Genomic DNA, 72,089 nt, shown 5'->3' on the forward strand with positions numbered 1-72,089 from the left:
TTTCCTTGGGTCCAGCCTTGTTAGTCTTTTTCCTAGACTTCATTCCTCCTGCATCTTTTGACTAAGGTAACTTTGGGTCAACCTTGGTCTCAGATGTGGTTGGTTGAAGTGTAGGGTTAGTCACAGAATCATTTAACACATTTGATTGAATTTGATAAGGCATAGGCTGTGCAAACATGTTATTCCACATAGGCATATTGTATGGCATTTGAGGCATACTAAATGCAGTAAAGTAAGGATTGTTAATGTATGGCATGTTTGCAAAATGTGCATGGGGATTCTGGTGAGACATAACAGGCATAGCATACAGAGGTGACATAGACATGTTAGGCATAGAGGGATTTGAAGGCATGGGAGCATTTTTAACAGATTTGCAATTAACAGATAGGTGATTAACACTTTTACAATGTACACAGCTTTTTCTAGGAGCATACCTATCAGGTGAGTAATTGTTATGTTTATTAATCCCTACCTTCCCATTTCTTTTAGATTTTCTTTTAGTTGCCTTCTTATCCTCAACCAACTTAAGCCTATCTTTTAACTAATCTAAAGTCATGTGTCCTATATTCACTTTACTGACATCTCTGGATGTGCTAGCTCCTTCTTTGACAAAGTTCTTGAGAGTTGAATCATTCTTTTTATTTTTAAAGGAACTTGCCTGTTTTAATTGATGAGCCTTCAACGGATGCTCCTTTTCTTCCTTCAACGGATAACTTTCATCATCCGTTGATTCCACATCCGTTGACAATCCATCAATTAATTCTAACTTCTTTTTGTTTTTCTTCCAGGCATCCTCACAGAATGATTCAATTCCCTGAACCTTGGCAATTTGAACACCAACATCCCTAGATGTTTTCCAGGCCTTGATTACCTCTTGCTCACTTTCTAACTGTTTAGAAAGAATCTCTACTTTCTTAACAGCTTCTTCTAGTTCACTCTCGACAGTCAAGCATTTAAGTTTAATCTTTTCAAGCTCAATTACCTGACTCTCTAACACAGCATTCCTATCACTTAAAAACACATTATTTTCTTTGATCCTAGTGTTTTCTTTAGCTAGTGATTTAAGAGAAACACGCAAATGATATAATTCATTGGACATATCATTTATTGCTTCATTGCATTCATGTTTAGAAAGCTGAGAGAGATCAGTAGTAATTACCTGGTTGCTTGATGAACTAGTTTCATTTTCATCAGAATTAGCCATCAGGGCTAGGTTGACATATTCCACATCATCATCTTCATTTACCCCATCTGCTGCCCAATCATCTTGGGTGAGAAAAGCTCTTTCCTTTTGTTTGAGCAAATCAAAATACTTCCTTTTGTAATCAACTTGCTCAAATTTCTTTTTCTTAGAATTTGGCTTCCTACACTCACTTGCAAAGTGTCCACTAATGCCACAGTTGTAACATTTGAACTTTGATTTGTCCACCATGTTTTTGTTTGGCTTAGTGAACTTTGTGTTTTTCCTGAACTTCATCTTTGCAAACCTACTGGACAGAAAGGCCAGATGTTCATCAATATCATCAGATTCATCCTGACTGGAATTGTCTTCATCCTCAGCAACTTGCTCTTTACCCTTGCTTGATTCTGATTTGCTTGTGCCAATTTTGAGACTTGGCATTGTCTTTTCCTCATTTCTGGCTTCAACTTTTTCACTGTCAGCTACAAGTGCAACTGATCCTCCTTTTCTCTTTCCCTTTTCCAACAGCTCATCTTGCTCCATCTCAAGTTCATAAGTCTTCAAAATTCCATATAATCTTTCAAGTGTGAAGTCCTTATAATCTTGAGAATTTCTTAGAGAAACAGTCATAGGCTTTCATTCCTTTGGTAGAGACCTTAGAAATTTTAGATTGGAGTCCTTGACTTGGTACATTCTCCCATACAGCTTTAATCCATTCAATAGTTTCTGAAATCTGTTGAATGTATCATTCAATGATTCTCCTTCTTCAAAGTGGAAATATTCATATTGTTGAATGAGAAGCTGCATTTTGTTTAATCTAACTTGCTCCGTGCCTTCACAGATAAGCTGCACAGTATCCCAGATTTCCTTAGCAGTTTGGCTATTGATGACATTGTCAAACATATCTTGATCCAGGCCATTAAACAAAATGTTCATGGCTTTCTTGTCCTTGTGAACTTCTTCAATATCTTCAACAGTCCATTCTGCCTTTGGCTTGGGAATAGACTGTCCAACAGCAACTGTAGCAGTAGCAGCTGTGGCCACCTTGTGTGGGATGTGAGGACCATTCTCAATGCAGTTGATGTAGCTTTCATCTTGAGAGAGAAGATGTAAATACATCTTCACCTTCCAGTGATGATAGTTATCTCTTTCCAGGATTGGAATCTTTATACCAATATCCTTCTTACTCATGATGTTAGCAGAATAGATCTTTAAACTCTCTGTATGTTAAGAGCTTGCTCTGATACTAATTGTTATTCCCAGTGGACTAACAATGAGATTTACAGAAGGGGGGTTGAATGTAAATCTCAAAACTTTTTCAAGTTTTGAGCAGTTTGTAAGACTAAGTGTTTGAGTGATCAAATGTGTGTGAATTGCTTGGAGCTGATGCAGACAGATATATATTCAAACACAAATGTAATGAACACAAAGAACTTAAAAACTTTTCTGGTGGATTTGTTGTTCCACCAGAGATGTGTTATTTCAGAAAATCTGTGATTCAAAATTAAATCACAGTTGCTTCCTAGTACAAACTAGATGATTTTCTCTCTTGATATTTCTAAACAGCTCAGGGAAAAATTCATATCTAATTACTAGCTACTACCTGGTTTATATAACACCAAGTTTACAAGTGAAGACAAAGATAAAGTACAATAAGACAATAGTTCTCCACTTGTTTCTGTTCCATTTTTATCCAGTGTAATATGGAATTATTTGTTGACTTTCCATTTTGAACCAGACTAAAAACGGCTGCTTTTTCTGCTGTTCCTGAAATAGGCTACCACATCTCTGTCAATCCATGTGCCTCTGTCAGCTTTGTTAACTGTCACTATCAACTGCTATGAGACTGAGCATCCATTAAAGCTTTCATCCGTTGATGGCTTTATCCGTTGATGCTCTAACAGTGCATCCATTGAAGCTTTCATCCTTTGATGGCTTTATCCGTTGATGCTCTAGCAGCTGAAGCTTTATCCGTTGAAGCACTTATCCGTTGATGGATATTATCCGTTGAAGCATTAGAGGCATCCGTTGAAGCTTAGTTTCTCATCCGTTGAAGGTCTTCAATATCCGTTGACACTTCTTCACTTATACAAAATTATAAGGCATGAAATATTTACAATTAGCCCTCCTATTTGTACATCCATTAGTAGTCAACATGACTAATTATCTCCTAACAACATCTAAGAATTACAGCTTGAAATCAGAGAGTGAGATGTGCTACAATACCAAACTTATTGCTAAGTAAGGCTACTCCTTCAACGGATAGCCAAGATGGTCTTATCCGTTGAGGCTACAAACACTAGATTTCTACTTAAGTGTTTTGCTGAACTTATCATCAAACTAATACACTTTTTCCTAACAATGGATGTTGATGAAGAGATGATGAGATTGTGTGCTCTTATGGTGAAAGGTATCACAAAGATAACCTACAGGAAATTCATAAAGGGAAGGAAGTTTTCCAGGAAAAGTGGAAGTTCTGATAAGAAGGGATTCAGAGAATCTGAAGGCAAAGCAGGAAAGTCTGACAGAGGAGATTACTCAAATGTTAAATGCTACAATTGTGGTGTGAAATGCCATATATCTCCTGATTGCAAGAAATGAAAAGATTACAAAGGCAAGGCACTTGTTACAAAGAAGAAAAGCTGGACATACACTTCAGATTCTGAAGATGAGGTGAACTATGCCTTGATGGGAAATGCTGATAGCAGTTCTGAAGCTGCTGAGTTAAAGGTATCTCAAACAACTTATGCTTTTCATAATGATGATATTACTGAATTGAGATCTTATCTTAAAACCATGTTCATTAGCTATAGAGATCAAACTTTAACATGTGATAGGTTAACTTCTGAAAATCTGGCTTTTAAGAAAAGGAATGACTATTTAGAAAATGAGTTAGTTATGTTCCATCAAACTTAGAAAGAAAGAGATGATGCTTTTTATGTTAGAGATGAAGTGTTAAAATTGAATCAATCTCTAAAAATTGAGTTAGAAAAGGAAAGAGAGATTATCAGGACTTGGACTAACTCTGGCAGAACAACTCAGAATTTACTAAGTAGTGGAAACTGGAAAGAGGGCTTAGGTTATGAAGATGATTAAAGTGAAACATGAACTGAACAAATTAAGCCAATTATTGTTAAACAGACTAATAACCAAAGGTAAATCCTATTAAGTTTGTAGCTAAAACTGTAAAGTCTGATTCTGAAAAGATGAAAGATACTGAGATAGAAGTTAAGGCAGAGTCAACTTCTGACAAATCAAAACAAGATAAGCCAACTGAAGTCAACATAGGCTTAATGACAAAGAAGCAGCTTAAGTATAAGCTAAAAGAGGTTAAGAATGTAAACAAGGTAAAGCCACCTAGGAAAAATAGGAATGGAAAGGAAGGTGTGAATAAAAGTAATAATTATATGCCTGTTCCTAATGCTCCTAGAAAGAAATGCTATAATTGTGGAAATTCTAACCATCTGGCTTCTTTTTACAGGAAAATAAAAATATAAACTCCTTAACTTCAAAGTCAGGAGTTAAGAGTCAGTCTGTTAGATTTAAGCCACAAAATCCTTGTTTTCATTGTGGTAGTTTATGGCATTCCATTTATACCTGTAAGGAATATCATAGTTTGTACTATAATTATTATCAAATAAAACCTTCTTTAAAGAAAGTTAGCATTGTTCCTTCTAGTGTAAGTTCTGATGCAAAGTCTGATACTGTAAATTCTGATAAGAAAAATGTTAACTTAAACTCTGATGTTAAATCCGCTGCAAATGTTAACAAACTTAATAAGGCCAAAGGATCCAAGCAAGTCTGGGTCCTTAAAACTAATCATTAGTGGTCTTTGTGATTGCAGGGCAACAGGAAAAACATCCTAGTTCTGGACAGTGAATGTTCAGGACATATGACTGGAAATAAAGCCCTGCTATCAGACTTTGTGGAGAAAGCTAGCCCAGGAGTTTCTTATGGAGATGAAAACATGGGAAAAACTCTGGGATATGGCAATATCAATCTTGGGAATGTCATCATTGAAAAAGTAGCACTAGTCTCAGGACTTAAACACAATCTGTTGAGTGTTAGTCAAATCTGTGACAGAGGTTATCATGTGGATTTTTTTGAAGAACACTGTGAAGTTGTAAGCAAATCTACAGGCAAAGTTGGTCTAAAGGGATACAGGCATGGTAACATTTATGAAGCCAAGCTTTCAACAAGTTATGATGGTTCTGCAATCTATCTGTTAAGCAGAGTATCAATTGAGGAAAGCTGGAATTGGCACAAGAAACTCTCTCATTTAAATTTCAACAATATAAATGAACTAGTCAAGACAGATCTTGTGAGAGGACTGCCAAAATCAGTATTTGCTCCTGATGGCCTTTGTGATTCAGGTCAAAAGGCAAAACAAAGAAAATCTTCATTCAAGAGCAAGACTGAATCTTCAATTCTTGAGCCTTATCACCTACTACATGTTGATCAATTTGGTCCAGTAAATGTCATGTCTATTACAAAGAAGAAATATGCTATGGTCATAGTAGATGAGTTTACCAGATACACATGGGTGTATTTCTTGCACACAAAAAGTGAAACTGCATCTATCTTGATTGATCATGTCAAACAACTGGATAAGTTGGTCAAAGACTCTGTGAAAATCATAAGAAGTGATAATGGCACTGAGTTCAAGAATTTGATCATGGAAGAGTTCTGCAAAGACCATGGAATAAAGTAGAAATTTTCTGCTTCTGGAACTCCACAACAAAATGGAGTTGTTGAAAGAAAGAATAGAACTCTTATTGAAGCTGCATGAACTATGTTTGATGAAGCAAAGTTACCAACCTACTTTTGGGCTGAAGCTGTGCAGACTGCTTGTTTTACTCAGAATGCAACACTTATCAACAAGCATGGAAAGACACCAAATGAGATGGTGAAGAAAAAGAAGCCAAATCTGAAGTACTTTCATGTATTTGGATGCAAGTGTTTTGTCCTTAAGACTCATCCTGAACAGCTATCCAAATTTCATCTAAAAGCTGATAAAGGAATCTTTGTTGGATATCCACTTTCCACAAAAGCCTTCAGAGTCTACAATTTAAGAACAAGGGTAGTCATGGAATCTATCAATGTCTCTTTTGATGATAAGAAGATTACTGGACTTGAAGATTTCAATGATCATGATCAGCTGAGATTTGAGAATGAAGTTTTAAATTCTGATTCTGTAAATTCTGATAGTCTAAATCCTGATACTGCAAACTCTGATGGGATAAACTCTGATGTTATTGAAACCGTGGTGACTACGCCAAAGGAAAATGCACCTGTGCAGGGGGAGCATACTGAAGATCCAACCACATCTCAAGAAGCATCAGAACTAAGAACAGGCTCCTCAAGTTCTGATTCATCAAGTTTTGATGGGCCAAGTTCTGATAATTCTGGAAACTCAAATTCTGAAGAATCCAACTCAGAGAGCATAATTTCAGGAGGAGCATCAGAAAATGTTGATAGAGACAGCATGGATCATGGGGGAGCATCCAGTTCTAGAGATCACCTTCCATCTGCAAGGAAGTGGACTAAGCACATACACCTGACTTGATTATTGGAGATCCTGAAGCAGGTATTAGAACTAGAACAACAACATCAAATGAATGGCTCTATCATTCTTTTCTTTCTCAGACTGAACCAAAGAAAGTGGAAGAAGCTCTTCAAGATGCTGATTGGGTGCAAGCAATGCAGGAAGAGTTAAATGAATTTGAAAGAAATAAAGTCTGGACCATAGTGCCAAGACCAAAGAACAGATCTGTTGTTGGTACAAAGTGGGTGTTCAGAAATAAAACTGATAGTGATGGCATAATTACAAGGAATAAAGCAAGGCTGGTTGCAAAAGGATATTCTCAACAGGAGGGAAGTGATTATGATGAAACATTTGCACCAGTTGCCAGATTGGAAGCCATAAGGATATTTTTGGCTTATGCTGCTCACAAAAAGTTTACAGTCTTTCAAATGGATGTAAAAAGTGCTTTTCTTAATGGAGAATTGGAAGAAGAAGTATATGTTGAACAACCTCCAGGTTTTGTAGATTCAAAATTTCCTCATCATGTCTACAGACTTGATAAAGTACTTTATGGCCTTAAGCAAGCTCCAAGAGCATGGTATGAGACATTAGCTTAGTTTCTTATGGAAAGTGGATTTAACAGAGGGATTATTGACAAAACTTTATTCTATCTCAACCATGGAAAGGACTTACTTTTGGTGCAGATATATGTTGATGATATCATTTTTGGTTCTACAAATGACAGACTTTGTAAAAGGTTTGCCAAGCTAATGCAGTCAAGATATCAAATGAGTATGATGTGAGAACTTAGCTATTTTTTGGGCCTTCAAGTCAAGCAGAATGAAGAAGGAACTTTTATTTGTCAATCTAAGTACCAGAAACTTGTTAAAGAAATTTAGAATGCAAGACTGTTCAAGTGCATCCACTCCTATGGCCACTGCAACAAAATTGGATAAGGATACTGGTATATCAGTAGATATTACTGATTACAGAGGTATGATTGGCTCATTACTCTATTTAACTGCAAGTAGACCTAATATCATGTATGCTACCTGTCTTTGTGCAAGATTTTAAGCAGATCCAAGAGAACCTCACTTAACAGCTGTGAAAAGAATTTTCAAGTACCTTAAGGGTACAGCTGATCTAGGATTGTGATATGCTAGAGAATCAGACTTTAAGCTAATAGGTTACTCAGATGCAGATTTTGCAGGGTGCCAAATTGACAGGAAAAGCACATGTGGAAGCTGCCAATTTTTTGGAGGCGGATTAGTTTCTTGGTTTAGCAAGAAACAAAAGTCATTTTCCACATCAACTGCAGAGGCAGAGTACATTGCTGCAGGAAGCTGTTGTGCACAGATTTTTTAGATGAAGAATCAATTACTGGATTATGGGTTAGAATTTTCTAAAATCCCTATTTACTATGATAATCAAAGTGCTATTTCTATGACAGGTAATCCAGTTCAGCACTCTATGACAAAGCACATCAGGATTAGGTACCACTTCATAAGGGAACATGTGATGAAGGTACAGTGGAATTGCATTTTGTTCCAACAGATCAACAACTAGCAGATATCTTCACAAAACCCACTATGTGAAGCTACTTTTACAAGATTGGTAAATGAACTTGGAATGGTTTCAGGTTCTTTCTCTAAATCTGCTTAGTTTATGTTCTGATACATCAGACTTTATAATCAGTATTTACAGATATTACTATCCTTTTGTAATCTGTGCCTAGATTGAAATTTTCTTAAGTACTGATTGTTGTCTGATGTGAATTTCTAAACTCTGATAGTGATATGAATATTTCTGTGACTATTCAATCCAATGAGGATAACTGTTCTAGATGCTGACCTAGTAGTCCTTAATATACTAAAGATCCCATGTTTAAAGTAATTGTTTTTGTGGAAATATTTTAACACAAGCAAATTCTGATATTGAGCTTGGTTAGGTTTACTTTGTGTATCTTATTACTAAGTCAAAAACTAGAATAGTGCTTCTTATCTGTTAAGTTCTGATGCTGGTAAATCTGATGGATGTACTAAGTGCTGATAAGCCTCACTTATCAAAAGAAAAAGAAAAGAAAAGAAATAAATATTAGGTACTCCTTTGAGATCTAGAGAAAAATATATGTGGAAGGGAAGACCCAAGTGCATTGCTGGTATTAAGTAATATGCATTAGAAAAGCAAAATAAAATTTTCTTGGTGACTTTTCACATTCTCTGATTACTGAAGAAATACTCTGATAATAGCATAAATTCTGATACCAGTTGTGACTCACTTACAATGAGTAGCCACTATGAAAAAGAATGTTAAAAGATGCATAAAATGAGCACAAAACAGTTGAAGTGGACTCATGCATGAACTCATTCTAGAGTAGACTTCATACTAATGACAGATTTTGAGCAAAGTTCTTAGTTATGCCTTACTTCTAAGATGTACTAAAGTGAATCAGACTTTACTCTTTGTCTGATATTTAGCTTAAAGCACACACTTACACTCCATATGAATGATGAAAATTACTGTGGTGATACATGTTGTTTTAGATGAACAGTTTCAGTTGCATAAATTTTGAGGACAAGTTCTGATGGAAGTTCTCATGATTAAGTTCTGTTGAAACCATATTAGTATTTGTGTGAAGAATTACAGAAATAAACATTCACTTTTTGAGTAAAGAAGCCATATTCTGATGACCTTTAAATTATGATAATAATCAAGTTCTGATGCTTACATGGCAGTATTTATTTACTTGATTTATTTTTGGTCACTACTTGAACGGTTATATTTTATCAGAATATTGGATTACGTGAGATAAAGCAGTAATAATCATTTATTTAGCGGGAACAGTTTTTTTAAAAAACTGCATGTACATAGTAATCATTACTTATTTCCCGTGCCCGTTAACTTTTGACTTAACTACTGCATATCTGACAGGTGTAACGTCTGTTCCACTTCTCAATAACTGTTGTCACGTGGGGTGTCTAAGTCAAAAAGATAAAAGATTTTCAAATCTTTTATTTACATTTCTATTATATTTACTCTCTCTCTTTTTCTTATTCTCTCATATTTTCTGACGGTTTACTATACAGACATTTTATCAAACACTTTTCAGGCATTCTAACTTCTCACCTATTTTCAATGACACCCAAGGATATAATCTTTAATGGAGCAAAGTTCGTCCCCAACAATTATGTTGCCATTCTCACTAAGAGTGAAGCTCCTTCGAAACTTCATTTTATCCAGGTTTCTTATCTCATAGTGAAATTGGGTTCGCATTGACACAACCAACCAGTATATCTGGAACTCAAGCTCTGACATTCTAACGTACTGGACATTATGATGATGGTGGTAAGAATGGGACTCCAAGCATCGTGTTTATAGTAAATGAGGTTGAGTATGTGGTTAGTCCGGGAGCAGTTCGAAAAGCTCTACACCTACCTGAATCCTGTCAATTTAGTTCTGCTGTTGAGGAGCCATTGCTACAACAAATAATGGCAAGTCTTGGATATGAACAGAGTTTGGCTAAGTTGGGTCAACTCAAATGTGCATATATTCGAAGGGAATGGAGCTTCTCCTTCGATTGCATCACGAAGACGTTTGGTAACAAATGCTCTAACTTTGATGCAATTCCCATTCTGAGTCAGCAAATTGGGTATGCACTCCTAAACCAGTCTCATTTTGATTTTGCAAAGACTGTGTTATGTTTTATAGGAGATAGAATGATAAAGGATAGGAATGTAGTTTACTAGGTTCTGTCAGTTAATTTACAATTACTATACATCAGATGAACCAAAACTAGCAGGTGAACACATAGAACCTTTTAGGTTAGCTAAGAGGGCTTTTACTGATCTTTTAACTGCTGACAACAAGAAGGGAGTTTTGAGACCCCTTAGAATTCCTTTATCCGTAAAGCAAGCCCTTGTAAATGCTGATTATAAAACCTATTCATTACTATATCCTAATGTCCAACCCACCAACACACAACAGCCATCCGAACCAACCACCACCCAAACACATCAACCATAAACATTAGCACATACCAATCAACCATCAGCACCTACAGTGCAGCCTTCTTCTTGTGGCGCCCTCCAAACCCGGGTCAAAAGTTTGGGGTCCACAACACATACACAATATATAAACCTGTATAAGACATATTATTTGCAATGACCCTTCTTTAGATAACCACGGATCGCAACAGGTTAAAGTATGAGAACAAGCCACAACCTTAACTTTTATTAAATCGTACCAAATCCCGACTAGTTTAACTTATAACTGATAATAAAATTATTCTTACAATCTTACTATCTTACTACCGCAATAAGCTCTTGCTAGCTCGATCCAACTCAATCTGGAATCCTAGCTCGTGCATTGAACTGGGAAACCTCGCTATCAACCGTATCCTTCTTAACTGTAAAGTACATAAAAAGATTCGCAAGAGTGAGCTAACTAGCTCAACAAGTCACAATGACAATAATTGGGGTTAATCAATGATTAAACAAGATGATTCAGAGGAATCAACTTTATTGCTAGACAATCATTAGAATTGGATATTCATTCTAAGTTTTAAAACCAAGGTTAGGCTGCTGATCAGTCACGCACTAACCCCGAGCAAAGCACACAGCACTGCTCTAATTACTGGATCCAAGGCACACATTGGCCTAAATTGACCATTGATATGGTCTGACCACGAATCTGGTCCACATAAAAAAAACTATCCAATTCTAAAGCAATTCAATATGATAAATAATATAATTCGACAAAACAAGATCATAATCAATGATAGTTAATCACTTAAATAAAAACGTAAGGAAACTCATGGATATCACAAGGGTATATCAGGGTATGTATAAGAAACAGTTTTCTGTCTGTAAAAGGATTAGGTGTTGGACAAATAATGATTTCTCAAGGTATAGTTCTTTGATGTTATACAGAATGGTTGGAGTATAAAAGTTTCTGTATTTGCAAACAATTTTGTTCCAGTGTTTGGTGTTTGATAGTTTTACATTTGGGGAGTAGTGTCATATTTGTGTGATTTGGTATCTGAAAAACAACAAAGGATGGTTTATGAAGATTTTAAGGCTTATGGCTCAAAGATCAAATGAGGTGATTTGGGTTCAAGGTTGTATGATTCAAAGTACTTACAATATAAAACAGAGCTATTTTGAATACTTAACAATAATTCACGAGAGAATTTGTAAACAGTTGCATTATTTCTTGAAAAAGATTTAGAAGTACTTGCCTTACAGGGCTTTACAACAATTACTGATCAACTCTGAGTCGACTCTGCCACTCAGGCTTTAACGTCCAACCACTAGATCATATTGGATTTAACTTTGATACTCAAGTTTTTCTGTTGAAACTCTACTGAGCTCGTCGATTGACTACTAGGTCATCATTAGTCCATCGTTCACTTTCAGGTTCCCGACTATAACCTACAGGGTCGAAATACCCTACGTTAGACGTCTAGGTATGCTTGACATATCCTCACTAGCAATCTACCCATATGATATCAAATCCCGACTCGTAACTATTCGCATTAAAACAACACGCACAACAATTAGGGTTCACGTTCTCAAAAATGGGTTTGGTGTTCACTTTCGGAAAAAAATACATATACTCGTCATTTTACAAAATTAGGGTTATTACTTTTGGCAAAACAGTTCACCACATCATGCAATCAAATTTCGTATAAAACACACATGTATATATATAGTCACTCGACGTCCCGAAAATCATCGGATACGTTTCCATATTTACGTAGTTCAGTTTCTCGGAAATTGGGCAGCACTTCCTTTATTTATCGGACTAACCCGTCGAACAATTCGACGTCGCTTCACCACAATAACCCACAACAACCAACATTCACAATTTCCCAAACGTCAATTCAATAATATTATTAATTATTATTCACATTTTATATTTATTTATTAAATTAGGACTCAGAATATAATCATCATAGTCCACCGTCTGCTCGTCGAAATTTATCACGGACGGCGGTAAAATTCGTCGGTGCCCGAATAATTCCGGTTTTGCACACGAATTTCGCCGATTGAAATTTTCAAAATAATTCGAAACTTTGAATTTACAATTCGAAACATCACAGAAGCAACATCAGAATCATATGGTCGAATTAAATTAAAAATTACAGAACAAGTATTTGGACTACTAGCATAACAGCAAACCCAAACAACATCGCAGTAGTAACCGGAAATAATCCGGGAACTAAACAACACAGGCCGGAAAAGTGAGACCAAATCAGAAAATAACTGCACATACGCAAACAATTTCCATTAACCACATATCCATATATACACTCGCATGTATATATAACTATAAAATCACTAGAACCAACTTAAAGGAACCGGAAAACATTAAGGCGGCGACGATATTAGAGCAGCCGCGGTGCTACCGGAAAGAGGAAGAACAACGGTGGCCAAGCACGGAAGGGAAGAAAGGAACGGGAATCAAAGAAATGGGGGAGAAGGAAAAGAATGACGAGAGATTTGAGAGCAGGGAGGAAAACAGAGACTAATGTCTCTAATAAAGAAATAATATTAACCTCTCAATTAACACCAATGCGCCACGTTTTTATTTGTTTCGTAAACGCCCGCCACGTGTCTTTAATCTGCACGAAGGCCTAGTTTTTACCCCATGTTTTGACATATACGAACCAAAACATACTTAAAACGGTTTCAGAAACTCATAAAAATAGTCTTAAAATTTTCTAAAAAATCCCGAAACTAATAAAATAAATTTTTTTTGTAATTTTTAAAGTATTTTTGAAACGCAACTCATTCTCGCATTTTGCAATTAACGAACCGGGTTGCACTTAAAACAAATTCAGATAATCACGAAAATAGTCTTAAAATATTACAAATATCCCGAAGTTTATAAAAACATAAATTTCGAAATTTTAATACAATTTTTGAAATACAATTTATACCCGCTTTTCGCAATGAAATGAAACAACGCGCGGGTAAAATTAATCCCAGAAATTTTCAAAATAATTTTAAAATAATCGGAATATTTTAAACTTAAATAAATATCAATTTCATAATTTTTAAAGAATTTTAGAATTAATATGGATTTTATAAATAAAAGCAATCAGAAAATCATACAGGGCTAAATAATTAATGAAATATTGATTTCTAAATTTTATAAAATCCCAAAAATAATTATTATAATTATAGAACTATAAAAACAATTTTTTAGAGACACTTCAAATATTTATACAAATAAATTTGCGTTAAATCCACTTTAAAAGTGAAACAATTCAATACAATTCCTTAATTAATTACGCGGACAACCCGGTATACCATAAATCACATATGGATAATAATCAAATAACACATAGCGGTCAAAACCAACACACATATTTTACTTATTTAATAATTTTCAGAATTACATAATTAAATAATTCGAAAATATACGAGTCGTTATATCCTTCCCTCCTTAAAAAGATTATGTCCTCAGAATCTGGTCTAACTAAACGAATGAAGATATTTGTCAAGCATATCTGACCCTAATTTCCAAGTAGACTCTTCTACTCGAGGATTTCAAATATACTTACTATAGATATACACTTATTTCCAATAATTCGCCTTTAATGATCAAGAGTTTGGATTGATCACTATATGCAAAACAAACTTGGACAAGAGTCCCATTGGCTCCTGATTAATTACTTAATTTGAATATGATATTTATCGCCTTAACATTGACATGCAGAATACATTATATGTACACATTATTGTGACGGTCACATCAACTCATAAACAACTTTACCTATATTTAACAATACCTCAAATGGTTCATTAATTTTAGGGCTTAACCTGTCCCTTCTACTCAAACTTATCTAGTCTCTTTCAAGATGAAACTTACACTAACACTACTGGTCCTATTTCTATACTCATATTCTTTCTCGATTCAATTTTGCCTTCTTTCCTTGCCCACTCCGAACTGCTTCAATCAATATCACTACGCTTTTGGTGTGCTGAATTAACTTAAAATTTGAGAACTTTCTTTCTCCCACTTTATCTCAATAAAACTAGGGACCTACACTTGCGTTCACATGAAGCTTGGTAAAGTGGCATTCCAAAGCTGACATTACTGATAAATGATCATTCCAGTGTTTCCTTACAACTCAATCTCTCAACATATCTTACATTTCCCCAATCACTTTCGTACTTTGATTCTCCGTTTAAGGATGATAGGCGATGCTCTTTTTCAACTTGGTTTCGAAATATTTAAACATTTCTTACTCTTTTCAAATTGGTTTATTAACTCCTCGGTGGTCTTAATTACATCCAATTTTTTTTTCTATCGGCATAAGGCATCTATTACCATACGGCTTTGCTTAGGCAGTTGTAAATGGATTAATTCAGGATCTTTTGTTAATCTTGGTCAAAATTTCATTCTTGAAGACTCAACGTATAGTTGCTTTCCTTTTGATCTTTAGAGAAAAATCCTTGGGCATCCCACGCAGACTCTTTTATTCATTGAGTAGCTGAGGATGTTATCAATAAATACAGTTTACTTATCCAAATACTCCTTATACACCACATTCCTTAATTCCTTATAGCCACCTGATACACTTGTCATTTCACATAATATCATCAGAGCTTGCAATGCTCTGAACTCACTTTAATCGTAATCTTTGATAATTTTCTCAGGTCGGATCTTAAGTTAATTCTCAATACATAACACACTTCTTAAATTAGATATCATAAGTAATCAATTCTTTATAGGGTCTCACTTCTTCTTATTCATTATTTTTTTAAACTCCCGATAATCAGTACATACTCTTATAATTTCATTCCTTTTCTCCATGAACATTATTGGTACCTTTCACGATTCACTTCTTGTAAAACCATTCCCTAGGTCTGCCTTATCCATTAGGCCTCCAATAGTTCACCTTAATTCTTTGACGTGTCCAACACTTTCTAATCCATTTTGAAATATCCTTCTTATACCTGGTTATCGCTGTTTTTCTTTTATTTCCATATATTTTGGCATCTCTTCAATATAGTATATACTTTATACTGTGAATTCCCTGTGGCATCTCATTTCTTAATTCTTCTACTTGTAACTTCCAAGTGCTGGAAGAGAACCTGGGGATATCGTGATCGTTCTCCTGGGTGCATAAATTTCCTCTCACTACTGCTAACATCGTGCTCCATTATCTTCTTTTGACATCTCCTTATCTTTTTCTTAACAACTTCGACTGAAAGGTCATACTATCCATCCTTGCTCCTGATTGGATTATAAACTCTGAATCCTAATTCCAACTTCTAAAATTCTATAGAAAATTCTTCCGGTACAGTTTCTATGTTCGTTATTGCTTTCCTCTATCTTTTCTTTTTCCTCGTGAATACATACTTCAACCTCTTATGGTCCGTATAGATCTTGCACCTTTCTCCATACATATCATGTTTCCCAATCTTTCAAAGCGAATATTATTACTGTTAATCCCAAATTATGAGTAGGATACTTCTGCTCATAAGGTTTCGATTGTCTGGATGCATATACAATAACTTTATTGTGTTGCATCAACACACATCCTATTCCCTAATGAGAAGCATCACTATAAACTACCAAACCTCCTTGATACTTTTAAATTGATAAAACAGGTGCTGAAACCATTCTTTCATTTAACTCCGCAAAACTTTCTTCACCCTTTTCCATTTCATATAAACTTCTTGCTTTTCCTGGTTAGCTTCGTCAAAGGTATTGCAAATTTCAAGAAATCTTGCACCAATTTTCGATAATAACCAACCTATAGTAAAACTTCTTACTTTTGTTGGTGTTTTTAGTTTCTCTTTATTTATAGTAACTTTAATCCCTGTTAGATTCCCTTTTGCCTTCTCCTCACTGACCATTTATGCTTCCTACCATCAAAACTTTCACCTTGTAAACTCTACATACAACGTCTTTCTTCTTCGACTTCCTGGCTATGATTAAATGCCTTGCATGGTCCTCCGTTGACTTTAAGTAACACAACTATAGCTTATCCAGATATTCCTTAAAGGTCCTGTCCATTCAGTTCAGATATTACTGGTATATTGGTTAATCCAAATGACGATACGAGAACAGTACTTAGTTCTGAAAATTATCTTTGATATATCCATAGGTTTAATTCTTCAGTTGGTGAAATACCAAGTCTTAAATCAATCTCATAAAAGTATTTTGCTTCTTTCGTTTGATCAAACAAATCATTGGGTCGAGGTAACAGATACTTGCTTTTGATAGTAAACTTGTTGAGCTCTCGCTAGTCGACGCATAATCACATACTTCCATCTTTCTTATTAACATTTAATATCGGTGCACCTTATGGGGTACACTAGGTCTAATCACTTCTTCTTCTAGCATTTCTTGCATTTACTTTGCTAACTTCTTCACTTTAACTGGCGTCATTCTGTGTAAGGCCTTAATCACTGGTTTCGTCTCAGGTGCTAAGTCACTCGCGAGTTTCATTTCTCTATCTGGAGGAAATGTTAATAACTCATCTGAAACATATCTTGGAACTCCTTAGTTGCTATTAAATCTTCAAATCTTGTTTGCTTCCGACTTTTATTTATCTCATAATCACCATAATGTTCATATCTTGATCACCGTAATCGTCATTAACAAATTATTTACCTTCCTTCTTCCTTTATACCTCATCATATTTTCATTCGACGTCTTCAGAGCTATCTTTTCATCATGACGGTTTGTCTGGACATCATGCTTAAATAGTTAATCCATTTCTTAGAATACTGTCAAATCCTCTTATCTTAAATGATATTAATTCTTCACAACTTATTTCCAGAAATCTCAATTCTACCATTGGTACTTTCTTATTCAACAATTACACGTTCTTAACTTACTAGTCCTTTGATCATAATCTTATCAATTCAACAGGGTAATCATCTTATCAACAACACCTTAAGAGATAAATAATTAAGTTTCTCTCACATCTTTCAATACTTTAACATATAAAGTGTCCATGATAATTATTCATATCACCGCATCCGTATTCTGAATAACATATTTCACAGGAAAATCGCAATTTCTCTTTCTCGGAGACGTATTCCTCATTGGAGTAGATTCCCTTGACTCTTAGTGCATCCCTGACTGGGCTAGTGATTTGCAATTTTCGTTATATGCCCTTGTTTGCTTTCCATACGTGAGAGGTAAATGGAACTTTGCCCGCTTGGTCCATAATACGTTGATTTCTGTTGGAAAAATTCTTGCAAAGAACGACAGTACAACAAAACAACTAGAAGGATTTATAATTCAACAAAATTAGAGTTGAAAAGAAAGAAGAATCAAGGATTTGAATATGAATGAGATAACCACATTGGTACTTAAGATGGCCAGTCTTTCATACCATATGGCATACAAAACACATGATTAGGTGGCGTCCCACCCGACTCTTTGTCATCCCGACAAAGCGTCTTACCATAACACTGTTTGTCCCAATCAGAGAGTAAAACTCGAGGAAAACAATTAAATTTGAAAGGAATGCAATATCCTCCTTATCGAGGTCATAGCAAAAAGTTTATTTAAGAAAAAAAGTTCATACTTATTTAAGAATCAAAAAGGAATATACCCTGTAATATTGAGGATAAGTATAATACCATTGGTCACCATCCACATTTCACTTGTGTTCATCTTTTGAGCTTGTTCGATCATATCCCAATCGTGTCATATAATAACTTGAGAAGGTACGCTAAAATGCCTTTGCAAATTAAGCATTATGGTAGATTCTTACTTGTTAAGTCTTACGTCTTTAACATCGCACCTACACGTATAATACTTTAACAATTTGATCATAATGGCGTTCCTACCAAATAACTTTGAGTTTCCTCTTTTTTTTTTTTTTTTTTAATTTAGAATAACCACGAATCATTTAGCATAACGATCCTTTTGCTAATAATATTCTTCTTTTAGAAAAGTCTGGAAATCTTCCCAATCTTCTTCGGTCATGCCCAGGCTCCTGTTAAATCAATGAATTCCTTGAACTTTAATGGTCTCTGCAACTGGATGAATAATTACTCCGTACGTGGATTCTGTTATTAACCTTGTCAAACAATATTTGCACCTTACCGTTAGGAATAATCAACTTCTTCATAATCACGGGTTACTTTATTCTCTGAATTAACAATACTAAGTCTGAAACAAGTATCCTTCCAGGTAATCTGGTTCTTTTAACAAACAAGAACTCAAGTAGTAACTTGACAACCATTGTTAAAAAAAATCATTTTATTCGAAAAGGCTTTTAGAAATTTGTAAAGAAAAATCTTTTTCGAAAACTTGTTTAAAAAGTTTGAAAAATCACAAACCTGGTTGTCCTTACTATATGAGTTAGTTGTTGTCCTTCCGACCTATAACAAGGTATCAAATTAATGGAACGATCATATAAAGGTCCATTTACTTCAATCTACCTTCTCTCCTTTACTGGGTCCATTTGCCTTAATCGACGATCACTTCAAGTGTCGTTACATGTTATTGTATTCACAGCTTCATATCAAAATTTCTATCCTGGCAATGCTCCCGTCATCCACTTTACAGTCGTTAAGTAGAACAGGTTATTCAATAGTCAACAAATCTATTTTATAGAATAAAATTTGCTCATATCACATCACATCAATACTTTACATATCGTATTTATCATAGCACCATCATTTAATTGTACGAAAATTCCAGATCTATACTTTTCTCTCTAACTCTTTCAAAACTCCTCTAGTCCATCCCACAAACTAATCACGAGTGGTTTATTCACTAGTGACCTTGTTCAATCTGGTAACAGCTATTCTCCGGAACACTTAAGTCTTCTTCTCACCTTTATTTATATCTCAAATACTCACCATTTACTGTAGCTCTCGAATTATCCTCGTAGGTACTGTTGCTTCATAGGACGAGTTTTAAACTGGGGTGTAGAACAGGGTGTAAAGTAAACTGAAAAGATACTCTCCCAGCTGAATATCCAGTAAAACAAGTATAAACAGAGGGAGGTTCTTACATAGGTGGTTTCATATCAAGAGGTGATAATAGTGTAGAATAGGTTGAAAGAGTGCAGCTGTTATAACAGAAGTTATACCATTAACACTGGTGAAGGAATAAGGTGCAAATCCAATTTGAAAGAAGATGACGATCCTTGAACGAGAAGCTCCAAACGATCAGATGATATAGGGAAATCAGGATCTTCCATTGCCGTTGTCTGGAAATCACGTCGCAAGCTAAGAATCCTGAGTCACAATACGAACCGTGCCGAAGACCTACTATACAATCGCACTCAACCTCATAACATCTTATCTTTCTATTTCCTATTCCTAATCCTAACCCTCTACCCAATCCCGACAATCTAGGCTTGTTTCAGTGACTTATAACCTGTAGCTCTGATACCAACCTGTGGCGCCCTCCAAACCCGGGTCAGAAGTTTGGGGTCCACAACACATACACAATATATAAACCTGTATAAGACATATTATTTGCAATGACCCTTCTTTACATAACCACGGGTCGCAACAGGTTAAAGTATGAGAACAAGCCACAACCTTAACTTTTATTACATCATACCAAATCCCGACTAGTTTAACTTGTAACTGATAATAAAGTTATTCTTACAATCTTATTATCTTACTACCGCAATAAGCTCCTGCTAGCTCGATCCAACTCAATCTGGAATCCTAGCTCGTACATTGAGCTGAGAAACCTCGCTATCAACCGTATCATTTTTAACTGTAAAGTACATAAAAAGATTCGCAAGAGTGAGCTAACTAGCTCAGAAAGTCAAATTGACAATAATTGGGGTTAATCAATGATTAAACAAGATGATTCAGAGGAATCAAGTTTATTGCTAGACAATCATTAGAATTGGATATTCATTGTAAGTTTTAAAACCAAGGTTAGGCTGCTGATCAGTCACGCACTAACCCCGAGCAAAGCACACAACACTGCTCTAATTACTGGATCCAAGGCACACATTGGCCTAAATTGACCATTGATATGGTCTGACCACGAATCTGGTCCACATAAAAAAAACTATCCAATTCTAAAGCAGTTCAATATGATAAACAATATAATTCGATAAAACAAGATCATAATCAATGATGGTTAATCACTTAAATAAAAACGTAAAGAAACTCATGGATATCACAAGGGTATATCAGGGTATGTATAAGAAACGATTTTCTGTCTGTAAAAGGATCAGCTGTTGGACAAATAATGATTTCTCAAGGTATAGTTCTTTGATGTTATAAAGAATGGTTGGAGTATAAAAGTTTCTGTATTTTCAAACAATTTTGTTCCAGTGTTTGGTGTTTGATAGTTTTACATTTGGGGAGTAGTGTCATATTTGTGTGATTTGGTATCTGAAAATCAACAAAGGACGGTTTATGAAGATTTTAAGGCTTATGGCTCAAAGATCAAATGAGGTGATTCGGGTTCAAGGTTGTATGATTCAAAGTATTTACAATATAAAACAGAGCTATTTTGAATACTTAACAATAATTCACGAGAGAATTTGTAAACAGTTGCATTATTTCTTGAAAAAGATTTAGAAGTACTTGCCTTATAGGGCTTTACAACTATTACTGATTAACTCTGAGCCGACTCTGCCACTCAGGCTTTAACGTCCAACCACTAGATCATATTGGATTTGACTTTGATACTCAAGTTTTTCTGTTGAAACTCTACTGAGCTCGTCGATTGACTACTAGGTCATCTTTAGTCCATCGTTCACTTTCAGGTTCCCGACTATAACCTACAGGGTCGAAATACCCTACGTTAGACGTCTAGGTATGCTTGACATATCCTCACTAGCAATCTACCCATATGATATCAAATCCTAACTCGTAACTATTCGCATTAAAACAGCACACGCAACAATTAGGGTTCACGTTCTCAAAAATCAGTTTGGTGTTCACTTTCGGAAAAAAATACATATACTCGTCATTTTACAAAATTAGGGTTATTACTTTTGGCAAAACAGTTCACCACATCATGCAATCAAATTTCATATAAAACACACATGTATATATATATATAGTCACTCGACATCCTGAAAATCATCGGATACGTTTCCATATTTACGTAGTTCAGTTTCTTGGAAATTGGGCAGCACTTCCTTTATTTATCGGACTAACCCGTCGAACAATTCGACGTCGCTTCACCACAATAACCCACAACAACCAACATTCACAATTTCCCAAACGTCAATTCAATACTATTATTAATTATTATTCACATTTTATATTTATTTATTAAATTAGGACTCAGAATATAATCATCACAGTCCACCGTCCGCTCGTCGAAATTCATCGCGGATGGCGTAAAATTCGTCGGTGCCCGAATAATTCCGGGTTTCCACACGAATTTCGCCTATTGAAATTTTCAAAATAATTTGAAACTGAATTTACAATTCGAAAAATCACAGAAGCAACATCAGAATCATATGGTCGAATTAAATTAAAAATTACAAAACAAGTATTTGGACTACTAGCATAACAGCAAACCCAAACAACATCGCAGCAGTAACCGGAAATAATCCGGGAACTAAACAACACAGGCCGGAAAAGTGAGACCAAATCAAAAAATAACTGCACATACGCAAACAATTTCCATTAACCACATATCCATATATACACTCGCATGTATATATAACTATACAATCACTGGAACCAACTTAAAGGAACTGGAAAACATTACGGCGGCGGCGATACCAGAGCAGTCGCGGTGCTACCGGAAAGAAGAAGAACAGCGGTGGCCAAGCACGGGAAGGGAAGAAAGGAACGGAAATCAAAGAAATGGGGGAGAAGAAAAAGAATGAAGAGAGATTTGAGAGCAGGGAGGAAAAGAGAGACTAATGTCTCTAATAAAGAAATAATATTAACCTCTCAGTTAACACCAATGCGCCACGTTTTTATTTGTTTCGTAAACGCCCGCCACATGTCTTTAATCTGCCCGAAGGCCTAGTTTTTACCCCATGTTTTGACATATACGAACCAAAACATACTTAAAACGGTTTCAGATACTCATAAAAACAGTCTTAAAATTTTCTAAAAAATCCCGAAACTAATAAAATAATTTTTTTTATAATTTTTAAAGTATTTTTGAAACGCAACTCATTCCCGCATTTTACAATTAACGAACCGGGTTGCACTTAAAACAAATTCAGATAATCACGAAAATAGTCTTAAAATGTTACAAATATCCTGAAGTTCATAAAAACATAAATTTCGAAATTTTAATACAATTTTTGAAATACAATTTATACCCGCTTTTCGCAATGAAACGAAACAACGCGCGGGTAAAATTAATCCCAAAAATTTTCAAAATAATTTTAAAATTATCGGAATATTTCAAACTTAAATAAATATGAATTTCCTAAATTTTGAAGAATTTTAGAATTAATATGGATTTTATAAATAAAAGCAATCAGAAAATCATACAGGGCTAAATAATTAATGAAATATTGATTTCTAAATTTTATAAAATCCCAAAAATAATTATTGTAATTATAGAACCATAAAAATAATTTTTAGAGACACTTCAAATATTTATACAAATAAATTTGCATTAAATCCACTTTAAAAGTGAAACAATTCAATACAATTCCTTAATTAATTACGGGGACAACCCGGTATACCATAAATCACATATGGATAATAATCAAACAACACATAGCGTTCAAAACCAACACACATATTTTACTTATTTAATAATTTTCAGAATTACATAATTAAATAATTCGAAAATATACGAGTCATTATACTTCTTCTAGAGCAAAGAGGACTAAGATAGTACCTCAGTCACAGCAGAAAAGAAGGAGGATGATTCTGAGAGATGAATCAGAAGATGAGGCACAGGTTTAAACATCAGAACATGTTGCAAAAGCAGCTAAGGAAGTGTCTCCTCAGAAAACAAAGGAAACTGGGAGTTCTAGGCCCCTCAAAAGGCTTAGAAAGATACATTATGATGATAAAGCTCCCAAAGTCTCTCCACCCTTGAAGAGAGTAAACAAACAAAGAACTGACAGGGACATAGTTGAGTCAGATTCAGAGGATGTGGAAGCAGCAGCTATGGAAGGGGATCAGGAATCTCTGATCCCAAATGAGCCAATTGTGATTAAATCCCTTCCATCTATACAACCAGAATTTGCTGAAGCCACTGAATCTACACCTCCACTGTCACCAATTCAAGCTGAAGAAACTGCTCAAGACAGAGTACCTACACCACCTGTGTCTCCTATCATTGAACAAGTACATGCTGAAGACCCAAGTACAAGTGCTGAAATAGATATTCACAACTTGGTTGTGCCTGAGGTTTTGTACTTGGAATCTCCAACCATTCTTCAATATACTTTACCAACAACACCAATTTTAGATGCTGATTTCAATGCAGATATTCCAACAACACCTCTTCTGAATCTAGATGATGAAGATCAGATATTAGGTGAACATCAGAATTTGGATGTTGATCAGAACTTAGAGGATGATTTTGAAACCTCTATAGCCTCACACAATATCATTCTATCAGAGGATGTTGATTATGCAGGCTCTGTCAGTACTGATGCTGCAAATGCTGAAAATACTGGTGAAGCTGATACTAATCTTAATGCTGATGCAGCTGATCCTTCAGGACATGCACCTCAACAAGTTCTAGGCAAAGCTGATCTAATCAAAAAATTTGTTAGAGAGGATGCACCAGTACCTTGGAGTGAAACTCCAAGAGGAAAAGAATGGATCGAGGAGTGGAACAAAGTTAATTTTGTTCCTACTGCAAATATTCTTTCTAAGCACCTGGCTAAAGCTGATGAAATGCTGATAAATGATGATTTCAAGGCACAGCTTAGAGTTACTGCATTGAGTACCAGGCACCTTCAAGGTCAACACTCAATAACTCAAGCCAAGGTGAACAAAATTCAAGAAACCCTGATTCAGCAAGACATAAATGGCAAATTGGAAAAGAACAGGTTTTTTAACCCATCATTTGACTGCATTGGGTATATAGAAAATACTCAAGAAAAGCAGCAAGCTCAAATATCTGATATTTTAAAGAATCAAGCTGCTCAACAAGCTCAACTCACTGAAATCCAAAACTCTGTGGAATTGCTTGTCTCTCTCCTTCTACCAGATGATGCCAAAAAGGGGGAGAAAGTGATTAAGTCCAAATGCAAAACTGGTCAACCACTGAAGGGTAAGGATGATGATAATGAAGACCAGGGAAACTCTGAAAGGGGTAGAGGTCATGGTCAAGGGAAAGGTTCTTCATCTAGGAAAGTAGGAACTTCTACACAGAGATCAAGCTCTGATGCTGATAGAAGAAAAAGTTCTGATAAGCAAGTTCTGACGAAGCCTGATGTTCTGATACAGAGTGAGAGTCAAGAATCACAGAAGTTTATGCAGAAACTGAAGCTTAAGGGGAAGGAAACAATAGTCTACTATCAAGACCCCAAGTTACAGAAGCTGGATGAAGAAATTTCTAAAAGACTATTTCTCAAAGACAATCCAGGAATGGACTTTGAAAGTTTGAAGGAAGAAGAAGCCAAACTTAAAGCAGAAAATGTCAAATCCAAGTCTAAAACTTCTATTACTGCAAAGAAACCTCCAAAGCCTAAGGGCGTTATGATTAAAGAGAAGACAAACTCTGAGGCAACCAAATTTGAATCCAAAGCCAAATCACAAGTAGAGGTAAATCCAAGGTTCAAGGGAAAAGCTAAAGTTGATGATTGTGTAAAAATCTATCTGCCAACCATGGATGAACAAGTAAATTCTGATGAAGATACTAGTCTGATTTTGAAGAAGAAGAAGGATATTCAAACAACCTTTGACAAAGCTCATGTTTTTCAAGATCATGAGTTAGTAAATTCTGATATGACGATGAAGCAAGCAACCTCTGGCAGAGCTCAAGTTGGCTTGATATCAGAAGATAAAGAAATGGAAACCTCTGACATTACTCATGTTAAACCTTCAAAACTTCTACTACCTGGGTTCACTAAAGCTCAACAATCTACTCAACCTTTGAAGACTACATCAAGTGGTTTTGAAGCAAGAGTTATTTGAGGGAAGAAAGCTAGAGATAAAATAGGACTGGGTAATGCTGATGAGAGAAGAGTAAACAAGTCTACCTTAGATCCTACATCTCTTTCTGAAACAGGAGTGGGAACAACTCCTGAAAGATTGAATCAACTGAAGTCTGTACAAATGGTCTACCACTCTATTATAAAAGAAGATATCATGTTATATTTCATGACAGATGGGAGGGTATTCCATATAAGAAAGGATGCTATTCGTTTGAAGTACTTTGAAGAATTGCAACATGTGCTATTTCTACTTCAAGTGAAGAACAGATCAACAGATGGTGCTGCCAGATACATAAGGTCTAATATTGAAAGACAGAAGAAATTATACTCTGTAAAGTCTGACAGGCCATACTATCCTAAGTACAGAGCTCATAATGGTGATATAGTTGAGATGAAGCCCAATACTGCCAAAATCACTACATTTTTTGGTATTAAGGGTCTTGAATTTAATCTAGAGTCTGATAAAGCCTATGCCATCAGACTGGATTAGGAGATAAGGAAAGCAAAAATAAATGATCTCAGGGCTACTATCTTTCAGACAGGTGAAGATACAGTTGAACTTAAAAATGCAAAAAGGAGGATGCAGAATAAACTTGAATATGCTGAGAGAACTCTTTTGAAGAACTATCTCAGAATAACTCCTGACATTAAAGATATCACACACTGAATCCAAGTCAAGAACTACAGCTGATAAATTTTGAAGGATATACAAGCTAAAGCTGATATCATACTTTAAGGATGGTAAAAGCTACAAGGTATTTAGCAAAAAAAAAAAGCTACAAGGACTGTGAGTTGTAGTTATTTAGTCAAATTCTTATATGCATTTGTACTTAATGTTTTTGACATCATCAAATATCTATTGAACTTGTATATTATGCTAATTTACAAGTTGGGGGAGATTGTTAGATATATTTGTGATGTCATGTCTAATAATGATTTGTGTTTAGTTTCAGATCTTGACTAATAGGATAAATCAGGACTTAACTGGAAATCAGTACTTATACTGAAGTCAAAACTTAAGATATCAGAACTTAGGTTATCAGAACTTAAGATATCAGAAGATATTTATCTGGAGATAATATCAGGACTTAAGAAGACTTTCAGATAAGGAAGGCGGCTGATTAAAAGGAAAGAAGATCAAGACTAAAATAAGAAGAGATATGCATGGAGAAGAATTCTATGAAGAATAGAAGACTTGGAGGAAAATATAACTAGTTGATATATTTTAGGACACAGAATCATATTCGATATCAATTAGAAGATTAGCTTATAACTGTGTGTCTATATAAACACAGCATAGGGTTTACACTAGACGTGTTATCTTAATCGAGAATATTATTCATTGTAACCCTAGCAACTCTCGTGATATTTGTTCATCACTGAGAGAGAACGGTTTCATTGTAATACTATTTTATTAATAAGATTATTCTGTGTTTCATACTTGTGTTCCTAATTCGATTTTATTGTACTATACACTGTATTCAACCCCCTTCTACAGTGTGTCTGACCTAACATCTTATTACCTTTCAGTGTTGAATTAGCACACAACCTAGTCCTTTATATGAAGCATCATTGTAGATTACAGACTCACCCCTTTCATCGGGTAAAACAATATTGGTGCAGTTATTAACCTTTTCTTTAGCTCTTGAAAACTTTCCTCGCACTTATCTGTCCAAACAAACTTCTCATTCTTCCTTGTCAACTTAGTCAATGGGACAGCGATCTTAGAAAAATCTTGCACAAATCTTCTATAATATCCTGCTAGTCCGAGAAAACTTCTTACTTCCGTAGGAGTCTTTGGCCTATCCCAATTCATCACAGCTTCTATCTTTGCGGGATCGACTTTAATACCTTCACTGTTAACTACATGTCCAAGAAACTGAACTTCTTTTAGCCAAAATTCACACTTAAAAAACTTCGTGTATAACTTCTTTTTTCTTAAAATTCCCAAAGAGATCCTCATATGTTCCATATACTCTGCTTTCGGCTTGGAGCATATCAAGATATCATCGATAAACACTATTACAAACTTGTACAAATATTGCTTAAACACTCTATTCATGAGATCCATAAAGGTAGCTAGCGCATTCGTCAAAACCGAACGTCATTACCAAGAATTCATAGTGTCCATATCTTGTTCAAAATGCCATTTTTAGTATATATTCCACTTTAATCTTTAGCTGATGATACCCAGATCTTAAATCGATCTTTGAGAAACAAGTAGCTCCTTTTAACTGGTCAAATAAATCATCGATTCATGGTAGAGGGTACTTATTCTTAATCGTCAACTTATTCAACTCGCGATAATCGATACACAGCCTCATACTTCCGTCTTTCTTCTTCACAAATAGCACTAGTGCACCCCACGGGATACACTTGGGTGAATAACTCCTTTGCTTTACAATTCTTTCAATTGTGCCGCTAATTCCTTCATCTCGGCAGGCGTCATTCGATAGGGAGCTTTTGAAACTGGTTCCGTTCCAGGAGCCAAATCAATCATGAATTCGATCTCTCGATCTGGAGGTAGTCCAGGTAATTCATCTGGAAACACAACGTGAAAATCTTTAACTACTGGAATATCCTCAATTCTTAAAGACTCCGCCTATAAATCCTTTACATGAGCCAAATACGCTTCGCATCCCTGTTGCAACAATTTCCTCGTTTGGATAGTCGTTAGAAACTTCCTTTCTTGCTTCTTCCCTTTAAATATCACTTCAACTCCATCCTTAGTTCTTAATTTCACTTTCTTGCTTTTATATTTGATTTGCGCATCGTGGTTTGACAACCAGTCCATCACTAATATAACGTCGAATTCTACTAACTTAAAAGGGATTAAGTCCACAGAAAAATGCCGACCTTCTATGACCACATCGCAATTGAGACAAAATTCTATTGGCAGTAACTCTTTCTTGATTTACTACTTCTATAGTTAAACTAGGTTCGAGAGGGTACACAACACACTTTAATCCATCAATAACACTTTTAACAATAAAGAATTGAGTTACTCTAGAATCCATTAACACTTTAACTTCTACTGAGTTTATAACAAGCGTACCTGCTACCACATCCACATCCTGCACAGCATCTTTCATTGTCATGTTAAATGTTCTTGCCCTTGGCTGGGCTGCTGGTGTTGCTCGGGGTGGTGGTTCAGTAATCCTAAGCACATTCGCCTTCTAAACAGGCTCCTTACAGTTCCTTGCCATGTGTCCCACCTTTCCATATTTGAAACATGTCATCTCTAGTTTTCCTGTACCGCTTGGTCATTCCAATGAGTAGTGTCCTTTCTGATTGCACTTAAAACAAGTCACGTTTAGCTTGTTGCACCTCCCAGGGTGTCGCTTTCCACAAACCTTGCACTCATGGACCTGAGGTCTATTATCATTTACTGTCTATCCCGTCTTCTGGAAATGATTCTTTTGATTTCCGTTTCCGGGCTTAAAATTCTAAAACTTCTGGCTTTGACCTCCACCATTCTTTCCAAACTTCCCTCTAAACTTGGAGCTTCCTTGATCCGATTCTAATTCCTTAAACTTTCTCTTCTTTCCTTCACTTTCCCTCTTAGTTGCTTCTTTTTCTCCTTCCACAATTATGGCCTTCTGTATCAATGCAGCATAATTCCTTATTTCAAGAAGAGCCACCTGACTTCGAATCCCTGGTTTCAATCCTTGCTGGAATCTTTTGGCCTTCTTCGCTTCGGTATTCACATACTCGAGCGCAAACCTTGCTAATTTCGAAAACTTCTCTTCATAATCAGCCACTATCATATCTTCTTGTCTAAGATTCAGACACCTCATTTCCAACTGGTCTTGCATATAACTTGGCAAATACTTCTCTAAAAACATCTCCGTAAACTTCTCCCAGGTTATAACTTTTCCTTCGAGCAACACTTTAGAAGATTCCCACCAATAACTAGCCTCATCCCTAAGATAATAACTCGCGTACTGTGCCTCTTGTCATCCTTAACTTCCACTAACTTAAAAGCTTTGTCCATTTCTCTCATCCAAGACTGAGCTTTAATCGAATCCGGCAATCCTACAAACTCTAGGGGATATACGGATTGAAATTGTTTAAAATTACCGACTTTAGGGATTGAGGGCTGTTGCAAAAGTTGAAAGAGTTGGTTCATCATAGGAGTATCTTAGTTTTGTTCTTGTTCTTGGGTTTGAGTTTGTTCTTCTTGGTGATTTGGTGAAGTGGCCATTTCTTACAAACTTGATTGAGCAATTATTTAGCAATACGATAGCATGACATACATAGCAATAAAATCTTTTTTTATAAATGGTTTAACGGGTTTTAATCTTTACCCAATTTGCACATGCAATCCTATTACTACAAAATTCGCTCGTCTATTACGTGTTCTCACATGGTACAGGGTATAATTTATTAAGTATTAAATACGGTTAGTTAGAAACATGGTATGTAAAACATTTTATAAAGATTTCTAGGGTCAAAAATATAAAATAAGAAGAAAGATTTATGTAAGGTTTCAACAGTACATAACTAGAGAAGTTCAAGTACAATAAGTTCTAGAATAAGGTACAATAATATAGCAGGGTTAAACAGAGGAAAAACTGGAAAATATCCCCCATCTACCCCTAACTTCTAGCTAACTACTACTACTACAACACCAAGTTCTGAAATAAAGCATAAAGATGAAAAAGGGATCCGACATCTGGCCAAGTATCCCAAGCCTACCGGTGTTGAAAAACAACTACTAAGGGCTCCACCAGATGTACCGCTTGATCATCACCAACTCACTCATTACCAGAATTTAGAATCTCCCTCAACACAGTCAATCTCAAAAGAATGATCTTATGAACCCTCCTTGCCCCAAAATCCGGGGCCAGGGATCTAGGAGGCCACACCATCTTGAATGCTATATAACACTTATCTCGTATTATAATATATTAATACTCACACCTTTACGACCCCACACTTAACACACACAAACACACTAATAGGTTATTTTCTTGGAAACAAACCATTCATTACTAGAGTAAATCAATCCACAAAGTGATAATTATTACAATCCAAAAGTAATTAAGTCTTACCGCGGAAATAACCTTTAAGTAAGGTTAGTCCGTCGGCCAAATATTCATTTATTATTTATTATCTTACATAATTCATACTTGTAAATAGGCTGGACTAAAAACAACTGAAAACCAATCCATCTTATTCGATCTACTTGAGGTATAGCACCAAACATCCTACGGAACAGCTGGCCGTTTCCTACCCATTTCCTGGCTGTGAGTTTCATGATAGGCATCTTGATTCACTATTGTGTTGTGTCAATTTAAGAAAACAAGTGTGAGCTATAATGCCCAGCATAATAATGTATAGTATGAAATGACTGTATGATAAATTCAAGTATAATACCATATATGATAAATGTGTTTTATTCAAAAATAGTTTTCCTTGGTGATGCACACCTTCTTTTGAAAACAATTCTTTAGTGGATTTATTATCATGCGAATACCTTAATGGTAAACCCCGCACCTAAGCTTGGGTTACGGTATTGCATCACAATTCCAATTGGAAGAATAGGACATTCACTTGGAGCTATCGCATACGATGATCAGTCATACTACAGGCAATCAGTAACCTTTTCTACTAGTAGAAGGACGACACCTTCGTATTTCGGTTATCACCATTACCGCATACGGGCTATGTATCCTCATTTCGGGTATACACACACTTCTCAGGTCCTTAGGTACATATAGTACCGTCTCCTACAGTACTGGCAGTCTACCCAATACACGAAGTACTTGGATCATACCCCTCCTTTGTCCTTTAAGAAATCCTATCATATACTTGGAATCATCGAACTATATCAAAGTTCCCCAAGCGTTTTGCTTGATGATAGGTACAGCTCGTCTCATATATATATATATGTACTTCCAAGAATTTTCGGAGGAAGTACTAAGGATGTGAGTTGACTGTTGTCAACAGATAAATAAATGGGGGGTTTCTTTTGAAACTATATTTAAAATATTTAAAGTATATCGATATAATATTCCTCGACAATCCGGAATTATTTGATTGATTTTATGACTTTCAGAAAGTATTTTGAATCAAGTTTTATGATTTTAAAATTATAATTATTAAATAATTAAACCTCAAATAATTATATTTTAAAAGAATATTTGAAATAATATTCCTCAACTAATTTATGTTTAGATAATTAAAGTAATCTTTAATAGTTAATCGAGTTTGAAGTAAATAATCATTTGAGAATAATTCTCCTATATTATATGAATAATTGAAATAATATCCATTATTCGAGTAATTAAATATAGTTGAGGGAATACGATCTTTGGAAATCTTTTTAATAAAAGTTCGAGGTATTTAATGTTTCGTAAGTGGACATCGAGTCCCTTTGAAATAAATAACTGCGGACTTTAATCGTCCAAAACATCACCAGAATGATTTCCGAGTTTTCATTTTAAAACTCCGACCGACTCTCGGTCTTATAATTATACATCACGCTCATGGCGGTGTTAAACATTCTACGACATATACATATCATACACCATCGTAATATATGCGAAAACTCAAATACTTAGTATCATGGCAAGCATGACATTTATGCAAAAGATAATAAAACAATATTTTCACAACACAACAATATATGGAGTTGGGTTCATAAACTTTCCTGGGTATTTCAAGGTGGAGGATGCTTTAGGGTCCGCTCGAAAATCTATAACCATAAAAACATAAAACATTTTGTTTGATCACGTTCTTATTTACGACGACTCGTACTCATATGCTACTTATTATTCATTCTCTTAACTTATTTTACCCTTATTATTCTTTAAAGTACTTATTAATGTCACGGTCGCTTCCTTTTCGAAGTACCTTAGGTCCGTTTACATTTTTATCGTCGGCACCGCTTATGATTTCTAACGGTTTTCTAATCGCGCGGTCTTGTTTCCGATATTTTTATAAAATTGAAAAATCCTTATTTTCACTTGAAATTTTTATCAGTTAAGGAGCTCTATTTGCTACTCTCTGTAAAAATTATATGATTTATGAATATTTTTAAGTTGATCATTTCTATTTCCAAAGTTCGTAATTCGTAGCAGTTTTTGTCGCGTAATTCACTTTTAATAAATTGTCATAACTTTTGATCCGTAAATCGGAATCAAGCAATTCAAGCGCCTAAACGATCCTTATAACATTTTATTTCATAATCAAGTGTTTATTTTTGAAGAAAATACAGTTAATACCTTTGGGACTTTTTGCAGAAACTTAATGTTGTGTTTTGTTCGTTTTAGCGAGATTACGATTACAATCTGAGTTTTGTTTACGTCTTAAATCTCTATACTACCACCAACAATCATCAAATAATAATTCCAACACTAAATCCTGTCAAGAACATCATGTTATTGAGGCAACAATCATCAACCTGAGAATTAAATAACTAAACATCAAGATTACAACAAATCAACCACTAAAACTAAGTTTATAACTTGGTTTCAAAAGATTCTTATACTTAAACCGTAAATAAAGATGAGTCAAAGATTTATACCTTTCTTGAAAGATTGAGATGTATTCTTAATGATGTTGAAGTCTTGGGAGTGCTTGTTAGGTTTTTGGAACCTAGATCAACCATTAAAATCAAGAAACCAAAGAAAAGTTACTATTCATACTATTTATTATCATCTTTCTTGAATTTATTTCACCCAGCAAACCTCAATGAAATGAGCTTAAAAATTTATCTTACCTTAGTTTAGGATTTATGAATCTTGGGAATTAATGGGGGATTTTTTCCATGACTAGAACTTAGGGTTATGAATTTGATTTTTTTTCTTCTTCATGGTGAGGGTCGAATGGAAAGAAGGTGAGGGAGAGAGAGAGATTTCTTTGATGCTTCTTGTTGCTTCTCTTGAAAGATTGTGTTTCTGTGTATATATCATCCTAAATATGCATATCTAATACATATCTTTGCTAGCTTGCACCAATTCGAAGCTAGGTTATTAGCTAAGTACTCCCTTGCACTATTCATGGTTATTATTTGCTAGCTTAGGTGATCATCCCTATCTAGCTTAGGTTAATATTTGGTAACCTAGCCATGATTACTTCCTTGACTTGGTTATTTATTTTAGTTCATTTGGTTCGATTCATTTATTCATTCGTTCACGGGTTTGCTCGGTCGCTTAATCGTTTTCATAAAGATTTCTCGTAAACGGTTCGCGGTGTAAATCCTTTCGTATACATTCTTTATGTTTTGAAGTATCATTCTTGGATATAAATCCGTAGGATTTTTAATTCGTAATTATATTGTAATTCCCGTAATCCTTGATGGTTCGTAGATACGGTCATTTTTCAAAGTTCATTTTCTTCGAAAACTAATAGTGTTTACATACACTCATTTGGTACGTATAATCATGTTATCAACTCCGAAACTCAATTTCTCATACACAACATAGTGTGAGCTAAAAAAAATTTCCCGTCTGTCAGGGTTACTATTCAATAAGCATTTTTACAAAGTCTTAAAAATTCGAGTTATTATAGTCTTCCCCTCTAACAAGGATTCCGTCCCGGAATCAATTAGAAAATAGGTGGGGATATCTATTTCTCATTACATCTTCTAGTTCCCAAGTTGACTCTTCAACATTTTGATTTCTCCACAAGATTCTAACCAGCTTCACAGTCGTGTTCCTCAACACTTGTTCTTTCTGGTCCATTACCCTTACCGGTTGCTCAACGTAGGTCAGGTGTGGTTGTAAATCTACCTGCTCATACTTTATCTCATGTCACGCATCGGAAAGGTATTTCCTTAGCATTGACATGTGGAACACGTTGTGCACTTGCTGCAAATTAGGAGGCAAGGCGAGTTCGTAAGCTAAAGGTCCTATTCTCCTCAAAATTTCAAAGGGTCCTATGAATCTGGGACTCAGCTTCCCTTTCTTTCCAAACCTCATTACTCCTTTCCATGGAGATACCTTCAACAACACTGAATCTCCCACTTCATATTCTCTATCTTTTTTGGTCTGGTCGGCGTACTTCTTTTATCTGTCTTGAGCTGCTATCAATCTCTTCCTAATGAGTCCCACCATCTCCCTGGTTTGCTGGACTAACTCGGGTCATATAATCTTGTGTTCTCCAACCTCATCCCAACATAGGGGATAGCGGCATCTTCTTCCGTAAAGAGCTTCATACGGAGGCATTCCTATGCTAGCGTGATAGCTGTTATTGTAGGCAAATTCGATCAGGGATAAGTGGTTATTCCAATTCCCTTTAAAGTCGATGGCACATACTCGCAACATATATTCTAGGGTCTGAATAGTCATTTCGCTTTGCCCATCAGTTTGGGGGTGGTAAGCAATACTCATATTTAGTCTGGTGCCTACACACTCCTGGAAGCTTCTCTAAAATCGGGAATTAAACCTTGGGTCTCTATCTGACACTATGGCAACAGGAACGCCGTGTCTCACTATAATTTCCTTCAAGTAAATATGCACTAGCTTGTCTACGGTGTACCTTTCGTTGATTGGCAGGAAGTGCGCGGACTTGGTCAGTCTATCTATGATGACCAATATGGCATCGTGATTGGTTATCGTTCTTGGTAGACCGGTCACAAAATCCATGGCTATATGCTCCCATTTCCATTCTGGAATCTCCAGGGGCCGTAATAGTCAACTCGGTCGCTGATGTTCAGCCTTCACTCTCTGGCATGTCAAGCATTTGCTGACCTACTCTGCTACTTCTCTTTTCATGTTAGACCACCAATAATATTTCTTAAGGTCATGGTATGTTTTCGCACTTGGTGGATGGATCGAATATCTGGAGCTGTGCCTTTCATGCAGCAGCTCATCCTTTAATTCTTGCAAATTTGGATTCCAAATTCGGGATGCATACCTCATGATCCCTTTCTCATCCTTCTCGCATCTGACTTCCTCACCAGTCAATGTTTCTCTTTCTTCATTCATCTTTTTTACCTGACACACTCATATCTTTTCAGTCAGTTCTGGCACTAACTTAATCTCAAATAATCCTTTTGTTCCTTTACCGGTTATTCTCACGTCAATTTCCATCTTTTCAAATTCCTTAACTAACTCCTCATATGTCATCATCATTTTGAGTCTCTCTTCTCTACTGAGGGCATCAGCCACCACATTGGCTTTACCCGGGTGATACAAAATTTCACCGTCATAGTCCTTAATCAATTCTAACCGCCTCCTCTGTCTCATTTTCAGTTCTTTATGAGTAAAAATATACTTGAGATTCTTATGGTCTGTGTAAATCTCACATTTCTCACCGTACAAGTAGTGCCTTCAAATTTTGAGGGCAAACACTATGGTTGCTAACTCAAAATTGTGGGTTGGGTACCTGATCTCATATTCCTTCAACTACCGAGAGGCATACGCAATAATCTTTCCGTGCTGCATAAGCACACATCCTAGTCCTTTGTGCGAGGCATCACTGTATATCACAAACTCTTCCTTTCCATCGGGAAGAGTGAGCACTAGTGCTGACACCATCCTCCTTTTTAGTTCCTTAAAGCTTTCCTCACATCTCTCTATCCATACGAATTTTTCTATTTTGCGGGTAAGTCTAGTCAATGGGCCGGCTATCTTGGCAAAGTCTTGCACGAATCTCCGGTAATATCCTGCTAAACCCATAAAACTCCTAACCTCGGTTGGGGTAGTCGGTCTTTCCCAATTGGATACCACCTCTATCTTGGCGGGGTCGACTAAAACTCCTTTTCTACTCACCACATGTCCTAAGAACTGTACTTCCTTTAACCAAAACTCGCATTTCGAGAACTTGGCATATAATTTCTCATTCCTCAAGATTTCTATGACTATCCTCAAATGTTCTGCATGTTCTTGCTCTATCTTTGAGTAGATTAGAATATCATCTATAAAAATTATCACACATATATCTAGGTACTTTTTGAACACTTTGTTTATCAAATCCATAAAGGCTGCGGGTGCATTGGTTAGCCCAAACGAAATGACTAAGAACCCATAGTGTCCATACCTAGTGCGAAAGGTAGTCTTGGGTATATCCTCAAGTTTATTTTCAACTGGTGATATCCTGTCCTCAAATCTATTTTAGAAAAGTGTACAGCACCCTTGAGTTGGTTGAATAGGTCATCAATCCTAGGGAGAGGGTACCTATTCTTGATAGTCAGCTTAATTAACTCCCGGTAGTCTATGCATAATCTCATACTGCCATCCTTTTTCTTTACGAACAGTACTGGCGCTCCCCATGGCGACACACTGGGTCTTATCATCCCGTTATCTAATAACTCTTGTAATTGAGAAGCTAGTTCCTTCATCTCAACTGGGGCTAGCCTATAAGGGGCCTTGTACACTGGTATCGTCCCTGGTGCTAGTTCTATAGCAAATTCTATTTCTCTGTTGGGTGGCAATCCTGGTAAGTTCTCTGGAAACACATCCTCAAATTCATTCACTACGGGTATGTCCTGTATGTTGGGAACTTCCTTCTTAGTATCCAGCACATATGCCAAGTAGGCCTCATTACCTTTCTTTAACAATCTCTTCTCCTGAAGCATGGTCAGAAATTTCTGGGTCTATCGCTGACCTTTGAACACTATTTCCTTTCCATTATGCACTCTTATCTTTACTCTCTTTTGCTCACAATCTATTTGTTCTCCATTACTGGATAACCAATCTATTCATAAGATTATATCAAATTCTCATAATATAAATGGGATTAGGTCAACCTCGAAGACTTTCCCTTCTTATTATAACTTGCATTTAGGGTGTACTTGATTTACAGGAATTATCTCTCGGTTTTCTATTTCCATTTGTAATTTTTTACGTAAGGGTATGGCTTTAAGTTTTAACTTCTTAGCAAAATCTTGAGATATAAAAGACTTGGTTGCTCAAAAATCAAAGAGGACATCTGCATGTTCGGAATTTAACATAAGGGTACCTGCTATCACGTCAATGTTCTGGACAGCGTCCTGAACGGTCATGTTAAAAGTCCTAGCAGTTGGGGGCCAGTTGGATGCAGCTCTGCTCATCCCCGAGGCTGGGGGCTTTAATGTCGGACAATCCTCATGTGCCCTATCTTTCCATATTGGAAACATGTCATATTGAGTCGGGGGCAGTTGGGGGCAAGGTGTCCGGGTTGGTCACACCTATAGCATTCCAAAGGGGCTCTCGCCTGGTTGCACTCTCCAAGGTGTCTTTTTCCACATCTTTGACATTCTAGTATTGGGGTGCGGGGTTGGCTATGAAACGTTGCCCTAGATTGTCCGCCGCCCTGGTCAACACTCTCACTTGGGGCCTTTCTAAATCCGGGGCCTCTCGCAGGTTGGGACACCACTCCCTTGACAAACCTGCTTGGAAGGCTCCTGTTCCTGGTTCCTCCTCCTCCACCTTGACTCCCTATCTTCCTTTTCCTATTTTCCTTTTCCTTCAAACTGTGTTCACTACCAGCTTCAACAATCGAGGCTTTCTGCACTAAGGTGGCGTAATCTGTAAGCTCTAGTACTGCCACTCGGTTCTGGATCCACTATTTCAGACCAAGCTGAAACCTCCGCGCTTTCTTCTCCTCGGTATTCACAAACTCAGGCACAAATCGTGATAACTCAGTAAACTTGGCCTCATACTCCGCCACACTCATTTTATCTTGTTTCAGCTCTAGAAACTTAATCTCCATCTGAGTCTCCATAAACCTAGGGAAATACTTGTCTAAGAAAAATCGGGTAAACCTATCCCATGAAATCGCATCATCAGTCTCGAGGTTTCGTTTGGACTCCCACCAGCCTTTCAGCATGTAAGAGGTGAAAATGGTCTTATGCCGTTCTTCCACACGTAGTATTTCGAAGGACTTTTCTATTTCCTTGAGCCAGGCCCGTGCCTCAACAAGGTCGGCAGATCCTAGAAACTCCGGGGGGTTTGAGGGATTTGAATGCCCTGAAGGCAGTGGCCGCAGTCTATTGGATAATATGCGGCTGTGGTGGAATGGGCTATTGGTTCATATTTGTAATAACCCCAAAATTTTGAACTTTTTTGTAACCCTTATGAATAGTGTTTTTGCTGATATTGCTGAATAAGAAAACTTTTCATGCCACACTATGTAGGGGTTCTTCTATTGTTATTCTGAGATCTTATTAGTACTTTATATGGGATATAAGTGTATGTAAAGATCGTCAGAATCCAAATTCGAATACTTTGATTTTTACCGAAAATCCACCAGATACCGAAAGAATTGAGTATAAGGTAACAGGATAAAAGGGATTTAAATTCAAGGATTATAAGAGGGGATAAAAAAGGAATACAATGTATTAAGAAAACTTAAGGGAACCCAAGTAATAAGATACCGGGTATGATCCCTCAAACGATAAACGAGAACGAAAGTTAAGCGAATCGTATAACAGATCAGCGGCCATTAGGCAAGCAATTAGGAGTTAATCAAGGAAGTTAGGGATGATGATGTCATCAAACCAACAAGAAAAGGACAAGTGTGGAGGGTGACATCACTTGATGACCAAAGCGTGACATATGGGAAGGAAGTGTGGTTGATTTATAACCACACAATTTTTCATGGTTAAAAATGATTAAAACAAAACAAAAATCAACCAACCAAGATAAATCAAAACAAATCACAAAAACACAAAAGCTCTTCCCTTTTCTTCAAAGAAAAGCTCTCGGCCATTTCTTATTTCAAGAGAAGAAATTTTCAAAAATCAAGATCCAACCATTGTTAAATCACAAAGTAATTATCCAAGGTCCCTTATGATTAGTTATGGATATCCTATAAGTTTGAGCTTCTAATTCATTCACAATCTCTTCCTAAAAATCATGGAAGAAGAGGGTGAATAGTGTTTTCAAGAACTAAAATTTTTGTTCTTGAGTTTTTGTTTAGATTAAGCTTGGATAAGGAATTTTAAGGGTGATTCCAAGCTAATTACTTGATTCTCCACTCTCCAAGGAAGGTATAACCCCTCCAAACCCTAACTTTACTTGATTATTAGGTTTAGTTTTGTTGTTATAGTTCATGAGAGGCTTGATTGTGGTGTATGTAGAGGTTAGTTGGCTTTGTGATGTTTTGGAGTTGTAATTCTTGGAGTATTGATTAATGAACTTAAGCATAGTTTAAATTCATGTTTGAGAATAGTATAAATTGATAATTTTGAGTTGTTGGGGCTGTTATGGTGAAGTATGGATGGAGTTTGGTTGGGATGTTGATTGTGAGTTGATTGTGGGTTGGTTTGGAGTAGAATAAAATTGGTAATCGCGTAAACATAGCCGTCGTAATGTCCGATTTACTTTAGACTGTTTTTGTTCTTAACATTAGAACCCGTGACCTCACTTCTAGATTTTTACCATTTCCACTATTATATAGTTCATGTTACGATCTTCGTTTTGATATGTGGTTCATTTGAATCCGATGTACGGTTTAGGAGAAACGACCGTTTTAAGTAACAGCGTTTCGTGAACGAACCATTACCCCTCGCCTTACTTTGAAACATAGGTTAAAGACCTTAAAGGACTAATTGGAGTATGAATCATTTATGTAAAGTGTATTAGGCAGTTGGTAAGGCACTCGCGAAAGAATCTCCTTAAAACCCTTAATGGTTAATTTATTAAATATGGTGGAGCCGAGGGTACTCGAGCGACTTAAGGGAATCGTTGAGCGCAAAGCGAGTGTTAGAGTCTAATTGGTTAAAGTATAGATTCATAAGCGACTTTGGTTTAATTCCAACTTATATGTTGTTTATAGGTTACCAGACTCGTCCCAAGCCATTTGTCACCCCCAGTTGCTCAGGCAAGTTTTCTACCCGTTATACTGTTGTTGTGATGTATATATGTATATGCATTATCTTGTGATAGATGCATGATGGTTAATTAGCAAATCTTGCGATATATTGGAGCATGTGATATGGCATATATGCATGTCTGTTTCGTAATCTTGATATATATCTGTTGATTCAAATGCTTATAGTTGCATAATACCTATGCTAGAGATAAGCAGTAGTTGCGTATACCCTTAGTATAGGGGACCCAAAGGTGAACATTTTTCTAAACCGGGAGTCGATGTTCCCGAGTATAATATATATTTTTTCATATATATATGGATATAGTTTTTAAAACTATTAATCGAATAAGGTTTATTCGATAACTTTATTTTACTCAATGAATATTATTAGTTGAATATTCATTCGAGGGCTTATGACTCCGTTTATTTTATTAATGAATATTATTTTGAATATTCATTCGAGGGCTTATGACTCCGTTTATTTTATTAATGAATATTATTTTGAATATTCATTCGAGGGCTTATTACTCCGTTTATTTTATTAATGAATATTATTTTGCATATTCATTTGAGGGCTTATGACTCCGTCTATTTTATTAATGAATATTATTTTGAATATTCATTCGAGGGCTTATGACTCCGTTTATTTTGTTAATGAATATTATTTTGAATATTCAATTGAGGGCTCATGACTCCGTTTATTTTATTAATGAATATTATTTTGAATATTCATTCGAGGACTTATGACTCCGATTATTTACTAATTAATATTCTTTATTTTATTAAAGAATAATGTGTCGATAATCAAACTCACTTTTGATTATTCAAATAAAGATATTACTTTCGTATAAGTATATCTTTGGTTATTTAATATTCATTCAAGTATAAGTTTTACAACTTCTACTTCAATTATTTTTATAAAGATTATTCTTTATGGGAATATTATTTAAATAATAATATTCAGATATTTTCTAATATATTGGGACTGATTTATTATATTAAATCAGCATCACTTCAAATATTCTTAGAAATGTTTTCGAGTCTTCAAAATGATTTTAAATGTTAGAGCAGATCCAAAAACTCAATTTTATATTTAAGATCTTCCTTTAAAAGGGGATTTAAATACTCGCTCAAAACCTGAGGGATCCGGCTCTGTGGTGTATTTTATTTTCGCAACGAGGTTGCTGCTTTGATAAATAAATTGATTACTTACCCAACGTTTGGGAAGTAAGTCCATCTATTGAGTCGGCATAAGCAACATGGGCTCAGTGGGCGTCCATGAAAGTGTAAGTGGCTCAGTGGGAGTCCATCGAATGCGTAAGTGGCTGAGTGGCAGTCCAGCATAAGGTCCTTTTGCGGCCAGGGTGATGACCAGTGGGGAATTCGTCCATCTACTAGTAGAAAAGGTTACTTATTGGTATCTTTGCCTGATCAGCAAGATATCAGGTTTATGCGAAGGTTTTCTCCTTTCCAAATTCATTGGTTATTGCAACTCTGTTTATAATTTTCATAACAGAGGATTTCAAGGAGTGTATGAAATGTACATATATATAGGTATATATATATATATATCAGGACTTAATGAAGTATCTCGTAACTTCATTATTTATAATGATATTTCAAAGATTGAATATATTCAAGTCTTATCTTGTAGTCTCATCAGTGTGATGAACTTTTGAAACTAATTATAACTTGAACGGTGGTGGTTCAAGTAGTATTTGGAAAAGATATAAGTATATTGGAGTATCTTGGAATTCGTCTTTTAAACTTATATCTAGTAAATGATTATCTTATGCATATCAAAGATTTTCAGAAAAACATTGAGACAAGGTTAGATATATGAGATCACCTTGCAACGATATTCTTATACAGTTATAAACTGGAACTCTGTGTATATTATACATGTCAGAGGATTTCAAAGATTGTGAAAAGTATATATGTATGTATATACTGAATATTTTGCGACTTGGTTGCGTTAAGGTATCAGCTTGGTTCATTTCTTCTTGACCAAGACTTTCATGAGTACTATGAGAATGCTCATATATTGTTAATCATTATACATATTATTTTGGTGGGCTTGTTGCTCACCCTTGCTTTCTTCTTTCATCACACAACAACAGATAGAAAAGATGAACAAGACCAAGCTTCCAATTCGCAAGCGGTTAGGAAACGTTCCGTAGTTTTCTGGAAGCGTTGATGCCGCCGTAGCTGAGGTAGGAGCTACCAATAGGCTAGGTTTTCAACTATTGATGAACCAGACTTATGTATAATATGAATTGTAATAATGGCAAGGAATATGTAAATTATTCAGAAACCCTTTTAAGGTGTAACGGTTTATAATTGTGGAATAAAATGACTTGTGTTATTTTTGGCATTCATCTCTGAGACTATAACTTGTGGTGTGTGTGTGTGTATATTGTGGGGTCACAGTACTCAGTAGTCGGTTGACTATTAAGATTAAGTATTGATAAGGGAAATGGAACTCGTGACAACCCGAATCCCCGACCCCGGATTTGGGGGTGTTACAGAAATGGTATCAGAGCCAAGCGTTATAAATCTCAGAGATGATGTGACGTTAAGATAATAAGTTCACTAAGATAATAAGAACTCTTGCCAAGTTCATAGTCGGGATACCTAACGTAGTACTGACAGTTAAAACCCTTACGGGAACCCTTATAAATATTATGATAGTAACATAGTTCATTCTCGTATAGGGCAGCGGGGCACCGAACCCTGAGGTTCAGGAGCATCAGCATGAGGATGTTTTATTACATGTTGGAGATCAAATTGTGAATCCGATAGAGTCCCCGAATGAGGGACCGGATGAGATTCATATTGAGAATGTTGCGGTTGAGGATGTTATCCCAGAAGGGATTGTTGCTGAGGAGGATCTTGTGGAGGATCCTGACGGGAATGAAGAGAGGACCGCTGAGGAATTGATGACCGTAGTCAGGGCGACTACCAGAGCAAGAATGGCCGCGAGGGTGGCACTAGAGGATGAAGAGTTACCAAGGGCACAAAGGTTAATGAGGGTAGAAGGAGTGGGGCCTTCCACGATACCAATTATACCAGTATCAGACCCTCTTTCAGAAGTTCCTGAAGACATCCATGAGGTTCCACCAATTCCTGTTCCCTCCCCTGTACAGAGCCCAGCACCTACTGAGGAAATGCCACCTTTATCTCCTGCACCATTGTCACCTGATACCGTGCTTGGTTATCCATTTGGATCTCCTAGGCCTGCACCACCTGCACCCCATGGACTGCTAGATGCTACCACTCAGGCTTCTCTTATCGCCAATTATCATATGACTTGGGGTGGCCTGTCTGAGGCCCGTAATGTTAGAATTGATCTGTTGGACCGACTTACTGCACCAAGAATTGAGGGCGGGGTACTTCCAGTAGGATTAGCTTATAGCATGGAAAGGATTGAGGCTACCACACGAATTACAGCTAGAGGCCATCTTGAGGGTCAGATTGATCCAGCTCTACTTGCGACTATCTTAGACCTCATCACCGCCTTAATGGAGCAGGTTAGGGATGTCGTGCGTGCCCGCATTTCTTGATCCATAATAGTGTGCGGGGTCTGGGCAATCAGACAAGGGTTTCATTTAGCACCGCTTTTGGAGGATTATCCTAAGTTATGAATGATTAGTTTAATGACTAGATGATTATCTATGGTAGCACTTTTGGGATAGAAGCGATCAGATCAAATGATGTAATTCTCTTTAATGTGTTTAGTTGTTGTACCCTCGAATAAATGGTTATGTATATATTCATTAATTTCAGTTCCGATCAGTTTGTTTGTGATAAGTTCATATTGTTAATTGCACTATTAACACTTAAGAGAGTGTCATGAAGTTTATAGAACTTGAGAATTCATAATTTGCAATCATGCAAGGACTGAACGAGGGAAAGACTTAAGCAAAGTCAGTAAGACAAATATCCAGAGATTCTCAAAAAATTTCCAGGCATCATGCCCCCACGAGGAATAAGATTAGGGGCAAACCTTGAATGTGATAATCAGGGAGGTCGTAATTAATATATATAAGGAACCCAGAATAGAATGAAGTGAAAAATGAGGATTTTAAATTAAAAGATGACCCCAATTATGGGGAGTAGGAAGAAATATTTAGACTGAGAAAACAGAAGTCGAGCAAGATAGGAAGAACCAGGATGGTACTCCTATTGGGCAATCCATGGACCTGCCTAAAACAAAACTTATACTTTTACCCCTAACCACCACCTTGAGGAAACAATGTGGTGTGAAATTCTTTCAGGACCTTGAAGTCGCTAAGCTCTCAGAGTTCCAAGGAAATAGCTGACCCAGCCGAGGCAAGAGCCTGGCTAAAGGAAATACAGGAATCATTTGAGATTCTAAATGATTGACGAATCACAAAAGACTGTTTTGTCACTTACCCTCCTAAGAGAGAGACCACCCACTGGTGAAAGACCAAGAAAAGCACGGAGCAAGAGGTTATGATAAACTGATTAAAGTTCAGTCAAAATTTTTCGAGAAAGTAAATCCCAAGGTTATGGAGATAGTGTGAAAGCTTTAAGAGCCAGAACAAAGGCGGACGAATATGATGAATTATGAATCTAAGATTGTAAAAGTTGTCAAGATTCGTCTGGAGGACAAGAATCCCAGAACGACGTGATGTTTGAAGTCAATGATTAGTAGGTACGTGAAATGATTGTAATAGAAAGGAAAATAAAAAGAAACTGAAGTGGAAAGGAGCATAAAGGCAATAGAGTTTGAGGAATGATAAGGGAGTCGGGTATGAGGAAACCCTAAACACTCGTAGCAATAGAAATAGAAAAGTATGTAATCGTAAGGATGAGGGTGATTCACCATGAGTTAAAATTGATGGTTGAAGGCATAAGAAGATACATATATTTTATCCCCTGTAAGTTGGGAGGATACGGGGAAAACCTTGAGATAGTTCGAAGGATAAATAATGAGACGCGGATAGACTGAGGAGACAAGAAAGTAAGAAATTAGGAAAATTGGATGAAGGAAGTGACCTTCAAGAATGTGAAGTGTAAGACCGGTGGCATGATACCCAGAAAGGGAGACGCCAGATATGAAAGATATCCCAACATTGAGATGACTGTTGAGATAAACAATAAAAGAAAATGAGGATTTATTAAGAAGATATTCACGTTGAACACGACCAATATCTTCCTGAACATCCATGTTATCATTACCAAATCAGGAAAGAAAAGCGGATAACCATTGTTATCTTTTGGAGGCCATATGGATTGACCTCAATTTGAATAAGGATGCTATTGTGAAATTAAGTATAGACTATCGAAGTGAGAATGATTGAATAAGGTAATCTATCAAGTATATATGACTTGATTTATCCATGGAAGAGTGTAAGTATCTTTTAAAGGTGGAATTAAGGATAAAACCCCGATAACTTGAAATGAATCCTAGGGGAATGCATAAAGGTTGGCATTTCACCCTTAATAGGGACAACATGAGTTTTGATAGTATGAATTGGAAAGGATTAAGGTAACAACAACCTTTAAGGATCAGTGGAGAAATTTTTCAGAAGTATATAGACAATGATTCTGGTATTAGTAAATGGTATCTTGATATGCCCTGTGCCTAGGGTGTACCTGATGAAGGGTTTTAGGAGAACCTTAGAGGTTTTACAAGGAGAAAGGTAATATTCAAAGTTCTCAAGAATAGAAATTTTGATGAAGGAAATATGAGGTAATTATAATAATGTCAGGTGGGGCACATATTGAACCATAAGAAAGTATAGATCGATCCAATGAGGGTCGAGATTGGTGAAAACAAGAAGGACCCAAGATAAGAGACGTCCTAAGTATGATCGAGAGGCAGTCGTGGCAATGTTCACATCTAAAGACTAAGGGAATGACTTATGGAAAAATGGTGATTTTTTTTTCTTATCGGGACTTAAGAGAAGCATTTTCACATAAGTAGTGATTGAAATGAGGTATAAAATTTAGTTGGAGGTGGTTAAAATGATATTGATTGTAAGGAAATTTTACTATCAGGAAAGGCCAAAGAGGTGGCCAACACTTTAAGTGTAAGAGGACAATTATCGGCGCTCGTGCCAGAGGAATATAGTGATAATGGTTAATTCCGTGAAGGTTGTATTATGGTGTGAAAGATTGACATTCCTTCTGATGACTGTGCGGTACTCAACCGTAAAAGTAGTTTGGTAAAGATTTAATTCATGTAATCGCCGTGAGCGGGCTTTCTATCTTAGAAGGGCCTATCTTGAGATAAGCCAGGAGCATGTTACGAAAGGACTAAATGAACCTTTGAGCTTCATGTCTCCCAGTAAAGAAATATGGTTAATAATGGTATTAGCCTGTTATCGTTGCTTTGATTGAAACTCTTCTGCAATTTTATCTGCTTCATGTCATGTATGTACGTCAGGATCAGGAATGTTCTTCAGGAATCATGAATGGTGATTATGTTAAATCCTTAGAAGAATTTGATACGACAGGTATGGAATCCGTATGGTTAGCTATTAAGATTCCAAGGAAAATGAATGACGACAATAGGTCAGTGGTGGACCATAGTAATGCAGCAACGATTCTTTGAATAATGAGTCGATTACAACCGTGAGAGTTGTAGTGTAATGGATGTTGAGATTGGGTACCCCTAATCGGGTTGTGGTGAAGTATAAGTTATCGTTGATAGGCTAATTAAGTCAATTATCTACCTATTGAATACTTATTCCTTCTTATCAATAGAGAGTCGTATTACTATACGAGGAAGGTTGCGATGCAAGCATATAATTCTAATAATGATGACGTCTAGAATGAAATCCCAGATTCGATTTTCGATGTCGAGGGAGTTTCAAAGGTGATTGTTTATAAGCTCGAGCAAGAGAATGGGTCCATAGAATGATGGACGGAATAGTAAATATTCAGACACGTGAAATACGATGCTATAATAATTGATGTTGATATATATATATATATGTATATGTTTTGTTCTCCTATGACAAACCTCTATAGTTCAGAGGTCGATTCCAAGCCAGATATTTTGTGGCAGTATATTTTATATATATACAATTCTCTTCAATTCGTTCTTTTCTCTCCTTTTCATTTCATATAAGCTGAGAAGAACAACCCTTCCAGAAGGGGAGGTATTGTCGAATGACTATCTATCTATGTGATAGAAGCCTAGTAGGAAACCATCTATTGTTTAATTGCTTGTCAAGTACTAAAGGCTGGCCACCTTCTGTACTAACTATGCAATGTAACAAGTGTTCATGATCATAGTGATCTCTCAATAAATTCTTTTACTTCTATATGAAGGACCAAGCTTTCGAAGATGGAGGCAGCTAGAGAGGAAGTGGTACCAAGTATGGTGGTATTCCGATTCTAACGCGTTCGTGATACTAAGGTTGACGCGATTATTAAAAGGTTATAGAACGCTAACAAGCAAAAGTGTAATCAGTATAAAATTTGGTACGGGAGATAGTAACGATTACGAACTGGAAAAGAGTGGGTATTGAGAAGCAAAAGCTGTAGATCTAGATGAGATAATGAGAGTCTGTACAATAGACTTGAAAGAAATTTGGAGTGATCACTTAACACTGATTAAGTTTTCTTAAGATAATTGATCGTATGTCAGTATCGAGGTATCGCCTTATGAGATCCTTGAGGGAAGACAATGTCGATCTCCCTTATGATATGATGATGTTGCAGAGCGCAAGATGCTTAGACCAGCAGTGGTCCAAAGGACCAAGGATATAATAGATTTAATCAGAGGACGACTGGTAGTAGCCCAAGATGGGCACATGAAGTATGTTGATTTGACACGAAAGGACAAGGAATAGGAAGTAGGGGACCTAGGGTTGTTATAGGTATTCGTTTGGAAAGGATGGATGTGGTTCGGAAAGAAAGGAAAGCTAAGCTCACGAATTGTTGGACCCTTGGAGGTATTAAGACGTATTGGGAAGTTGGCTTATGAGCTATCCCTACCCCCGAACATGTAGCAAGTTCATAACGTGTTCCACGCATCAATGTTAAGGAATTGTAATTCGGATGTCAGACCAATAGGGGCATATGAGCGCATAGACATGTAACCAGACGTAACCTACATGGAGCAACCAGGAAGGGTTATAGATCCAAAAATGGACATGTGCTTTGGAGAAAAGTTATCAAACTAGTCAGAGTTTGATGGTAGAACCACAATGTGGGAAAATTACGTAAGAGTTAGAAAGTGCAATGCTAAGAAAGTATCCCTACTCATTTTCTATCTGATTCCGGGACGGAATCCTTTTAAGGAGGGGAGACTGTAATAACCCCAAAATTTTGAACTTTTTTGTAACCCTTATGAATAGTGTTTTTGCTGATATTGCTGAATAAGAAAACTTTTCATGTCACACTATGTAGGGGTTCTTCTATTGTTATTCTGAGATCTTATTAGTACTTTATATGGGATATAAGTGTATGTAAAGATCGTCAGAATTCAAATTCGAACACTTTGATTTTTACCGAAAATCCACCAGATACCGAAAGAATTGAGTATAAGGTAACAGGATAAAAGGGATTTAAATTCAAGGATTATAAGAGGGGATCATAAAAAGAATACAATGTATTGAGAAAAGTTAAGGGAACCCAAGTAATAAGATCCCGGGTATGATCCCTCAAACGATAAATGAGAACGAAACTTAAGCGAACCGTATAACAGATCAGCGGTCATTAGGCAAGCAATTAGGAGTTAATCAAGGAGGTTAGGGATGATGATCTCATCAAACCAACAAGAAGAGGACAAGTGTGGAGGGTGACATCACTTGATGACCAAAGCGTGACATAAGGGAAGGAAGTGTGGTTGATTTATAACCACACAATTTTTCATGGTTAAAAATGATTAAAACAAAACAAAAATCAACCAACCAAGGCAAATCAAAACAAATCACAAAAACACAAAAGCTCTTCCCTTTTCTTCAAAGAAAAGCTCTCGGCTTTTTCTTATTTCAAGAGAAGAAATTTTCAAAAATCAAGATCCAACCATTGTTAAATCACAAGGTAATTATCCAAGGTCCCTTATGATTAGTTATGGATATCCTATAAGTTTGAGCTTCTAATTCATTCACAATCTCTTCCTAAAAATCATGGAAGAAGAGAGTGAATAGTGTTTTTCAAGAACTAAAATTTTTGTTCTTGAGTTTTTGTTTAGATTAAGCTTGGACAAGGACTTTTAAGGGTGATTCCAAGCTAATTACTTGATTCTCCACTCTCCAAAGAAGGTATAACCCCTCCAAACCCTAACTTTACTTGAGTATTAGGTTTAGTTTTGTTGTTATAGTTCATGAGAGGCTTGATTGTTGTGTATGTAGAGGTTAGTTGGCTTTGTGATGTTTTCGAGTTGTAATTCTTAGAGTATTGATTAATGAACTTAAGTATAGTTTAAATTCATGTTTGAGAATAGTATAAATTGATAATTTTGAGTTTTTGGGGCTGTTATGGTAAAGTATGGATGGAGTGTAGTTGGGATGTTGATTGTGAGTTGATTGTGGGTTGGTTTGGAGTAGAATAAAATTGGTAATCGCGTAAATATAGTCGTCGTAATGTCCAATTTACTTTAGACTGTTTTTGTTCTTAACATTAGGACCCGTGAACTCACTGTTAGATTTTGACCATTGCCATCATTAGATAGTTCATGTTACGAGCTTCATTTTTATATGTGGTTCGTTTGAATCCGATGTACGGTTTAGGAGAAACGACCATTTTAAGTAATGGCGTTTCGCGAATGAACCATTACCCCTCGCCTTACTTTGAAACATAGGTTAAAGACCTTAAATGACTAATTGGAGTATGAATCATTTATGTAAAGTGTATTAGGTAGTTGGTAAGGCACTCGCGAAAGAATCTCCTTAAAACCCTTAATGGTTAATTTATTAAAAATGGTGGAGCCGAGGGTACTCGAGCGACTTAAGGGAATCGTTGAGCGCAAAGCGAGTGTTAGAGTCTAATTGGTTAAAGTATAGATTCATAAGCGACTTTGGTTTAATTCCAACTTATATGTTGTTTATAGGTTACCAGACTCGTCCCAAGCCATTTGTCACCCCCAGTTGCTCAGGCAAGTTTTCTACCTGTTATACTGTTGTTGTGATGTATATATGTATATGCATTATCTTGTGATAGATGCATGATGGTTAATTAGCAAATCTTGCGATATATTGGAGCATGTGATATGGTATATATGCATGTCTGTTTCGTAATCTTGATATATATCTGTTGATTCAAATACTTATAGTTGCATAATACCTATGCTAGAGATAAGCAGTAGTTGCGTATACCCTTAGTATAGGGGACCCAAAGGTGAACATTTTTCTAAACCCGGAGTCGATGTCTCCGAGTATAATATATATTTTTTCATATATATATGGATATAGTTTTCAAAACTATTAATCGAATAAGGTTTATTCGATAACTTTATTTTATTAAATAAATATTATTAGTTGAATATTCATTCGAGGGCTTATGACTCCGTTTATTTTATTAATGAATATTATTTTGAATATTCATTCGAGGGCTTATGACTCCGTTTATTTTATTAATGAATATTATTTTGAATATTCATTCGAGGGCTTATGACTCCGTTTATTTTATTAATGAATATTATTTTGCATATTCATTCGAGGGCTTATGACTCCGTTTATTTTATTAATGAATATTATTTTATATATTCATTCGAGGGCTTATGACTCCGTTTATTTTATTAGTGAATATTATTTTGAATATTCATTCGAGGGCTTATGACTCCGTTTATTTTATTAATGAATATTATTTTGAATATTCATTCGAGGATTTATGACTCCGATTATTTACTAATTAATATTCTTTATTTTATTAAAGAATAATGTGTCGATAATCAAACTCACTTTTGATTATTCAAATAAAGATATTACTTTCGTATAAGTATATCTTTGATTATTTGATATTCATTCTAGTATAAGTTTTACAACTTCTACTTCAATTATTTTTATAAAGATTATTCTTTATGGGAATATTATTTAAATAATAATATTCAGATATTTTCTAATATATTGGTACTGATTTATTTTATTAAATCAGCATCACTCCAAACATTCTTAGAAATGTTTTCGAGTCTTCAAAATGATTTTAAAGGTTGAAGCGGATCCCAAAACTCATTTTTATATTTAAGATCTTCCTTTAAAAGGGGATTTAAATACTCGCTCAAAACTTGAGGGATCCGGCTCTGTGGTGTATTTTATATTCGCAACGAAGGTTGCTGCTTTGATAAATGAATTGATTACTTACCCAACGTTCGGGAAGTAAGTCCATCTATTGAGTCGGCATAAGCAACATGGGCTCAGTGGGCGTCCATAAAAGTGTAAGTGGCTCAGTGGGAGTCCATTACATGCGTAAGTGGCTGAGTGGCAGTCCAACATAAGGTCCTATTGCGGCCAGGGTGATGACCAGTGGGGAATTCATCCATCTACTAGTAGAAAAGGTTACTTATTGGTATCTTTGCCTGATCAGCAAGATATCAGGTTTATGCCAAGGTTTTCTCCTTTCCAAATTCATTGGATATTGCAACTCTGTTTATAATTTTCATAACAGAGGATTTCAAGGAGTGTATGAAATGTATATATATATATATAGGTATATATATATATATATCAGGACTTAATGAAGTATCTCGTAACTTTATTATTTATAATGATATTTCAAAGATTGAATTTATTCAAGTCTTATCTTGTAGTCTCATCAGTGTGATGAACTTTTGAAACTAATTATAACTTGAACGGTGGTGGTTCAAGTAGTATTTGGAAAAGATATAAGTATATTGGAGTATCTTGTAACTTCATCTTTTAAACTTATATCTAGTAAATGATTATCTTATGCATATCAAAGATTTTCATAAAAACATTGAGACAAGGTTATATATATGAGATCACCTTGCAACGATATTCTTACACAGTTATAAACTGGAACTCTGTGTATATTATACATGTCAGAGGATTTCAAAGATTGTGAAAAGTATATATGAATATATATACTGAATATTTTGCGACTTGGTCGCGTTAAGATATCAGATTGGTTCATTTCTTCTTGACCAAGACTTTCATGAGTACTATGAGAATGCTCATATATTGTTAATCATTATACATATTATTTTGGTGGGCTTGTTGCTCACCCTTGCTTTTTTCTTTCATCACACAACAACAGATAGAAAAGATGAACAAGACCAAGCTTCCAATTCGCAAGCGGTTAGGAAACGTTCCGTAGTTTTCTGGAAGCGTTGATGCCGCCGTAGCTGAGGTAGGAGCTACCAATAGGCTAGGTTTTCAACTATTGATGAACCAGACTTATGTATAATATGAATTGTAATAATGGCAAGGAATATGTAAATTATTCAGAAACCCTTTTAAGGTGTAACGGTTTATAATTGTGGAATAAAATGACTTGTGTTATTTTTGGCATTCATCTCTGAGACTATAACTTGTGGTGTGTGTGTATATTGTGAGGTCACAGTACTCAGTAGTCGGTTGACTATTAAGATTAAGTATTGATAAGGGAAATGGAACTCGTGACAACCCGAATCCCCGACCCCGGATTTGGGGGTGTTACAATATTTGCTCTCAAATGTACAATAAACTCATTCATAGGGTTCCCTCCCTGATGGGTATCCTCAGCCTCTTCTTCTACATACTCTTCCTCATTATACTTATTAAAGTCTAGGTTTTCTTCACTTTCCTCATTCACTATGTGGTCAGGTCCATTTCGTTGTTGGTTAACAGATTCTGCGGGCCGTGCCCTGGTTCCTCTTCTACGGGGTGGCATCATTCTGATAATGAAAATATGTCAATATAGTTGTAAGAAAATATTTACATTTGGATTAATTTATTCGTAGGTAAACATGTCTTTTATTATCTAGCATGTCTTTATAAAGTGTAGTAAATATGGACATTAATTTCTTAATAACTACTAGATATATACCATAGGGTCTCCCAGATTATATCTTGGGGACAAAACAACCATCCGAGTTCATACATGATTCTGAGTATAATATACCAACTACTTGGTCCTGAATACTGAAATACAAATACATACACCAGGTACCTTGAAAGGGCTAGGAATGCTATCTACTAACAGCTATCCTAACAAAATTGGTGACAAGTCACCCACCCATTTACAAGGTCCATAAGTAGTCACTCATCTCTCAGTTACTGTCATTGTGCGTGAGGTCTCGAACCCTCCTCATCGCTCCTGCCAACATCAGCTCTGCATCAACTACTGGAAGGTATCCTCCTATTGCTATCATCCTCATCTGTACTCGGGTACGGAGCTCAATACCATCAATCTCCCTGCGACCTATGGTCGGGGAAGCAGCTCTAAAGTCCCCTGGGTATCCTAGCCTGATGGCTCTCTCTGCGGTCAGCGCCTGTCGTAGCTCCACAATGCGGGCAGATGCCTCGGTGATCTCAGCATTAAGCTAAGCCACTATCCAATCATGCACGGCTGCAGTCTCCTCCTCCGGGGGATCCTCAGTACGGTCATCATCTGAGTCATCAATGGGTGGGTCCTCCGGCTCGGGAGTAGGGTCACGCTCAGGGGCCATAACATCATCAACAAGGTCAACCTCCCCCATAGGCTCCACTGGTACCTGACACAATAGGCAAGGAGTGATGTGCTTAAAACCACACGGAGTGGTAAATAGAGTGGTAAACATAACCAATGTCCTTCGCACCAGATTTCTTCATTATGACAAAGTAATAGAGCTGCTCAACAATCAATTTGGGGTATCCCTCAACATCATAAAAGATGTAGAGTGCAATCATAACTCTGTACCCATTTGGATTGATCTGGATGGGAGCAACTTTAAACTACTCGCACACCTTTCGAATAAAGGAGTGGAGAGGGGATAAAACCCCAAATTCAAGAAATGAAGTGCTTAAAACCTCACGAAGCATCCTGCCCTCATTCTCTTCATGTTTGAATTACTAATATCGTGTTGTGCAAGAAATTCATGTACTATTACAACACTAAGTCACTTTGACAACCCTAAGATTTAGTTGTTTGATAATTAATTTTGTATGATGTGTTATATTGCTTGAGTCTGTAAAAAAGTTAGAAGATTAGACTGGAGGATTTTTCTCTGAACAGATTTAAGCTAAGGAATAAACTTTGGAAGAAGATCAAGCCATGATCATGCCTTAGAGAAAAGTGTAGAAGCTTTGAGTTGAATAAAACTGTTCTATGAAAAATGTTCTAAGTCAAGATATTGACAAGTCACAGATCAAGTTATATCGAGAAGTCCAAAATGGCTTATAGAGAAGTCTCAGAGATTAACAAGTCAAATGAAGATATAGAAAACTGGAGATATCGACAAGTCATTTCTGCATGTAGAAAACTGAGAGATATCGATACGTCAAATGAAGATGTGAAGAATTGGAGATATCGACAAGTCAATCTCTCATATAGAGATCTCAGAGATATCGACGAGTCAAAATGTATACAAAGATCTCAGAGATGTTGACAAGTCATTTCTACATATAGAGATCTCAGACATATCGACAAGTCATTTCAAATGCAAGGATCAAGAGACCTTGACAAGCCAAGAACAATTATAGAGAAATCAGAGATCTGGATAAGTCATTATACTTATTGAGAAGTCACGTCTCTATAGAACAAACTGGAGATCTCGACATGCCTCTCTAGTACAGAATGTAGACAAGTTAAAGATTCAAGATTATCAATCAACAAATGATCTATTAACTAGATTGAAAAGTCTATAAAGCATCTGGGAGAATACAAGATCAAGGGCCAAGATTAACTGGATAAGGGATGGTCACAAACCTGCAAGATTCTGCATAAATTTGCTAATCTAGAAATGGAAATAGAAAAAGGTTGCTTTAGAAAGTAGTTTAGTAAATTTTAGTGCAAGTCTTGTAAACCCGTGCTTTTAGTCTATAAAGCATGCACTAGTCCTTAATTCATAAGCAACAAAAAAAATTAGATCAAAGTTTCTTGTATTCTTTCAAGATAGAAGCTGTGTTCTTATTGTCTTAAAAACCCAGAATTTGTAGCAAAACAAACTTAATTTATACAAATTAAGTGAGTTTTGAAATACTATGCTTGTTGATTTATTTCTGTAAACACAATATCTCTGCAAATCAAAATTGCTTTGTTAACCTAATATATAAACAAGTTTAAAAGGCTAAAAATCCAAGAAACACATTCACCCCCCCTCTATGTTGCACTCAATATCTAACGAGTGGTATCAGAGCAAAATTTGAAAGTAAACAGATAAAGATCTTGGAAGTATGAGTGCACAAAAGATAAGCAGTATCAAGATACCGACCTTTGATAAAATAAACTATACACTTTGGAAGAAAAAGATGATTATTTTCATAAGGATGGCCAATCCCATGTACATCCAGATTCTCAAGAATAGCCCTTTTATCCCCATGGAAAGGGTTGATGAATCTACTAATGGAGACATGGTCATTCTAGCTCTCTTTGCCCCTAAAGTCCCCTTAAACTACACTGAACCTGAAAAAGAAAAAGTCTTTCTGGATAGTGGCCTGCAACTAATCTTGATAGATCACTTGACAATATTATGTACAACAATATTATCAACTGTGACATGGCCAAACAAATTTGAGAGAATATTCAGATTTTGTGTGAGGGTAAAGAGGAAGTAAGGTCTAATCAAAGGATAATATTGGCGTCTCAGTATGAGGGTTTCATGGCCAAGCCTAAAGAAAGAATTACTGAAGTTTTTGAAAGGTTTAACAAAATGATAAATGAGTTGCAACTTTATGATAAATATTATGAAGCTGAGAAGGTTAACCTAAAGTTCTTTGTAGCTCTTCCTGACCACCTTGAACAGAAAATATCAACTATTAGAGAAGGAAGAGACTTGAGCAGAATGACATTGGAAGTCTTGTATGGGATCTTGAAAATATATGAACTTGAGATGTTGCAAAGAAAGTCATTAAAGGCAAATCAAGGATATGTGGTTGATGGTTCCAGTGCCTTAGTTGTCAATGACAGTGAAGCAAGTGAAGATGAGAAAGATGCTCAAGCTCCAGTCATTCATGTTGTTGAGCAAAAGAACAAGGGACCTCAGAAACAAGTTGTTTTGGAGCTAGAGGAAGATGAATACTACACCCTTGATGAGCTAGATTAGATGGATCAATCTATGACTTACCTGGATAGAAAATTCTCTAACATCAGGGTTAAAAAGCCAAGATTTTTCAAGAACAAGGGACAATCCTCAAATAGCAATAACTGGAAACCAAAAACTCAGTATAACTCAGCTGCCAAAGGTGGCTAAAAAACTGTATCTGTTGACAGATCGAAGATAAGATGCTTTAACTGTGATGAGTTGGGCCACTTTGCTACTGAGTGCAGGAAGCCAAAGAAAGTGAAGAAGGATAAAGCTTATCTGGAATTGGAAGAAAAGTATGAAGCTCTCGTGAAGAAATAACAGGAAAAGGCTTACATAGCTAAAGGCAAGAGTTAGGATGACACTGATGAAGATAATGAGAATGAAGAGTTTTGAAATTATGCACTTATGGCTCTTGAGCAAGGAGAATTATCCTCATCAAAATCATAGGTACCAACTCTAAAAACCATTGGTTTAAATACAAGTCAATATAAAGAAATTGTTGAAAAGATGAATGTAGAGATGTTTCATATCCACACAAGCATGGTGGGTGCTATTGAGGAGGTTAGTAGACTGTCAAAGACAAATCAGAAGCTTGAGATTGAAAAACAAGAATTGGAACTGCAGCTTATTGAGCTTGAAACAATCAAGCAAGAAAATGAATACCTGAAAAACAAGCTCAAGTGTGCAAGTGAAATTGAAGCTAAGTTGAGGGAAAAAATTGGAGAAGAATGAGATAAAATTGAAGTCTTTTAGAAATGCATCTCAGTTGGTTGGACAATACCATGAGAAGAACAAACCATGTGCTAATATAGCTATTGGTTTGGACTATGATGCCTTGAATAGCAACAAGAAAATTAAAGGAAATCAAGACTGAGAATGTAGGAAAGAAGAAGAACATGAATGTGAAAATTGGAGTAAACAAGAGCAATAACTTTGCATTTTTTGCAGATGCTCCCAGGAAGCAATGTCAAAGGTGTGGCTCAACCAATCACCAAACTCAACTTTGAAAAAGGGTGTTAGTGAGCCAAAAGTGGGAACATGCATATATAATGAAGCAAAGGCTAAAGATCCATATTCCTTCTGTGACAAATTTGATTGCATTCCTTGTAATGTGAAAGTGATGACAAGCTTTCATAAACTGAGAGTAGATCTCAAAGAAGTTAAAATTGGATCTATAGCTAAAAAAGAAAATGCAAATCAATCATTGAACACTATTCTTTCTGAGTCATCAAATTCTACTTCTGAAACTTCTGTTAAACAGAAGAATGTACCTAATACTACTTGGGTAGCTAAACACACTTAATCCTCATTTTGTGCAGGGAAAAATGAAGAGAGTCATATGGATCATTGACAATGGATGCTCCAGATATATGACAAGTGATAAGGCCCTGCTATTATTATTTGAGGAGATGGCTGCCCATTGGTGACTTTTGGAGACAACAACAAAAGATTAACAATGGTATATGGCAAGTTAATTTCTGAGAATGTTGTCATTGAAGATGTAGCACTGATAGATGGTTTTGAAGTAAATCTCCTAAGTGTCAGTCAATTCACAAATAGAGGATTCAGAGTTTTATTTGACAAAGGAGACTGCTCAATTATCAGCAAAAAGACGGGTGAAGTTGCTTTGAAATGAGCAAGAAAAAGAAGCTTGTTTATTGCAGATTTATACTCAGCAAATAAGGATGGTATATGTTGCTTCTACACCAAGGCATCTATTGAGCAGAGCAAGCTGTGGCACAAGAAACCCTCTCACCTGAATTACAAAGCAATTACTACCTTGGTGAAAAAGGAACTAGTGAGAGACATGCCAAATTTGGAATTTGCTCAAGATGAAGTTTGTGAGGCTTTTCAAAAAGGCAAAATGAAAAGGTTCAGTGACAAAAGTAAAGCTGTGAATTCCATAAGTGCACCTATGCAACTTATTCACATAGACTTATTTGGACTAGTAAATGTCATATCTATTTCTAGAAAGAAATATGCACTTCTGATGGTGGATGACTACTCAAGGTACACATGGGTAGAGTTTATGCATTCAATGGATGAAACTCCACACATCATAATTGAACACATCAAAAAGATTGAGAAGCAGGTTGAAGATCAAAATTGTGTGGAGGGATTGAGGAGTGACAATGACATAGAATTTAGGAATGCAATTTTAAATGAATTATGCAAAGACAGGGTTATTGTTCAAAAGTTCTCAGCTACAAGGACACCTCAGCAAAATGGGGTAGTTGAAAGGAAGAATAGAACTCTTGTTGAGGCTGCTAGAACAATGTTGCAAGATGCCAATTTGCTAACAAGTTTTTTAGAAGAAGCTGTCAACATTGCATGCTACACTCAAAACAGATATCTTATCAACAAAAATCTTGGCAAGTCCTCTTACTCAATTTTGTTAAAAAGGAATCCTACTCTGAAGCATCTGCATGCGTTTGGAAGCAAGTGCTTTGTTCTAAAAGACAACTCTGAATATGTGAAAAAATTTGACTCTAAATTTTTGAAATAATTTTTCTGGGATATTCATTGGAAAGAACTGTTTATAGAATTTATGTGCTTGAATAAAAGAAAATAATGAAAAGCACAGATGTGACTTTTGATGATGACAAGTGTCCTGGATTGGAATGTCTTGGTTAGAATGAAGCTGAAGCCCTTAAGTTTGAAAATCTAAACATTGATAGTGATTCTGAAGATGAAGCTGAGATCAACACAATCAACAGAATGAATGAAGAGTCAACTGAGCAAGTGAATTATGAGAATGAAAACTCATCTCATACATCTGAATTTGATAGCACAAACTCGTGGGGAGAAATAGGAGAAAGTTATGCAAGTCATTCCAATGGTGAAGAAAAGGCAGATAATTCAAGTCAACAAAATCACACCAGAAAATGGGATAGGAGTCACACAAGAGATGCAATTATTGGTGATCCAAATGCTAGAGTGAGGACTAGAAGTGCAACTGCAAATGAATGTCTACATGCATGCTTTCTTTCATAAATTGAGCCTAAAAAAACTGAGGAAGCTCTACTTAATCCTGACTGGATATCTGCCATGCAAGAAGAGCTAAATCAATTTAAAAGAAACAAAGTTTGGAAATTGGTTCCTGCACTAAAGAACAGAAGCATAATTGGAATACAGTGGGTGTATAGGAATAAAATAGATGAAAATAGAATTTTAACAAGAAACAAAGCAAGGCTGGTTGCAAAAGGCTACTCACAAGAAGAAGGAATTGATTATGATGAAACTTTTGCTCTAGTTGCAAGACTTGAAGCAATAAGAATCTTTATTGCATTTGTTGCACACTCAAATTTTAAAATGTATCAAATGGATGTAAAAGTGTATTCTATAATGGTGAGTTGGAAGAAGAGGTTTATGTACAACAACCACCTGGCTTTGAAGATCCAGAATTTTCAAATTTTGTTTATCAACTGCTAAAGGCTCTCTATGGATTAAAGCAGATACCTAGAGCTTGGTATGACAAATTATCAGAATTTCTGTTTAAACATTGATTCACTAGAGGAACAATTGACAAGACTCTATTCTACAAGCAGCATGGTGGTGATATGATCCTAGTTTAAATATTTGTGGATGATATCATTTTGGTTCTACAAATGAAAAATTATTTCAAAGATTATCAAGACGCATGCAAGTGAATATGAGATGAGTATGATGGGAGATCTAAGTTACTTTTTTAGACTTCAAGTCAGTCAAATAAGTGATGGAATCTTCATCAACCAAACTATGTTAAAGATTTATTGAAGAAATTTGGAATGGTTGATTTTTCACCTGCATCAACACCTATGTCTACAGCTACAAAGTTGGATGAAGATAAGAAAGGAAAAAGTTTAGACATTTCAGGTTATAGAGGAATTATTGGATCTTTATTGTACGTAACTGCTAGTAGACCAGACATTATGTTTATAACATGTCAGTGTGCAAGATTTCAAGCCAATACAAAGGAATCACATTTGATGGTTGTGAAGAGAATTTTCAGATACTTAAATGGAACACCAAACTTGAGATTATGGTATCCTAAGGGAACTGGATTTGAAGTTGTTGGATACATAGATGCAGATTTTGTTGGATGCAGGGTTGACAGAAAGAGTACTAGTGGAAGCTGTCAATTTCTTGGATAAAGACTTTATCTTAGTACAGTAAGAAACAACAACCTGTGTTAACTTCCACAGCTGAGGCTAAATACATACCTGGTGGAAGTTGTTGTGGTCAAGTGCTTTGGATTAGAAATCAATTAATAGATTATGGCCTAGTATTACACAAAATTCCAATTATGTGTGACAATACCAGTGCTATATATATCCGGTTAATCATTCTAGAACTAAGCACATTGATGTAAGGTACCATTTTACTAAAGAACATGCTACAAAAGGTATCATTGAGCTCATTTTTGTTCCAACAGAAAAACAATTTGCTGACATTTTCACTAAACCTTTGGATGAAGCAACTTTCACTAGACTTGTTGGTGAAATTGGAATGTTAAATTCTTCATCCTAAAGGCAAGAACTCAGCTAATATGTTGCAGCATATTAATTTCTAATAAATCAAATTAATTTGATTTATTTGAAGATTAACTGGAAAATGATTCATAAATATTTCAGAACTCTCTGTATATTTACTTTCAAAATTCAAAATTTAACTTGGAATTTTAAAATTCTAAGAAAAAACTGCCTAAATGTTAATTTGAATTTTCAGTATGTGAAATTAATATAAGAAAGAACCAAAAAGAATAAAAGTATGTAGAGAACCAAGTTCTCGATAAGTCTAACTGACTTCTCGACAAGTTATTTTGAGACTTCTCGATAGAGTTCTCGATAAGCATTTTTCTTGACTTCTCGAAAGACTTCTCGACAAGCCTCATTATGACTTCTTAATAAGTCTTGTAGAGATCTCGACATAAGTTAATTTATAGAGTTCTCTAAAAGTGCACAGTTTAGACTTCTCGATAACTTAGAACTGAAATAATTTAATTTAATAAATAATTTTAGTAAAATAATTTTGATATAAAATCATTCTAATTTTATTTTGATTTATTCAAATAAAAATTGGAAAAACACAATCCATCAGGACAAACTGGGTATTTATTTGACATCTCGATAAGTCACTATCTAGTTCTCGATAAGAGTTAGGAAAATGACATATCGATATGTATCTATTCTCTCATGTGACTTCTCGATATGCAAATTCCAAACCTTTATTCCTACTTCTCAATAAGTCACTTACCTTTTTTCTATAAATACCCAGACATCTCAACATAACCCCTCTTTACGCTTTCGAGATCTCAATTGATCTAGTTTTTGCAAACCTTAACCGCTCTCTCTCATTTCTAACTCTTTCTCTTTGAAATTTCTAACCCACTCAAATTCAAACACCTACAATGGCATTAAATACTGTTAGACTATTAGCCCTAAGGATGGAACCAACTACCTAGATTTCACGGATGCTAACTAAGATCCTGACAGTTTCAAATGTTTTGTCAAGTTTCTAGCTGAATCCTATCTTGCAGGAGCTTTGACTGCCAATCCTATTCTCTACCTCGATGTGCTTAATGACTTTTGGAACTCCGCTGTAATGGAGACAGTTGTGCATGATAACCAAGAAGCTTCTTTGGTGGTTAAGTGCTTGATTCAAGGGAAGCAGGTGGAGTTTGGTGCAAGTGATGTCAACAAAGCACTGGGTATTCCTACAGAAGTCTTAGTGGATGGACCAACAATATAAGAGTTAACTGAGTTCATGGACTTCATAAACTACAGTGAAAAGATTGACCTGGACAGACTGAACAAGAAGCACCTAAAGAGAGAGTGTTCATTTTTTTGACTCTATTGTGAGGGTATTCACATGCAGGAAGACATGATATGATAATATATCCAGTGTAGTACAGAAGCTAATGTTCTCCATGGTACACAACAAGCCACTCAATGTTGGGGCATTGATCGTGGAGGAACTTAGCTTAAGACTCACTATGCCAATGGTAAGTAGAGGTAAGAAAATTTTCTTTTCTAGATTTATTATGTCTACTTTAATTCATAAAGTTTCAGACATACATATGCTTGAAGATATTGACAGAACTAAAATAGGTGATTGTAAACAAGTGTCCAAAATATTATTTGGTTTACTAATTACAAAGAATAAGGTGAAGGTAGCACTAAATCTTACTGACTACATGTTAGAAAGATTTAGGACCTACCCATACCCTATGCCTGACATGAGGTCAAGTGCGGTAACTAATACAGTTATAGCTCATGTACCTGTGGAAGTACAAACACAAGAAAACCAACAGGGGCCTTCCACAACTGAGACCCTTCCTTCATTACCACTAGAAGCTAGGAAACCAACCACTTCATCCTATCAATAGGGTGGAGTGAGTAAAAAGAAGAGAAAGTAGGCACCCTTAATTATTGTAAATGAGAGTGGTGAGGATCAAATCCCAATAGAGTCTAACCTGGTCAAGGAACCAAAGAAGATTAAGAAAGCTGAATTGACCACACAATTAGCCACTTATGCATCTTTCCAACGGGATGCAGTTGTAATAGAGGGACTTAAACATACTCTAGGGGCACCTTCTCAATAAGGCATCTCTATTAAACAAAGCACTCTCCCCTGTACCGTGTGCAGAGTCTGCACCCCAAATTAAGCAATCTCAAGTTGGTGAAAGAAGAAGTATGGTTGGCATACACATTTAGGGAACATCACTTGAAACTCCCTCTTTCACTCAGGGGGAGTTGCCAACACTCAATTAAAATATCACAAATCTTATATCTCAGGTTTCTTATTCTTATGATGAAACACTTGAATCCATTTCTCAAGTGTTGCCAAAATCAATTGACACAGTTCATGGAATTGTGCTCATCATCTAGGAACAATATTTAGTTGGTGAGAGACTACATGCTGGGGTAGACCTTGATGACACCAACAAAAATACAGGGGATTCATCAGTTTTTACTAAAGACCATGTGATAATACCAAATGCACCTTCATGTGCAAATCAATCTTCACAGATTGAAAGGTTTGAGGGTAGTACTCTTGAGAGGGGAGCTATCTAAATCCTCTCCCATTCAATTGGAGGTTCCTCGGGTAGGGACAACTCCCCTCACAACCCCGGCCGAAATTGCATTATCAATAAAAGCTGGGAGTAAAATTGCCAATAATCCAACAATTGGGGAGGCAAGTATAGCACATCCAAGTTCCAGATATTTGCAAGAAGAACAAGGGTTTGGGGCCATGGTACATGACAGTAACTAGGTCAAATCCCCTCCAATTTAAATGGAGGTTCCCATACTTGGTGAACAATACACTGTCACAACCACAGTTCCAACTGTGAGTTCAACTGTGACTCCAGTCACAGGGTTACCAACTACCTCCATACCCTCATCCTCAAACCAAACAGATATTCCATCCACTTCAAACACTTCACCACAACCTTCCCACCTTATATCTCAATGGTTGCAGGATGCTCAAGCCCAACCTACTACAGTTGAAGACCTTTTGGTTGAGCAACATGTAGGCCTAGAAAATATCTCTCAACAACTCCTTACCACAAATATGTTAAACCAAGACTATCAGGAAATTCTGCTCTCATACAAGGAGGATGTTGAAGAGAAGCAGGAGAAAATTGCAGATGAAGCAGATGGTAATGTGGATGCATAGTTCTCAAAGGATTTCACAACCACTATGGAGGAGGCCTTGGCGAAATTCAGAGAAGAGTATGTCACAATTTTGTGCAGTAATGCTAAGGTTCTCAGTCCTCAGGAAATGTATGATGATGTGACAGAGGTGTACGAAGCTCAATTGAAGGCCTTTCACCATATTGGAAGAGCCATGGAAAGCACTTTGATCAAGCATCAAAATGAATTCAAGAAGTTGATAAATGACAGGATTGATGAGTTGATGCCAACATTTCAAGACATCAAGACCAAGTTCAATAGATTCACAGATAGACTACAAGCTCTCTCTCTCTCACTCATGTAGAAAAAAATATGGCCAAGCTAAGGGAATATTTCAAAGCTCTACATGAAGTGATCCAAAATTAAATTACTCAAAATAATGACACAAAGGTCAAAGTGGAACAACTTTACAAGGCTAGATTTGAACCTTCAACCTTGGTCATAGAGGAGGTGAAGAATGTTCAAAATTCTGTTGGTTCTTTGGCAGCATCAAGTTCACAACAACCCTTTTCTACGTCAACAAATCTCCAAATCCAAAACCTGCAAGCTCAAATCTCATCTCTATAGTCTTCCAATACTTCTTTGACTACTAAAATTTTCCATTTGACAGCTTTAGTGCAGAATCAACAGAATGATATCAAGTCCCTAATAGACTCCCACAAACATCTCCAAATGCAGAATTATGTCTCTTTATCAGCAAAAAGTTACTATTCATAAGGATTACAAAAATTCTAAAAATTGGGGTTATTACAGTCTCCCCTCCTTAAAAGAATTCCGTCCCGAAATCAGATAGAAAACAATTGGGGTACCTTTCTTAGCATTACTCTTTCTAGTTCCCAAGTCGATTCTTCCATATTGTGGTTCTGCCATAAGACCCTGACTTACTTGGTCACCTTGTTCTGAAGCACTTGCTTCTTTTGATCCATGATTCTCACTGGTTGTTCCACATAGGTCAAGTCTGGTTGCCTGTCTATATACTTGTATTCCAATATGTGTCTAGCATCCGGATTATATTTCCTTAATATTGATACATGGAACATGTTATGAACTTGCTACATGTTCGGGGGTAGGGATAGCTCATATGCTAACTTCCCAATATGCATATCTCCCATGGTTCAATAAATCATGGGTTAGCTTTCCTTTCTTTCTGAACCCCATCAATCCTTTCCAAGGGGATACCTTTAACAGTACTAGGTTCCCTACTTAATACTCATTGTTCTTCCGGGCCCAACCGGCGTACTTCTCTAGTCGATCTTGGGCTACTACCAGCCTTCCTCGAATTGAATCCATTATGTCCTTGGTCCTTTGGACCACTGCGGGTCCAAGCATCTTGCGCTCTCCAACTTCCTTCTGATACAAGGGAGATCGACATTGTCTTCCCTAAAGGGCCTCATAAGGCGACATCTTAATACTGACATAAAACCTACTGTCGTAAGAAAACTCAATCGTGCTAAATGATCATTTAAAATTTCTTTCAAGTCTATTACACAGACCCTCGACATATCTTCTAGCACTACAACGTTCGCTTCTCAATAATCATTCTTTTCAAGTTCGTAAGCATTACTATCTTCCGTTCATAATACTATTGGGTCTATAATTTTATTCGCTGGCGCTCTATAATCTTTTAATAATTGGGTTAACCTTAGTATCAAGAACGCGTTTTGATTCCGGAGATAAACACATTTATACTACTCATTTCCTAGTCACTTCTATCTTTTAAAAGCTTGATCAATCTTATAGAAGTAAAAAGAATTTATTGAGTGATCTTTATGATCATAAACACTAGTTACATTGCATAGTTAGTACCAAAGGTGGCTAGACTTTAGTACTTGACAAGAAATTACCCAACATATGGTATCTTACTAGGCTTCTATCAAACAGATAGATAGTCACTCGGCAATACCTCCCATTCTGGAAGGGTTGTTCTTCTAAGTTTACACAAAATGAAATGGAGAGAAAAGAACGAATTTGAGAGAATTATATATAAAAATATATGGTCACAAAATATCTGGCTTGGAATCTACTTCTAACTATAGAGGTTTATCACCAAAGAATGAAACACATATACATGTATATATATATCAATATCAAGTATTATTGCATCGCATTTCACGTGCCTGAATATTTTTGCCATACTGTCCATCATTCCATGGACCCATGCACTTGCCCGAGCTTATAAAAAATCATCTTTGAAACTCCCTCGATATCGAGAATCGAATCTGGGATTTCATTCTGGACATCATCGTTACTAGAATCCTACATTGCACCATAACCTTCCTTGTATAGTAATACGACTCTTTGTCGATAAGAAAGAATAAATATTCAATAGGTAATTTATCGACTTAGTTAGTCCATCAATGATAACTTATACATCACTACTACCCGATTAGTGGTACTCAATCTCAATATCCATTACAATACAACTCTCATGATTGTTATCATCTCATTATTCACAGAATCATTGTTGCATTACTATGGTCCACCGCTGACCTACTGCAGTCATTCATTTTCCTCAGAATCTTAATAGCTAATCATACGTAGTTCAAACCTGCCGTATCGAAATCTTCTAAGGAGGTAACATAATCACCATTTGTGATCTATTCAAAACATTTTCCGAACTTGACGTCTATATGACATAAAACAGATGAAATTACAGAAGAATTTCAATCAAAGCAACGATAGCAGGTTAATACCATTATCGATCATATGTCCTCAATATGAGACTGGAAACTAAAGGGTTCATTTAGTCCTTTTTGGAACATGGTCCTGGCTTATCTCAAGTTACAACCTTCTAAGATGGGTAGCCCACTCACAGTGATTAACATGAAATAAATCTCCACCAACCTACTATTATAGTTGAGTATTGCACAATCATCAAAAAGGAATGTAATTCTTCCATACCATAATACAACCTTTATGACTTTAACCAACATTACTGTATTCCTTTGGCACGAGAGCCTATAATTGTTCTCTTACACTTAAAGTGTCGGCCACCTCATTTGCCTTTCCTGATAGTAATAGTTCCTTGTAATCACTGTCTTTTGAACTATTTTCAACTAAATTTTCTACCTCATTTCTAATCACTGCTTATGTGAAGATGCTCTTCTTAGTTCTGGTGGGTAAAAAAAAATCACCACTTTTCCATAAGTTATTGCCTTAGTCCTTAAATGTGAACATCATCACGACTGACTCTCGATCATACTTAGGACGTCTCTTATCTTGGGTCCTATTTTCACCAATCTCGACCTTCGTTGGGCCGATCTATACTTTTTTATGGTTCAACACGTGCCCCACCTGGCATTATTATAATTATGTAATATTTCCTTTATCAAAATTTCTATTCTTGAGAACTTTGAATAGTACCTTTCTCCTTGTAAAACCTCAAAGGTTATCCTTAAATCATTCCTCCTGTACTCCCGAGGTACAAGGCATATCAAGATACCATTTACTAATACTTGAACCATTGTCTATATAGTTCTGAAAACTTTCTCTACATGTCTTTAAAGATCATTGTTAACTTAATCTTCATAATGTCAAAACTCATACCGTCTCTATTAAGGGTGAAATGCCAACCTTTATGCATTCCCTCCTGGTTCATCTCAAGTTATCGAGGTTTTATCTTTAATTCCACATTTAAAAAGGTACTTACACTCTTCCATTGAAAAATCAAGCAATCTATCCCTGATAAGGGTATCTCATTCAATTATTCCCACCTCGATAATCTATACTTAGTTTCATATTAGCATCCTTGTTCAAACTGGGGTCAATCCATATGGCCTCCGAAAGATAACAAGGGTTATCCGCTTTTCTTGCATGAATTGGTAATGATAGTAGGGATGTTCAGGAATATATTAGTCGTGTTCAACATGAACTTTTTAGTTTTAATTACTCATTTACCTCTGTTATTTATCTCAACAGTCATGTCAATGTTAGGATATCTTTTATACCCAACGTCTCCCTTTTTGGGTATCAAGTCACATGTTTTACTTACACTTCACATTCTTGAAGTCACTTCCTTCATCCAATTTCCTAATTTCTTGCTTTCCTGTCTCGTCAGTTCATCCGCGTTTCCTTATTAATCCATTAATATATTTTAAAGTTTCATCGAATACCCAACTTAAAGGGGATTAATTATATGTATTTCTTACACCTTCAAACCTTGATTTTATTTCATGATTAGTCACCATCACCCTGATGATGATACACTACTCTATCTTCTAAAAATCTCTTATCAGCTCTTCCAAATTCATTATCATCTTGAGCCTCTCTTTCCTACTAAGGGTATCAGCCACCACATTAGCCTTCCCTGAATGAAAAAATAAAAAAAACTCACAATCATAATCCTTGATTAGCTCTAACAATCTCCTCTGGCGCATGGTAAGCACCTTCCGCATGAAATTTACTTTAAGCTTTTATGGTCGACGTAACTCTCGCACTTCTCTCCATATAAGTAGTGCCTCCAAATCCTTAGGACAAAAACTATTGCGGCGAGCTCAAGATCATGGGTAAGATATCGAATTTCATATTCCTTTAATTATTTGGACACACACGCGATTACCTTGTCGTGCTGCATAAGCACGCACCCTAATCCCTTGTGCGAGGCGTCACTATAAATCACAAAATCTATTTTTTCCATCTAACAACGCCAACACAGGGGTCGTCACTAGTCTTTTCCTCAGTTCTTGGAAGTTGTTCTCATATTTCTCTCTTATACCTTGGGAAGTACTTTCCCCGAAATAATTGACTAGACCTTAACCGGTCTATTAAAACATCTTTCTCTATATCTTTCCTGGCCTGCCACCAGTTTTTGGCCTCTCCCTTCGGAAGAAAAGTGGTAAAAATAGACCTTTGCGTCTCATCAATCATTTAGAATCTCCAATGATTCCTCTATTTCCTTTAGCCAGGTTCTTGCCTTGGCTGGGCAGTTGTTTCATGGAACTCTGAGAGCTTACGCGACTAAAAGGTCCTGAAGGAATTTCCCACCGTATTGATTCCTCAGGGTGGTGGTTGGGGATAATAGTCTAAGTTCTGTTTAGGGAGGTCCATCAATTTCCCCATAGGGGTACCTTCCTGGGTCTCCTTTCCTTACTCGACTTCTATTACCTCAGTATGAAAGGTTTTTATCCTTCTCCCCATTATCAGGGTTGTCCTATATGCTTTAATTCCTCATTTTCCACTTTATAGTGTTCTTGGTTCCTTATATCTTGATTGTGACCTCCCTAATTTTCAAACTCAGGGTTTGCCCTAATCTTATTCCTTGTGGGGCATAATGCTTGAAATTTTTTAAAAATCTCTTTATATTGGTTTCACTTACTTTGCTTAAGTCTTTTCCCTCGTGCAGTCCTTACATGGTTGGAAAATATGAATTCCCACTTTCTATATGTATCACGACACTCTTTAGTGTTAACAATGCATATAACACTACAAATAAACTTGCGATCTATCACAAAAGATCTGACCCGAACTGAAATGAACAAATATATACATAATCATTTGTTCGAGAGTACAACAGCTAAACACTTGAAAGAGAATTACATAATCTGATCTGATCTATCCCAAAAGTACTATTGGAGATAATAATCCAGTCAATAGGTTAATCCTCCAAAAGTGGTGCTGAATGAAAATCCTTGTCTGATTGCTTTGACTCTGCACACTACTTTGGATCAAGGAATGCGGGCACGAACGACATCCCTAACCTGCTCCATCGAAGAGGTGATGAGGTCTAGGATAGTTTCAAGTAGAGTTGGACCAGTCTGACCCTCAAGATGGCCTCTAGCAGTAAGTCAGTCGTAGCCTCAATCCTGTCCATGTTATAAGCTAAGCCTTCCAGAAGTACTCCGCCCTCACTCCTTGGTGCAGTAAGTCGATCCAACAAATCACTTCTAACATTACGGGCCTTAGACAGGCCACCCAAAGTCATATGATATTCGGTGATAAGAGAAGCCTGAACGGTTACATCTAGTAGTCCTTGGGGTGTAGGAGGTGCAGACCTAGGAGATCCAACTGGATAACCAAGCACAGTATCCGGTGACAATGGTGCAGGAGATAAATAAGGCATCTCCTCAGTATGTGCTTGCCTCTGTATAGGGGAGGGAACAGGAACTGGTGGAACCTTATGGGTGTCTACAAAAATTTCCTGAAGATGGTCTGATACTGGTATAACTGGTGCCATGGAAGGCCCCACCCTTTATTCCTTCATTATTTGATGTGCCCTTGGTAACTTTTCATCCTCTAGTCTTGCCCTGGCGGCCATCCTAGCTCTAGTAGTCACCCTGACTACAGCCATCACTTCCTCAGCGGTCCTCTCTTCATTCTCGTCAGGATCCTCCACGGGATCCTCCTTAGCAACAATCCCTTCTGGGACCACATCCTCAACCGCTACATTTTCAATATGAACATCATCTGATCCCTCGTTAGGTTACTCCATCGGATCCACAATCTGATCTCCAATATGTAATAAAACTTCATTGCGTTGTCGCTTCTCAACCTCAGGGTTCGGTGCCCCGCTACCATATTTGATAACAAGCTATGTTACTATCATGATATTTATAAGGGTTCCCATAAGGGTTTTAACTGTCAGTACTACATTAGGTAGTCCGGCTATGAACTTGGAAAAAGTTCTTATTATCTTAGTGAACTTATTATTTTAACTTCGCATCATCTCTAAGGTTTATAACGCTTAGCTCTGATACCATTTCTGTAACACCCCCAAATCCGGGGTCGGGGATTCGGGTTGTTACGGTCTTTATTTCCATTCATAACACTTTACTTTTATTCATTAAACAACTGTACACTGTGACCCCACAATAATACTCACTCCACAACACGTTATAGTCTCAGAGATGAAATCCAAAAAAATAGTACAAGTCATATTATCCATAAATTATAGCTTATTACACCTCAAAAGGTTTTTGAATAAAATTTACATGTTCTTTCCCATTATAACAATTCATAGATATACATAAGTTTGGTACATCAAAAGTTGAATGCCTAGCCCTGGAAGTTCCTACCTCAGCTATAACTGCATCAACACCTACAGGTTACTGCGGAACGTTTCCTATCCGCTCTTAAATTTGGAGCTTGTGTGATGCCCTCCAAACCCGGGTCAGAAGTTTGGGGTACACAACATGCACACAATATATAAACCTGCTTATGAAAATAATATATGCAATGACCCTACTTACCATAACCACGGATCACAACAAGTTAAAGTATGCACACAAACCACAACCTTTTTTATATTACAAAGTACCAAATCCCAACTAGTTTAACTTACATATGGATAAATAAACATTCTTACAATCTTTCAACCTCAAAACTTAAACAAAAGTCTTCAGCTAGCTTATTAAGTCTCAACTTGGAATCCCAGCTCGCACACTTTCCTGGGATCCTCGCTACCAAAAGTTTCCTTCTTAACTGGTAAAGAACATAAACTGATTCGCAAGAGTGAGCTAACTAGCTCATCAATTCATAGTGACAATACTGAGATTAAACAATGATCAAATGAAATGTTATAAGCAATCAAGTTTCTTGTTAAGTAATGATTAGAATTGGATATTCACTTTTATTTTAAAAACCAAGGTTAGGCTGCTGATCAGTCACGCACTAACCCCGAGCAAGGCACACAGCTTTGCTCTATATACTGGATCCAAGGCACATATTGGCCTAATACGACCACGAATCTGGTCTGATCACGAATATGTTCCACATTAGAAATGAATCCAATTCTATAATAAAAACATAATAAACAATATAATTCA

This window comes from Apium graveolens, chromosome 6 (genome assembly GCF_009905375.1).
Source record: "Apium graveolens cultivar Ventura chromosome 6, ASM990537v1, whole genome shotgun sequence".
Lineage (NCBI taxonomy): Eukaryota > Viridiplantae > Streptophyta > Magnoliopsida > Apiales > Apiaceae > Apium > Apium graveolens.